Here is a 72,089-nt window from a genome sequence, read left to right as displayed (position 1 = left end):
ATTGCTTGCAACGCTTGTGTGTGATGTTGTATTACCGAGTGGGCCCCGAGATACCTCTCCGTCACATGGAGTGACAAATCCCAGTCTCGATCCATACTAACTCAACGAACACCTTGGGAGATACCTCTAGAGCATCTTTATAGTCACCCAGTTACGTTGCGACGTTTGATACACATAAAGTATTCCTCTGGTGTCAGTGAGTTATATGATCTCATGGTCATAGGAACAAATACTTGACACGCAGAAAACAGTAGCAACAAAATGACACGATCAACATGCTACGTCTATTAGTTTGGGTCTAGTCCATCATGTGATTCTCCTAATGACGTGATCCAGTTATCAAGCAACAACACCTTGTTCATAATCAGAAGACACTGACTATATTTGATCAACTGGCTAGCCAACTAGAGGCTTGCTAGGGACAGTGTTTTGTCTATGTATCTACACATGTATATAAGTCTTCATTCAATACAATTATAGCATGGATAATAAACGATTATCATGAACTATGAAATATAATAGTAACTAATTTATTATTGCCTCTAGGGCATATATCCAACACCCACTTCAGTTAAGGAGATCCATAGTTTCCTCGGACTTGCCGGATATTACCGGAGGTTCATTGAGAATTTCTCAAACATCGCCAAGCCCATGACAGAGTTATTGAAGAAGGAGTCCAAGTATGTTTGGACCGAGGAATGTGAATCCAGTTTTCAAGAGTTGAAGAAACGTCTGGTTACAGCCCCAGTGCTGATATTGCAGAACATTCGGAAGAATTTCCAGGTTTACTGTGACGCTTCTCGTCGAGGACTCGGAGGAGTGCTCATGCAAGAAGGTAAAGTTGTAGCCTATGCATCCAGACAGCTCAAACACCATGAGTTGAATTATGCCACGCATGACTTGGAGCTAGCAGCCGTAGTGCACGCACTCAAGACCTGGAGACATTTCCTGATCGGAAATACTTGTGATGTTTACACTAATCACAAGAGCCTGAAATATATCTTCACGCAGAAGGAGTTGAACCTCAGACAGAGGCGATGGCCAGAATTGATCAAGGACTATGACATGAGATTGCATTATCACCCAGGCAAGGAAAATGTTGTAGCCGATGCGTTCAGCCGCAAGAGTTATGTGAACACACTCATAGCAGGAGGATTACCCCACGAGTTAGCCGACGATCTCCGAGAGCTCAAATTGGAAATAGTTCTAAGAGGATTTGTAGCCACACTCGAAATTCAGTCCACTTTGACACAAAAGATCCGCGAAGCACAGAAATCAGACAAGGAGATAGCTGAGATTAAACAGAAAATGAAAGACGGGACGGCTAAAGGTTTACGTGAGGATGAACATGGAACTTTATGGTTTGAGGATCGCATTTATGTGCCCAATGATCCCGAACTCAGGAAGTTGATACTTCAGGAGGCCCATGATTCCCCGTACTCGATACACCCCGGCAACACCAAGATGTAACTGGATCTGAAGTAAAGTTTATGGTCGATAGGAATGAAGAAAGACATTGCCGAGTTTGTAGCAATATGCGATGTTTGTAAGCAAGTAAAAGCCGAGCATCAGAAGCCAGCAGGTTTGCTTCAACCTCTGCCGATACCCGAGTGGAAATGGGAAAAGCAGGGTATGGACTTCATCACAGGATTACCCAGGACCCGTTCTGGCTATGATTCTATTTGGGTTGTGGTCGATCGTTTGACCAAGGTAGCTCACTTCATTCCCGTGAAGACTACTTACACGAGTGCCAAGCTGGCCAAGATATATATGACCAGGATCGTATGTCTGCATGGAGTACCGAAGAGTATTGTGTCAGATAGAGGGACTCAGTTCACATCAAAATTTTGGCACCAACTGCATGAAACCTTGGGAACGAGATTGGCGTTCAGTACAGCTTTTCACCCACAGACAGATGGACAGACCGAGAGAGTCAATCAGATTCTGGAAGACATGTTGAGAGATTGCGCACTAGACTATGGGTCTAGTTGGATGACAATTTTCCCTATGCCGAGTTCTCATACAACAACAGCTATCAGACCAGTCTGAAGATGGCCCCTTCCGAAGCTCTATACGAAAGGAGGTGCAGAACACCGTTGATGTGGGACGGAGTTGGAGACTGACAACTTTTTGGTCCCGACCTTATCCGAGATTCTGAAGAGAAGGTCAAGTTGATCCTTGACCGACTCAAGATAGCTCAGTCCAGGCAGAAAAGTTATGCTGACAGCAAACGCAAGGAAGTAACATACGAAGTGGGAGACCGAGCATATCTTCGGGTGTCTCCACTTCATGGAATCAAGAGATTTGGTGTGAAAGGAAAGTTAGCACCCCGATTCATTGGCCCCTACAAAATTCTTGAACGCACAGGCGAAGTTGCATATAAACTAGAACTACCGGAAGGATTGTCCGGAGTTCATGATGTCTTCCATGTTTCCCAGTTGAAGAAATGCCACGCTGAGATGGCTGATGTTCCGTTGAGATATACAGTGCCCCTAGAGGCCATACACCTTGACAGTGATCTGACGTATGAGGAGAAACCCGTCAGGATTCTCGAGACTGCAAACAGAGTTACCTGCAGCAAGATCATCAAGTTCTGCAAGGTGTTGTGGAGCCACCACACCGAGGAAGAAGCCACCTGGGAACGAGAAGAAGACCTTCGTCGAGACCACCCGCACCTATTTTCTAGCCAACCCAAATCTCGTGGGCGAGATTCATCTTAAGGTGGGTAGGTTTGTAACATCCCAATTTTCCTAATTGGGAATATTTTACAATTGTAGCTAAGCATCTATGCATATTGAATGGCAATAAAGATTTGCATTTGAATTCATTCAAATTTTTCTTTTGCATTTCTAATTGTTTTCTTCGTGCAAGAAGTGCCGGGAAATAATTTCTTGCAAGCAAGAAAGAGCGGAGGAAAATGACCCTCCAAAATTGTGAGGCAATTTTGAAATATTTTGAGCCAAGAAAACCAAAGTTTCATTGACAAAATAATTGCAAACAGAAAATAAAGCTTTAGGGTTTTTCTGAAAAAAAACATTTTTTAAATGTTTTTATTTTGGCCTTGGAAAAGTGTTAAACGTGTAGAGATTTTTTTTCTGGAATTTTTGGTATATAATACCCTATATTAATTATATTATTTTGTTTCCTTTTTATTCATCTTAGTTTCTGTTTTATTAAAAATATAAAAAACGGGAATGTTTTTCCTGAAAAAAAACCGCGCCCGAGCGCTTTTAAACCGTCCCATCGCCCGCCTGGCCCGGGATCCCCTGCCCTTTCCTATTGGGGCAAATACACCCAGCGCCCCCTAGCCATCCCCTCACTGACACGTGGGCCCCGCCCGCGCCGCCCCCACCCGCGCGCACCCCCCTTTCTTCTTCCTCCTTCCCTCTTCTCTCCCTTCCTTTCCTTTCTCTAGCCCGAGCCCCTTCCAACTTCGCCGAAGCACCGATCCCCACCCGGATCTCTCTCCCCTTTCCTTTCCCCCGACCCTCCTCTCCCCTATAAATGCCCCCTCTCCTGCCGACCCCATTCCCCTCGCCGCCCCCTCCCTTCGACGCCCCACGCTGCCCCCTCTCTGCCTCGCCGGAGTACCGAGCCAGAGCCGAAGCCCGGCCACTCCCCTGCTCGCCCCGGCCCCCGAAGGCCCTCGCCGCCGCCGCAGATCGACGCCGGAGAGCCGTCGCCGTCGACCGGGTCCCTCGGCAGCCGCCCCCGAAGCCGGACCGCCTCGGCGTCGCCTCCACCACCCTCGGCCTCGCCGGAGATCCTCGCCGGAGCTCCTGCCCCCTGTGAGCCTTCTCTCCTAACCCCGTAGCCGTCGTATCTTAATTGAACGCGTTAGATTAGATCACGGTACCCCTTTGGTTTTTCATTAAAAGCCGAGCCGGTTTTACTTCACTTAAATATTAGCCGAAGAGGTATCAGTTAGATTTTGGCCGTGTGCTAGTTTTCCCCATAGCAAACGAACCCGCAACCAATCAGGGGCCGCCACGTGTACCCCCTGCCCGTTGGAATCAATTTCCTTTTTTTTTCTGTTTAATTCCAAAACAGAGAAAGTTCCAATATTGTTTTGATCATAACTTTTTATCTAGAGATCCAATGAGATTGAAACTTGTTCCAGTAGATCAAAATTTGTCTATAGTTTTTAAAAACATATAATTTGTCTATGTTTGAAATTTTCAAATTTGAATTCCATCAGATTTAGTTTAAACCTTGTTTTGCTTATTCCAGGAGTTTCAAAAATGATTTTTTATTGAATCTTTTTGCTACTGCTTCCTAGCGATTATATCTTATTGTGGTATAAGTTTCAAAAAATTGAAATATTTTTAGTTGGGATGTTAACTGAAACAATTTCTGCCGTAGTTAGGTGAAGTGAATTCTTTCACTTTATGCCATAGCTACTTTATGCTTGTGATGTTATTTTACTTGTTGATGATTGTAGTGCTTATGGTGTGTATTTGTTTGTATCGGTAGATCACCCGGAGTGCGAAGCTTGTTACTTAAAAGCGCTCGATCAAGACAACTATCATCAAGGAAAGTCATTTTGATCATACTATCTCCTATGTTTTTCCATGCATGGTAGTTTCACCTTTCTTTGCCCAATTGCATGCTGAGTAGGTACTTGGAAATTTTAGTATAGGTTGTAGTATGATGTGGTAGGCACACAACAACCCCGATACTTGGCCTGGGACGACAAATTTCATATTGCTATGCTTGAGTAGAAGGGATTCTGGTTGAGTGCATAACACGAGTGATGCGAGGATGATTAAATAACCAAGACCGATGAAGACAAGATTTCGAGACCCCGTGAAGAAATGCAACTCTGGTTGAAGGACGGTTTGACGGGCTCCCTGGAGAAACCAGTGGACGACCCCGGGATGCTGGAGACATGCCATGACATCTTGCGGAAAGCTTCACCCAGGCTCGAAGAGACGGACGGAGGCTTCAAGACCCAAGGCTTACCTGCACAGCCAAAAGTCATTATGGGCTCTGTCTTGGTTGGACAACGCGGCGACTCTGGACAGGAGGTGCCAGCAGATGTAGAAGAATGGTAGGATTGGATGGGCACCGACAGGGATTCAGAGGGACCCGTTGAAACATCATGTTTTGATCATGCGGTCTTCAAACACCCTGAAGTGCGAGGACATACTCGGAGGCGATCAAATCTTGCGTGGAACGTGTGCAAAACTCTGCAGAGTGCCCAAACCTAATCGATTAGCCGTGTCCACGGTCATGGACAACTTGAGCCGAAGGCATTGAAATTTCCCTAAACTCTCGACACAACTTAATAATGATGTGGGAATTAACAACAACTCGGGTACGAGAATTGGTTGGCGGAACCATCTTGTTAACAACAAACAATGTATTAATATTTTTCTTTCAGCCCTCTCTTGTTGTAGGAGAAAATTGGCTTTATGCAAAACTTATAGCCCCACCTACCAAATATGCATGTAGAGATAGTTGGTTATTATGTTTCCCCTCTCTTGATGACTTGCCGGCATATTCCATTTGCTTACCTACACGGCTGCAACGTATCATGTTGTAGAGTACTTTTCCAACCAGGAGTGCGTCTACGACCTACGCTCAACGACATGCCCTGGAGTCGGATGGACTCGTCTACCTGATGCTTCCGCTAGTCTTCGTTAGATATCTCATGAGATGGCCTTCAGCCACTTTATTGTAATTTATTATTTTAATAAAGTACTCGATATGAGATTTCGATTAATAAAGCTGTGTGATTGAACTCGTGATATATACATTGATGTACTGAGTGTGTACCAGCATGATCTTGGGATGGTACGGAAACACCAGAGGCTTGAATCGTATTGAGTCGGGTCGCTACAAAGCTCCAGCGATCCATTTATGGACTGGTGCAAGCATCTCGGAGTTGGAATAAGCGCTTTGATGAGGTGATCAAAGCATTTGGGTTTATACGAGTGGTTCGAGAATCTTGTATTTACAAGAAAGTGAGTGGCAGCTCTGTGTCGTTTCTAATATTATATGTGGATGACATATTGCTAATTGGAAACAACGTGGAGCTTTTGGAGAGCATAAAGGATTACTTGAATAAAAGTTTCTCTATGAAGGACCTAGGAGAAGCTGCTAACATTCTAGGCATTAAGATCTATAGGGATAGATTCAGACGCCTGATAGGACTTTCACAAAGCACATACCTTGATAAAGTTTTGAAGAAGTTCAAAATGGATCAGTCCTAGAAAGGGTTCTTGCCAGTATGACAAGGTATAAAATTGAGTAAGACTCAGTGCCCAGCAACTGCGGAAGATAGAGAACAAATGAGCTCCATCCCATACGCTTAAGCCATAGGTTCTATGATGTACGCAATGATGTGCACTAGACAAGACGTCAGCTTGGCCATAAGTATGGCAGGCAGGTTTCAGAAATCCAGGTGTGGATCACTGGACGGAAGTCAAGAATATTCTGAAGTACCAGACGTCGGCTTGGCCATAAATATGCAATGTTGTGCACTAAATCCAGGTGTGGATCACCAGACGTCAGTTTGGCCATAAATATGCAATGTTGTGCACTAAATCCAGGTTTGGATCACTGGACGGCGGTCAAGAATATTCTGAAGTACCTGAAACGGACTAAGGAAATGTTTCTCGTTTATAGAGGTGACAAAGAGCTCTCGTAAAGGGTTACGTCGACGCAAGTTTTGACACCGATCCGGATGACTCTAAGTCACAAACCGCATACATATTTATTCTTAATGGGGGAGCGGTAAGCTGGTGCAGTTCCAAGCAGAGCATCGTAGCAGATTCTACATGTGAAGCGGAGTACATGACTGCCTCGAAGGCAGCAACGGAGGGTGTGTGGATGAAGCAGTTCATGATAGATCTTGGAGTTGTGCCGAGCGCACTAGATCCATTAACTCTATTATGTGACAACACTGGTGCCATTGCCTTAGCAAAGGAACCAAGGTTTCACAAGAAGACTAGACACATCAAACGACGCTTCAACCTCATCCGTGACTACGTCGAAGGAGAGGACGTGAATATTTGCAAAGTGCACACGGATCCGAATGTAGCAGACCCGCTCACTAATCCTCTACCACGGGCAAAACATGATCAACACCAGAACTATATGGGTGTTCAATTTATTACAATGTAAATCGCATGGTGATGTGAGGACTAGATTATTGACTCTAGTGCAAGTGGGAGACTGTTGGAAATATGCCCTAGAGGCAATGATAAATAGTTATTATTATATTTCCTATTTAAAGATAATCGTTTATTATCCATGCTATAATTGTATTGAATGGAAACATAGATACATGTGTGGATACATAGACAAAACAATGTCCATAGCAAGCCTCTAGTTGTCTAGCCAGTTGATCAATGATAGTCAAGGTTTTCTGGCTATGTGCAAGTGTTGTGACTTGATAAGTGGATCACATCATTAGGAGAATCATGTGACGGACTAGACCCAAACTATGAACGTAACATATTGACCGTGTCGTTTTATTGCTATAGTTTTCTGCGTGTCAAGTATTTATTCCTATGACCATGAGATCATATAACTCACTGGCAACGGAGGAATACCTTGTGTCCATCAAACGTCACAACGTAACTGGCTGACTATAAAGGTGCTCTACAAGTATCTCCGAAGGTGTCCGTTGAGTTAGTATGGATCAAGACTGGGATTTGTCACTCCGTGTGATGGAGAGGTATCTCGGGGCCCACTCGGTAATACAACATCACACACAAGCCTTGCAAGCAATGTGACTAAGTGTAAGTCATGAGATCTTGTATTACGAAACGAGTAAAGAGACTTGCTGGTAATGAGATTGAAATAGGTATGCGGATACCGATGATGGAATCTCGGGAAAGTAACATACCGAAGGACAAAGGGAATGACATACAGGATTATATGAGTCATTGTCACTGAGGTTCAACCGATAAGATATTTGGAGAATATGTAGGATCCAATATGGGCATCCAGGTCCCGCTATTGGATATTGACCGAGGAGTGCCTCGGGGCATGTCTACATAGTTCTCGAACGCGCAGGGTCTCCACACTTAAGGTTCGATGATGTTTTAGTCTACTTGAGTTATATGTGTGGTTACCGAATGTTGTTCGGAGTCCCGGATGAGATCACGGACGTCACGAGGGTTTCCGGAATGGTCCGGAAATGAATATTGATATATAGGATGGTTTCATTTGGGTACCGGAAAGTTTCTAGCAATTCTGGTAGTGTACCGGGAGTGACGAATGGGTTCCGAGAGTTCACAGGGAGGGGCCCACCCACCCGGGAGTGAGCCCAAGGGCATAGGGTGGCGCCACAAGTCCCTAGTGGGCTGGTGGAGTCAGTCCAAGGGGCCCTTGGGGCCACTTATAGAATTACCAAAAAGAAAAGAAAAAGAAAAGGAAAAAGGGGAGGTGGGAAGGAGTGGACTCCTTCCCCCAAACCAAATTGGGGTGGGAGTCCACATCCACCTTGGCCAGCGCACCCCTTGAGGGCTTGGCCCTCAAGGAAAGCCTCCTCCCCCCTCCCTCCTATATATAGTGGTGATTTAGGGCTGATTTGAGTCAACTTTTTCCACGTGCAACTCATATCTAGACACCATAGTTTTACCTCTAGATCATATTTCTGCGGAGCTCGGGCGGAGTCCTGCAGGAGTAGATCGATGATACGTCTCCAACGTATCTATAATTTTTGATGGTTTCATGCTATTATCTTGTCAAACATTGGATGTTTTGCATGCCTTTTATATATTTTTCGGGACTAACTTATTAACTCAGTGCCAAGTGCCAGTTCCTGTTTTAGCATGTTTTTGACCCCTTTCAGAGGAGGATTTTGAACGGAGTCCAAACGGAATGAAACTGCCAAAAAGATTTTTTCCGAAACAGAAAAAGACAGGGAAGCCGGAGAATCAGGGCAGGGAGCCACCAGGGACCCCACAAGCCCTCATGGCACAGCCAGGGGGCCCACGCCCCCGTGGCTTGTGGGCTCCCTGAGGCTCCTTTGCCCTAGGTTTTGTGCCTATATATTCCCTAAAATCCCATAAAAAATAAGGAGATCATCGAAAGTACTTCTCAGCCGCCGCAAGCTTCTCTCTCCGCAAGATCCCATCTGGGGCACATTCTGGTTCCCTGCCGGAGGGGGGATTCGGATACGGAGGGCTTCTTCATCAACACCATGACCTCTCCGATGATGCGTGAGTAGTTCACCATAGACCTACGGGTCCATAGCTAGTAACTAGATGGCTTCTTCTCTCTCTTGGATCTTCAATACAAAGTTCTCGATGATCCTCATGGAGATCTATCCGATGTAATCTTTTTTTGCGGTGTGTTTGTCGAGATCCGATGAATTGTGGATTTATGATAAGTTTATCTTTGAATCTTATTTGAGTTTCTTCTGATCTCTCTTATGCATGATTTCATATCCTTGTAATTCTCTTCGAGTTGTGGGTTTTGTTTGGCCAACTAGATCTATGATTCTTGCAGTGGGAGAAGTCCTTGGTTTTGGTTCATACCGTGCGGTGACCTCACCCAGTGACAGAAGGGGTAGCGAGGCACGCATCATGTTGTTGCCATCCAGGGTAAAAAGATGGGGTTTTCATCATTGGTTTGAGTTTATCCCTCTACATCATGTCATCTTGCTTAAGGTGTTACTCTATTCCTCATGAACTCAATACACTAGATGCATGCTGGATAGTGGTCGATGTGTGGAGTAATAGTAGTATATGTAGAAAGTATCGGTCTACTTGTCTCGGACGTGATGCCTATATGTATGATCATCGCCTTAGATATCATCATGACTTTGCGCGGTTCTATCAATTGCTCGACAGTAATTTGTTCACCCACCGTGATATTTGCTATTTCGAGAGAAGCCTCTAGTGAACACTATGGCCCCCGTGTCTACTCCACACCATATTTTCAGCCTTACACTTTTTCTTCGTTGCACTTTCCGCCTTCAGATCTCACTTTGCAATCAATCTTCAAGGGATTGACAACCCCTTTATAGCGTTCGGTGCAAGCTCTTTTGTGTTTGCATAGGTACTCTGGACTTGACGAGATTCTCCTACTGGATTGATACCTTAGATCTCAAACTGAGGGCAATACTTACTGCTCCTGTGCTGCATCACCCTTTCCTCTTCAAGGGAAAAACCAACGCAAGCAAGAGAAGGATCAAGAAGAATTCCTGGCGTTGCCGGGGAAGGACTTTTGTTGTTGTAGCAGAAGAATTTCTTGTGCCGTTGCCGGGGAGGATCAAGTCGAGAACTCATCCAAGTAGGTGTCACAAACTCATCTCTTGCATTTACTATGTTTTCCAGTTGCCTCCCGTTTTCCTCTCCCCCACTTCACAATTTGTCTTTTTCGTTTGCCTTTTTGGTTTGCCTTTCCGTTCGCCCTTTTTCTCGCTTGCTCTTTGTTCGCTTGTGTGCTTGCTTGCTTGCTGAAGTCACCATGAATGAAAACACCAAACTTTGTGACTTCTCGAATACTAATAATAATGATTTTATTAGTACTCCGATTGCTCCCGCCACTAGTGCGGAGTCATAAGAAATCAATGCCGCTTTGCCGAATCTTGTTATGAAAGAGCAATTCTTCGGCCTTCCTAGTGAAGATGCCGCATCCCATCTCAATACCTTCATTGAGCTTTGCGATATGCAAAAGAAGAGAGACAAGGATAATGATGTGATTAAATTGAAGGTTTTTCCTTTCTCGTTGCGAGATCGCGCAAAAACTTGGTTTTCTTCTTTGCCCCAAAAATAGTATTGATTCTTGGGATAAGTGCAAAGATGCTTATATATCCAAGTATTTTCCACCGGCTAAGGTTATCTCTCTCCGTAATGATATCATGAATTTCAAGCAACTTGATCATGAACATGTTACACAATCTTGGGAGAGAATGAAATTGATGATTAGAAATTGTGCCGCTCATGGCTTGAGTCTTTGGATGATTATACAAATCTTCTACGCTGGCTTGAATTTTGCTTTTAGAAATATCTTGGACTCCGCCTCAGGTGGAACGTTCATGGAAATCATGTTAGGGAAATCCACAAAGCTCCTAGACAATATCGTGATGAACTACTCTTAGTGGCACACTGAAAGGTCACCTACTAGTAAGAAGGTACACGCTATAGAAGAAATTAACTCGTTGAGTGCTAAGATGGATGAGTTAATGAATTTGGTTGCTAGTAGAAGTGCTCCTTTAGATCCTATTGATTTTCCATTGTCTTCCTTAATTGAGAGTAGCAACGCTAGCTTGGATGTTAATTTTGTTGGTAGGAATAATTTTGGCAACAACAATGCTTTTAGAGGAAACTATGTGCCTAGGCCTTCTCCTAGTAACTCCTCTAATAACTTTGGCAACTCCTACAACAATACTCATGGAAATTACAATACATTACCCTCTGATCTAGAGAGTAATATCAAAGAGTTCATCAACTCACAAAAGATTTTCAATGCGTCTATGGAGGAAAATCTACTCAAATTGACGATTTGGCTAAGAGCGTTGATAGAATGTCTAGTGATGTTGATGCTTTGAAAGTTAGATGTGCTCCTCCCAAGATCAATATGAATGAAACTTTGCAAGCTATGCGTGTTTCCATGATTGAGAGCCAAGAAAGAGCCGCCCAAATTCGTGCTAGACATGAATGGCTTAAAAAGGCATGTTCTCGTGATAAGAATCATGAAGATCTTAAAGTGCTTGGTGTGACTCCCATTGAATCTTTGTTTTCTTGTGACAAACCTAATGATTATGGGGCTGGATATAAATCCACTTTGGTTGAAAAGTGCCCCAATGTTTTGGAGTCCATCTATCTTGATGCTAAAAGCATTGAAAGTGGAGTAGAAAATATTAAAACTTTGAGTAGTAATGAAATTACAACCATGGATTTCAAGGAGTTCAATTATGATAGTTGCTCCTTGATTGAATGCATTTCCTTGATGCAATCCATGTTAAACTATCCACACGCTTATAGCCAAAACAAGGCCTTTACCGATCATATCATCGAAGCTATGATAAAATCTCTTGAAGAGAAAATTGAATTCGAAGTCTCTATCCCTAGAAAGCTACATGATGAGTGGGAACCTACCATCAAAATCAAAATCAAAAACTATGAATGCAATGCTTTCTGTTATTCGGGTGCTAGTGTTTCCGCGATTCCGAAGTCTTTATGTGATGTTCTGGGTTTTAATGAGATTGAAGAGTGTTCTCTTAATTTGCATCTTGCAGATTCTAATGTCAAGAAACCCATGGGAAGGATCAATGATGTTCTTATTATTGCAAGTAGGAACTATGTACCCATGGATTTCATTGTGCTTGACATTGATTGCAATCCTACATGCCCTATTATTCTTGGTAGACCTTTCCTAAGGACTATCGGTGTTATCATCGATATGAAGGAAGGGAATATTAGATTTCAATTTCCTTTAAGGAAGGGCATGGAACACTTTCCTAGAAAGAAAATAAGATTGCCTTATAAATCCATGATGAGGGCCACTTATGGTTTGAGCACCAAAGACGACGAGATGTGATTCTATCGCTTTTATGCCTAGCTAAGGGCGTTAAACAATAGCGCTTGTTGGGAGGCAACCCAATGAATTTATCTTTTTCTTTCTGTTTTGTTGCGTCCACACCATAATAATTCTGTTGTGATTGTGTTTTTTGTGTTTCTTTTTGTGTTTGAGCCAAGCAAAACCTTTATGACTATTCTTGGTGATGGTTGTTTGATCCTGCTGGAAAAAGACAGAAACTTTTCGCTCACGAGAGGATTTTTCGTTTTTATTCAGAGAGAGATTTTGAGTTGATTCTTTTTGCTGCTGGTTGATATGCCTTTTTCCCAGGCAGTCGTAATGTTTCAGAATTTTTTAGGTAACAGAAGTATACGAAGTATACAGATTACTACAGACTGGTCTATTTTTGATAGATTCTGTTTTTGTTGAGTTGGTTGCTTGTTTTGATGAAACTATGGTTAGTATCGGGGGGTACAAGCCATGGAAAAGTGAGAATATAGTATCCCAACACCAATATAGATAGAATTCAAGTTTGCTACAGTACCAAAAGAGGTGGTAGTTTGTTTTCTTGTGCTAATGTTATCACGAGTTTCTGTTTAAGTTTTGTGTTGTGAAGTTTTCATGTTTTGGGTGATGTTCTCATGGACAAAGAGATAAGGAGTGGAAAGAGATCAAGCTTGGGGATTCCCAAGGAATCCCAAGCCAAATTCAAGGACACCAAAAAGCCTAAGCTTGGGGATGCCCCGGGAAGGCATCCCCTCTTTTGTCTCCAATCCATCGGTAATATTACTTGGAGCTATATTTTTATTCACCACACGATATGTGTTTTGCTTGGAGCGTCTTGTATCGTAGGAGTATTTTCTTTTTGTTGTGTCACAGTCATCCTTGCTGCACACCTTTTTGAGAGAGAGACACATGCACTCATCGTGATTTTGCTAGAATGCTCATAGTGCTTCACTTATATCTTTTGAGCTAGAAACTTTTGCTCTATGTGCTTCACTTATATCTTTCAGAGCACGGCGGTGCGTGACTTGGTACTTGGCTTATGCTATGAAAGTAGTCCCAAAGGTGATAGGTACCCAAAGAGGATATAAAAACCTCCATCTTCATGTACATTGAGTAGAAAGAGAAGTCTTGATTCCTCTCAATTAGTTTTGAAACGTGGATTTGGTAATATTAAGAGCTACGTTAGTAGGGTGTTGTGAATCTAGAAATACTTGTGTTGAAGTCCCGTAGCATGCACGTATGGTGAACCGCTATGTTAGCAATTCGGAGATAATTGATCTATTGATTGTCATCCTTTGTGTTGAGGTCGGGATCGCGCGATGGTTAACACCTACCAACCCTTACCCTTGGAGTATGCGTTTAGCAATTTGTTTTGATTACTAATAAAAACTTTCGCAACAAGTATGTGAGTTCTTCATGACTAATGTGAGTCCATGGTATAGATGCACTTTCACCGTCCACCATTGCTAGCCTCTTTAGTGCCGCGCAACTTTCGTTGGTGCACAAACCCACCATATGCCTTCCTCAAAACAGCCACCAGACCTACCTACTATGGCATTTTCATAGCCATTCCGAGATATATTGCCATGCAATTCCCACCGTTCCGTCTCATGACTTGTGCCATCACTCTCATATTGCCATTGCATGATCGTAAGATAGCTAGCAAGATGTTTCAACGTCATACGCCAAGCTAGATTGTTGCACATCTCGGTACACTGCCGGTGGCATTTCCTATAGAGTCATCATTGTTCTAAGCTTTTGAGCTGTGAGTAAATAAAAGTGTGATGATCATCATTATTAGAGCATTGTCCCATGTGAGGAAATAAAAAAAAGCCAAAGAGCCCATAAATAAAAAAAGAGAAAAGAGAAAAAAAAGGGGAGAAGAGCCTAAGAGCCCAATGAAAAAAAAGAGAAAACGAGAGAAGGGACAATGCTACTATCTTTTTCCACACTTGTGCTTCATAATAGCACCATGTTCTTCATGATTGAGAGCTTCTTGCTTTGTCACTACCATATGCTAGTGGGAATATTCATTATATAACTTTCCTTGTACATTCCAATGATGGGCTTCCTCAAAATTGCCCTAGGTCTTCGTGAGCAAGCAAGTTGGATGCACACCCACTAGTTTTCCTTTTGAGCTTTCACAGACTCATAGCTCTAGTGCATCCCTTGTATGGCAATCCCTACTCATTCACATTGATATCTATTAGTGGGCATCTCCATAGCCCTTTGATATGCCAAGTCAATGTGACCATCTCCTTCTTTTTGTCTCACAACCACCACCACACTCTATTACACCTATAGTGCTATATCCATTGCTCACGATCATGTATTGCGTGATAGTTATAAAAGGTTTGAGAAAGTAAGAGTGCGAAAACAATTACTTGGCCAATACCGGGGTTGTGCATTATTTACATTAGTTTTGTGAGGATGATGGAGCATAGCCGGACTATGATTTTGTAGGGATAACTTTCCTTGGCCTTGTTATTTTGAAAGTTCAAGATTACCTTTCTAGTTTGCCTGAAGTATTATTGTTTTCATGTCAATAGCAAACTATTTCTTTGAATCTTACGGATCTGAACATTCATGTCACGCGAAAGAATTTTCAAAGGACAACTATGCTAGGTAGCATTCCACATAAAAAATTCATTCTTTATCACTTCCCTACTCGAGGACGAGCAGGAGTTAAGCTTGGGGATGCTTGATACGTCTCCAACGTATCTATAATTTTTTATGGTTTCCTGCTATTATGTTCTCAACCTTTGGATGTTTTGCATGCCTTTTATATATTTTTTGCGACTAACTTATTAACTCAGTGGCAAGTGCGAGTTCCTGTTTTTTCCATGTTTTTGACCCCTTTCAGAGGAGGATTTTGAACGGAGTCCAAACGGAATGAAACTGCCAAAAAGATTTTTTCTGGAACAGAAAAAGATCGGGAAGCCGGAGAATCAGGGCAGGGGGCCACTAGGGTCTCCACAAGCCCTCATGGCGCGACCAGGGGGACCGCGCCCCCTGGCTTGTGGGCTCGCTGAGGCTCCTTTGCCCTAGGTTTTGCGCCTATATATTCCCTAAAATCCCATAAAAAATCAGGAGATCATCGAAAGTACTTTTCCGCCGCCGCAAGCTTCTGTGCGCTGTCGGAGGGGGATTTGGATACGGAGGGCTTCTTCATCAACACCATGACCTCTCCGATGATGCGTGAGTAGTTCACCATAGACCTACGGGTCCATAGCTAGTAACTAGATGGCTTCTTCTCTCTCTTGGATCTTCAATACAATGTTCTCCATGATCTTCATGGAGATCGATCTGATGTAATCTTCTTTTGCGGTGTGTTTGTGGAGATCCGATGAATTGTGGATTTATGATCAGATTATCTTTGAATCTTAATTGAGTTTCTTCTGATCTCTCTTATGCATGATTTCATATCCTTGTAATTCTCTTCGAGTTGTGGGTTTTGTTTGGCCAACTAGATCTACGATTCTTGCAATGGGAGAAGTGCTTGGTTTTGGGTTCATACCGTGCGGTGACCTCACCCAGTGATGGAAGGGGTAGCGAGGCACGCATCGTGTTGTTCCCATCAAGGGTAAAAGATGGGGTTTTCATAATCGGTTTGAGTTTATCACTCTACATCATGTCATCTTGCTTAAGGCGTTACTCTGTGCATCATGAACTCAATACACTAGATGCATGCTAGATAGCGGTCGATGTGCGGAGTAATAGTAGTACATGCAGAAAGTATCGATCTACTTGTCTCGGACGTGATGCCTATATGTATGATCATTGCCTTAGATATCATCATGACTTTGCGCGGTTCTATCAATTGCTCGACAGTAATTTGTTCACCCACCGTGATATTTGCTATTTTGAGAGAAGCCTCTAGTGACCACTATGGCCCCCCGGGTCTACTCCACACCATATTTTCAACCTTACACTGTTTCTTCGTTGCACTTTCCGCCTTCAGATCTCACTTTGCAATCAATCTTGAAGGGATTGACAACCCCTTTATAGCGTTGGGTGCAAGCTCTTTTGTGTTTGCGCAGGTACTCTGGACTTGACGAGATTCTCCTACTGGATTGATACCTTGGATCTCAAACTGAGGGAAATACTTACTGCTCTTGTGCTGCATCACCCTTTCCTCTTCAAGGGAAAATCCGACGCAAGCAAGAGAAGTAGCAAGAAGAATTCATGGCATTGTCGGGGATGGACTTTTGTTGCCGTAGCAATCGTCACCATCATCGGAGCGCTGTCACGTTGTCGGAGAACTCTTCTACTTCTCTGTCTTGCTTGCTGGATCAAGAAGGCCGAGATCATCGTCGAGCTGTACGTGTGCTGAACGCGGAGGTGCCGTCCGTTCGGCACTAGATTGAAACGGATCATGGGACGGATCGCGGGACGGTTCGTGGGATGGTTCGTGGGGCTGATCGAGGGACGTGAAGGCGTTCCACTACATCAACCACATTTCTTAATGCTTCCTGTTGTGCGATCTACAAGGCTATGTAGATTCAAATATCCTCTCGTAGATGCACATCACCATGATAGGTCTTCGTGTGCATAGGAAATTTTTTGTTTCCCATGCAACGTTCCCCAACAGCTTCTGGCCTTCGATGTCGACTGGCTTCTGGTCTTCACCGAGTGAAATCTAGTCGTCGAGTATAAGATAATCCTCCGAGAGGTTTCCTAACGAGTGGACAAGAGGTTGTCTTAATCCAGTCGTTAGGTATCTCGTGATCTTCAGGCTAATAATGAGGTGTCCTTGGGTTGGACTTATAGGTCAGGCCTATGACCCTACCCTAGGGCTCTAACCCCATCATCTGCTTTGATGCAACAGACAAGAATGGGAAAAAGGACACATACTATGGTTACATAGTGGACATATGAGAACTTGAATATGGACCTGATTTCACACTACAAGAAATAAGGTCGATTATGACTCCCTATATTGGTCATTGATTCGTCATTGTTGTCATTTATTGACCTATTTTTGACAAAATTTACAAGGTCAACAGTTGGCCGTCAAGAATGAACATACATGACCTTTCTAAAATAATTTGGTCATTACCCATTTGTGTGAGCCACGTAGGATCTGACGTGGCCAAGCTGACGTGGCATTGCTAGTGACCAAATGAAATCATCATAAATTTTAAAGCCCATTCGACCAATCTAGCCTATATGGGCCTGGCCCAATACCTCTTTTACAATTGAAAATGTATGATTTGTTTTGTTTGAAGCATTATTTTGCTAGAAGCACGCAAATTTCAAGATAGGCCCATTAAAAAACAAGTACAATAACAGAATAAAAGATTGCAGATAAACTGTATATTTCATTTCTGTAGTACATCACATGAAGTACAATACATCACCCAGCGGCTCCTCCACACATCAAAATAATTTTACAAATGCACATGAGAAAACTTCTACAGAAAAAGGACCCAACATGTGCACAATCGCACATAAAGAGAGTTAGACAAAGATTCAATAAGAAGCACAAGTTTCTTCTCATCCTCTTCCTCTGCACAATATGCCACATTCTTGTCGTTGACGCCTGCAAGAAGAAAATGATTATTTGTCATTGACGCCTGCAAGAAGGCGCGATTCATGACCAACACATAACCAACGTATATCTTGTCAGTTTGACCCACACGGAAAAAATAGAGTGATGCATTTCAATTTAGGAAAAAATATATATCTCTTCAACGTTCTCTTCAATATTCTCTATGGCATTTCAATTTTATATTCAGCAAGTTTGCATAGGCAGGCTTATTGATAGCATGATAATTACCAACCACGCAGACAAACGAAAATACGGACAAAAAGAACAGCAGCATCATGCAAGGACGGACTGTAGCAGCCTAACCAGACATACACATGGCACAATGGACATGAACGCAGAGCAACCACCATAGTCGTGGTTCTGTGAAAACGACAAGCTCAGACCAACCACCAGACACAGGGAGAAGATTAAGGGAAGGAGCTCACCGTGGCTGTTTTTGTAGCCGATGTCAAACAGCACCGCCGCCGCCGCCGTTGCATGGAACAAAAAAGAGGAGCCTGACACATCAGCAAGATTAGATGAGTCCTTAGATTAGAAATTTAATGGTTATGATCTATGAAAACAACGTTACTTATTTATTTGTAAATAAAATCAGCACGTACATACATACACTAAAAGGAAATAGATCTATGAGTAAAAAAAAGAGGTCCACGACACCTATGTACTCCAGCAAAAAGTTCAAGCAAAACTAAAAATAAAATCAATCATGTAAATAAAAAGGAGTACTCAACACCTATGACCCTCCCCCCTAAAAACAGAACCAAGTCTCTATTTATAAACAAAACACTAGGTACATGTAAAAAGCGGAGTCCTGCACACCCACGCTCCAAGGTGCATCAATAAAAATGAAATACATCATGTAAAAGAAATTCTCAGCATCCACGCCCACTAATTGAAGAGTAAATACGTTGCATACATGTACAGAAAACACCCCCTACGCCACGTCCAAGTCCTAGAAAATAAAAAAATCAATCATGCAAAAAAAAAGTAATGCGTGAGTTAAAAAATTCCTTAGCACCCATGTGCAATAACAGTAAAAATAAAAGACACCGCGTATATGTACAAAGAAGAGTCCTCCACACCCACTGCCAAGTTCCAACACATAAATTTGAAAACGATCACATAGAAAAATAATTATCAGCCCCACGTCCAAAATTGATCATGTAAAAGAAAAAAGATCAAAGTCCCACGTGCAACCAATGAACAAAAAACACATCCACGTTGAAGTTCCAAGGGAAGCAGTAAACACATCAGCTCTTCCGAGAGAAAAATCACATGATTGTTTCTCTGTACTGCCTTTATTTAATATATGGCATAGATAGCAAGGGATGAAAAGACAAAACATAGGTAGATAAAATCATTAAATTTAGAAAAATATTGAAATTCTAGCTGCACAAAATCGCGGATCACCTGCTAGTTTCTGTAGATAATAGCAAAACTATGATGCTCAATGGTAAAGCTATGTTCTTAACACAGCACATTAGTTATGTATCCTATTAGCTAGGCTTCAGATATAAGTAGAAAACTTACAAATACTTGCATGATGATAGCATCAATCACCTTTTCTCTGTACATGTTCCTTAGTCTCTCGGCCTCTGCGTCCATGGCTGATCAAGGCTTTTCTCCAGCTCCCACATCGCCCCCTTGCCGGTGTCCTCATTCGTCGAAGCGGTCTCCATGAGGTTCAGACTTCAGACAAGTCCATCAGTAGCAGAAGTATGTCACAAACTGCAGACATCAAGAAGTCAAAACCAGCTCAGTCCAACTGTATTTGCCTTTCCCTCTTACATACAAACTCCAAAAAAACACATAGTGATTGCTGCACAGAAAACATGACAACCAACGACAACATATCTCCTTTGTTATTATGATACAAATAAGAGGAATAGAAGAGAAAAACTCGATCTCTGTCACCACTTCTCTCACTTGCCATTGCTGCCGGCTACATCTGAACAAAATGGAGGGACCAAATAAATTGCAGGTTTAGTAGTTAGGAACTAACAGTTTTAAATCCACACTAATGAACAGACAGGAAAGGTAAAATTTGTAGCATAGTTAGCAACTTAAGATTATAGGTCACTAAAGTGCATGCCGCTACATCAACAAAATTCATATAACAAACATCGAGCTTGTCCAGGACTGTCTTATTAAGCACATAATGCTAACTTGGGTGAACTATCTATAGCACCCAAGTTCAAGGTCCTTTGCATGCTGAATGTTTGGCTTCTTTCACGGAATTAGAGTGGTAGAACATATGGGCATGGGCCATGTTATTCACAGATTGCCTGAATATCCAACATGCCACTACTAGTACTGTGTTCGATGATGCTGCACTAGGGGTCTTATTCCGTGATGTTCGATGTCTTCTCCAGCTCTCCTATCTCATGCTGAAATGCATTCTAAGCGTAACTTTAACAAGTCAACTCATGAGCTTGCTAGCTTGGGTGCTATAGACAGTTCACCCAACTGGACTTTAACAAGATGGTTCATTATTCAGATAAGTTGAACTAAGTGCAGGTCATACAAAACTGAATTTCTTGCAATCCAAACGGTACAAACAGCAGGGAGATGGTTGCGTAGATACAAATCCATGTGGTGGCAGCAAAAATGACCAATCTGGACCTCATCTTCTCTCTCTGTTTGTGGTACTAACTAACTAAATAAAAAAAACTGGGCTTGCTCATACAAATTCCTCTTGAATTCCATGACACAAACAGGATTTGCATCGAATATTCCTTAACTTAACATCATTAGAGAGCGGAGGAAGAGGGAGAGGGAGATGATACCTGCCGCAATGGGTTGTCGTGGCCGTGCTTCATCCCGGGCAAGGTCTCTTGGTCTCCCTAGGAGTAGAACCCTCATGCCCCTCCTCCTTGAGCACAGCAGGGCCGATGGCTAGGAGTCTCCTGCTCCTCCTCCTCCTCAAGCAGGGAAAGGCCGGCACACTCCTTCCGTCATCATCGTCGTCTCCACGCCACGGTGGCCTATAACAAAGGGGCAGATCTTAGGAGAGGGTGAGTTGAGAAGGAGAGGGTGGACCCGGGACGATTAAGAATGGGAAGTGCGTACCTAGTCAATGGTGGTTGCGGATCCGGCGAGCTCTGGCCTCGCAATCGCCGGTTGTGGCGATTCCGGCGAAGAAACCCTAGTGGCGGGCGAGCGTATGGGCCTTGAGGCGCTGGCGGGACTGGCCGCTGCTCGCGCCACCCTGCCAGTGGACGGCGCTTAAGGGGAGCGGCGGCTGTGTTGGAATGGGAGGGAACGGTAGGCAGTGGTGCATCTGTCGCCGGTGAGTTTTGAGGACCATGCTTGTTCTGCTTGGGGAGGACAAAGGGGGCCGACTGGGATAGTAGCAGGTGGCGGAAGGGAGGATGACCGGGGTTGGTAGAGGGGGCGGTGGCGGAGGGAACTTCTGGCGAGATGAGAGAGGCGGCGTCATGGATCTGGATCAAGGAGAGGGAGAGGGAGGGAGGCGGCGGGGCCTGCGTTCATGGAAACGAAGGGGAAAGAGGGAGAGGTTGGTTTTTTTAGGGGTGAGAGGCGTGGAAGGCGTTGGATATGTATAGCGTGAACGGCTCAGATCGCGTGCAGTGGTGTGATCCGTGGGAGAGGGATTCTGTGTCCTGATTGGTTGGAGAAAGGTGTTATCTAATCTAAAATAATTTCTAAGTGCTAAAAATAGAGGGGGTTTGCGAAAAATCTAGCAAAAATATTTTGCCAAATGACACCACTAAATGTTTCACTCAAGAATACCACATTTAATGGACGATAACCAACATATTTGAATTTGATCTTTAAAGCTATTTTTGCCATGTAAACAGTTTTGTGCCGAATCAGAGAGAAATCGGAAAGAATCACAAGGAAATCGGTCAAACAATGTTGCACAAGGGTGCATATTGGAATGGCAAACAATGTTGTTAAAAGGAGTTTTCATTGTCGTCAAGGGCCTATCATATATTTTTGTAAAATTAGACCATATTACTTTTCTAGAATACTAGGTCATATTTCATGTCCAATTGACAAAATGGTTGGGTGTTAAAATCTTTGATCCACCTCTCATGAAAAAAACAAATTTCCACCGATTCAGGTGAAACCTTGTCAAATTTGAACTGCCGTTGCGTGATAGTTTGGGTAGGAAAGAGAGCACAAAAATATGGAGGGCAATATAAATTCCAACATGTCAACATACTTATACGTTGTGGCCTTGTCGACACCTATACAAGACACGTAGGCAAAATTGTCGAGTTTTCTGCCCAGTCACCTCTATTTAAGCCAATGACCTTCTTAATTTTGTCATGGAGGACCTACAATGCGGGCATAAATAGAGCTACACATGTGAGTGACCATTTTGTGCATTGGGATTATGACCTTCCTGATTGAGATGGTCAAAATTTTCAAGGGTTTGGACCCTCTTAGACACCTCATGACCTTTTTGTAAATTTTAGTCATAGATCTATGACCAATAAAACCGCCGTCATTATTTTTTGTCATAAACGAGCTTATTTCTTGTAGTGTCAAGGTACCTTTGTTTATGCACGATTGGGTCAATCTGTCAGGAGGCGGGGTACAGATAGACCCACAGTACGGAATGATAATAGTGGATCTGAACAATCTTGGGTACATAGACGAACCATTCGTCCTAGCCAATGATGTGGCGCAGGTTTTCTATGTGATGGACATGTCTACCAAACTGATAAAAAGAAAATATAAGGCAACGAATACATCATATGATGAGCCAAAGCGCCACATAGTTCTTTCGGGAAAAAGAGACATCATGGTATTGGAGGGCAAGATAGATATGTTTGAAGATTATGAGAATTTTCATGAAATTCCTCCCTTCAAATTCAAGGCTGACCCAAGCACCCTGTTAAACGATGAAGATTATCCATGGTTACGGTGCAATAAGCAAAGAACACAAGCGAAGAAAAGGTGAAGAAATGAAACGCCTTTTGTAACCCTCTCAACTTTTCAAAAAAAATATAGTATGAAACCCTTTGTAACAGATGAGTTTTCGTATCATGTGCTAATATTTTTTTTTTAAATGGAATCCCTTTGTCACAAATGAGTTTTTGTATGAAACCCTGATACTTCGAAACAGATTGTCCATTTTGTACACGAAGTGCATCAAGTTTTTGCCGTAACCCTCTCAACTTTTTAGCACATGCTATGTGGGTGAAATGATGATACCATGCCAACTTCCAACCTTTTCAAAGTTCATTTGTAGTTCTTTTCAATTTCATGGTCATTTAGCTCAAAAAAGCCGTAAATGCATGAAAAATACCAAATGAAGTCAAATATAGTTGAAAATTGATGATGTGGCTTAGAATGGCGCATTTTGAACACACAATAAGTCAGGAGTTCATATAAGGTCCAAAAAATGAAATCCCTTTTGTAACAGATAAGTTTTCGTATGAAACACAGATACTTTGAAAGAGATTGTCCATTTTGTACACGAAGTACATCAAGTTTTTCTCGTAACCATCTCAACTTTTTAGCACATACTATGTGGGTGAAATTATGATACCATGCCAACTTTCAACCTTTTGAGAGTTCATTTGTAGTGCTTTTCAATTTCATGCTCATTTACCTCAAAAAAAGCAGTAAATGCTTGAAAAATACCAAATGAAGTCAGAAATTGTTGAAAATTTATGATGTGGTTTTGAATGATGCATTTTGAACACACAAAAAGTATGGATTTCAAATAAGTTCAAAAAGTGAAATCCCTTTGTAACAAATGAGTTTTCGTATGAAACCGTGATACTTCGAAAGAGATTGTCCGTTTTGTGCACGAAGTGCATCCAATTTTTGCCGTAACCCTCTCACCTTTTTACCACATGCTATGTGGGTGAAATGATGATACCATGCGAACTTTCAACCTTTTCAGAGTTCACTTGTAGTGCTTTTCGATTTCATGGTCATTTAGCTCAAAAAGTAGCAAATGCATGAAAAACACAAAATGAAGTCAGAAATTGTTGAAAATTGATGATGTCGCTTCAAATTTTATTCAATATATCATTACCATGCTTGCTTATCAGTTTGATTGAACTTTATTCTCGTAAAGTGCTTGAACCAGGAAGGTGGGACTGAGTTATGTGAATACTACGTATGTGAGCTAATTCTCCTCTCGAACTCTGACCGGGGGGCATATTTGAGAAACAATATCAAGTACATAAATAATATTCACAATTTTATTTTATATATTACCATCAATTGTGTTGATTTTTATTCATATATATGCATGTATTAACCCCCTTCTTTAAATTAGATCTCGAAGATGCGGGATGAAGTCCTAACACATGATCGCATATGAGCAATTCAAGAGGAATTGGTCGGATTCTTTCTTGACCACCTCATATCTAAATACGGAGAATACTATGTGGGTTATTTGTGATTATATCTTAGGTATATGATGTTAGGGATTGTAAAAGACGTTAGGGATTGTAAATGGTTTCCTTCATTTTCTTATTAGCTAGCGTCAAGTCCTTTCTATATGTATAGTAGCTAGCGTCGACCAAGCACGGAGAAAGAAAGGACACTTCTCTCTATTAGCTAGCTAACACAATATGAAACAACTAAATTAACCCTCCAAAACCCCCAACCCCCCCCATTAAAAAACCCCCTAGCTCCGGCCAGATGCTGACACGTGGATGCCATTTGGTCCCGGTTGGTGTGACAAACCGGGACTAAAGTTCCTCCAGCCTGGGCTCCCCGCTACGGCCACATGTAGACACTTCCGTCCCGGTTCGTAAGCCAACCAGGACTAAAGGTTTTAGTCTTTAGTCCCAATCCTTTAGTCCCGGTTTCAGAATCGGGGCTAATGGGCCTTTGGAACCGAGACAAATGGGCCTTTGGAACCGGGACAAATGGGCCTTTTTCTACTAGTGTAAGCATATCATCAAATTCTACACACTAAGTATATATCATCAAATTCTACAATAAGCATATCATCACATTAATATACTATAATCAATATATCACATTACTAAAGCATATGGCATTACTATACTACAAGCATATCATCACATTGATGTACTAAGCTTATCACATTACTATACTATAAGAATATTAGGACACTAAAGCATATCATCAAATTCTACACACTAAGCATATATCATCAAATTCTATATACAATAAGTTACATACTATGACATGGCGGCTAACATCGTTCATGTCAGGCGGGTCACGAATGGCATCCTAATTTAGGCATCATGGGGCAGAAGTTTTTCCAAAGTGTCTATTTCATCCTCGCTCGGCATGGTCATTATTTAGGAATAGAGTGCTTCATCAACTGGGTCGTCGTATTCTTCCTCCGAGTTGAGATAGATAACAACCAGCCTTGGAGTTTCTCTCTTGAAGGAGAAGATGGTCAATTCACCCCAAGTGAGATGCATGTGGGAGATGAACTAATCCCATCCAACTCCTTCAATCTACGTTATGTTCCGTCCCTTATTGACCTCCATAGTGTAGGGCCGACTGTAACACCCCAAAATTTTGCCAAAATTCTTATTTAATAAATTTGGCCTCAATGGTTTTAAATTTTTATTTCTGGGTTTTCTGTTAATTTCAAAACCTCTCTTAGTCATGGTTATGTGAATAACACTATTATGAACTCAAGCTTTTTGAGAACTTTTATGTGACTTGAGGGTTGACTCAAATATTCCCTCTCCACTGATTATTTCAGAGAAGACTTTTTCATTAAATATTATCTTCCAACTCAATTATTCAAAACTGGTTTTTTTTCTTAAGGGTCCAGTTTTGAAATGCAGCCATCTGTTAACCTCTACTAAAAATTTCACTATAAGCTTGACAATTACCTACTATGTTTCTGGATCAATTTTATATAATAATATAGCCAAATGTTTTGGTAGGATTAAGCAAATTAATTAAACTTACTTTCTGCTCCAATTATAGATTTTCACTACAACCCTTAAATTAAGTCTCCAAAATTTCTACCAAAATTTGTAGTAGCCAAGGGGTTCATACAAATGAGTTTTATGCAAAACCCCAGCTGGGTATTTTGGTAAAATATTGCTCATTGCCATCTTTTCTGTTCTGGTCCAAATAGGTGCTTTGCACTACAACCTCTTCATTAAATTCTCTAATAATTCTGTGAAAATTTGTAGAGGTCAAGAGGTTTATAGGAATGCGTTTTCTGCATTAATATATATTTTCCCTTCGAAATATTTGAGCACCACTTCTTGTTTTCTGTTCTCGACCAGTCTAGCCTTTTGAACTACAACCCCACTTTTTCCTCCCCCAATGCTCTTGAAATTTTTTGTGCTTGTAGTCCATCTAATAAAACCCTTAAGTACCAAACTTCAACCCCATTGGAGTTGTTTTGAACCCTGTTGCATTGCCATTTTGTTTTTGTCGAGAAATGGATTTTTACTAGAATTGCATTGTGAAGTGGTTGAGTTGCTAAATCAAACCTTTCCATCCTTGTGCCCATACAGTGAGGCTTATATCTGGAGATTACCATGGCTAGCAAGTGCCCCTAAATGCCATTGGAATTCTTTCAAACACCTCGTGTCCCTGACCAGAACTGGCATGGAGTTTTCTTTGCATGGTGGAGTTGAGCCCCAGACTAAACCAGCATGTCTAGCAGAACCATAGTATGGCCATTAGTCAACCTGGAGCATTTCATCACCAGACCAAGCCCCTAGCTAGTCGTGGCAATTCGTCGAGCAGCTGGCAGGCATGCTCTGGAGCGTGCGTTTTGCAGCCAGCGGACCGAGCCGCCGTGTCGCAGCCCCTGCCACCCCCTCGTTGCCCGAAGCAGCCTCAGCACGTGGGCACAATCGAACGAGCTCCTTGTGCACCCTTGTTGCTCCGGCTGCTCCTGCCATCCCTGCATCACCGCAGCCGCGCCAGCCGTCATCAAGCTGCAATAGCAATGCAGCGTCGCAGCACCACCCAAGCCATCCCCGAGCTCCACCTGCGCCATTGACCACCTCCCTGCAACGAGCCGCTGCTTCCCCGCCCTGTAGTTGCATCAGGTCGTTCCTGTGCTCTCACCACTGGCTATCCCCGGCGATCTCATCCACTCCCGACACGACACCGACACTCCGAGGCTATAAATAGGACCCCAGCAACCTCAGAGCATCGCAAGTCCTCCCTGAGAGCCGTAGCCATCCCCTCTAGCTCCAATTGAAGGCAAGGACCCCTTCGTCCCCAACTCTTATGATTTTGATTGTTGAATATGGATGGGACGGTTCTACCTCCTTGATATTCTTTATTATTTCATATAAGCCCTTTATATAGTGTCGTTGAGATGCCCGACTGTGGCATGTTTATTATTCCATATAAGCCCTTTATGTGGTGTTGCTGAGATGCCCGACTGTGGCATGTTTATTATTCCATATAAGCCCTTTATGTGTTGTCTCTCAGACGCCCGACTGTCGCATGTTTATTATTCCATATAAGCCCTTTATGTGGTGTCGCTGACACGCTCGACTGTGGCATGTTTTATATTGCATCTGATGTTAATACCATTATTGATTGCTTAATGAATTTCAGTATGATTATAACTCCACTACTAATGCTTGAGTAGTGATTTGAGTGATGCAGTATTATGGTATCATTATGTGTGCTGGATTAACATTGCAATTTATATGTTTTCTTCTTGATGTTTGTGAGTACATTCAAAGTACTCACTGACTTGTCCCTGTCTATTGTCTTGGCCAGATTGCAAGCTTAGAGCATAGGCTTCGAGGACAACAGCCGCGCGAGATAGGAATTAACCCGGTCAGCTGTTCGTGTGGGAAATGGAGTCCCAGAGGAGTTGGAGATCCGTGTAACGCTTCCGCCATCAACCACTAGAAACCCTTTTGATGTACACATTGGACCACTTTGGTCTTGTACCTCAATTTGTATGTTTGCTTGGACATTTGTACCAAGGAAAGGTGTGCCAGCTAACAGTATTCCTGGGGCTAACCATTTGAAGGGAAATTAAAATCCCCGAAAATCCGGTCCCTACACCGACCGGGAGCGTCGAAGATGACAGTGTCTCTAGTAATGAGGTCATTGAAATCCAATCTAATATTCCAAGGGACGATTTGTGTAAGAAAAACCAAAAACACACACACAATGCATTAGTGGTAATAGCAACAAAAACAAAAGGAAAGACTATATATTATAAGGTTCATATAATTTGTTACCATATAGGAATAAAACAGAACTTTAAGTAAATGCTCAACAATGTGTCATTTGCAAGGCTGGTTGCGCACCTTGACATGCACACTCGACATGGTGGTGGTTGCGCCATTCTACACAAAGCATACTGAAAACTAAGTGAAAGGATCGACAGGGTTGACTAGAGGGTGGGTCAATAGGAAACTAATGGTTTTTTAAACTTTACCTAATCAAATTAAGATTTAGCAACAAATAGGTTTTCTAGACATGCAACTAAGTGGGCAACCTATATGATGCTAGCAACAAAAATAACAAGTAACTAATACAAGTAAAGGTAAGAAGAAACCACAAGTCAAACCGTTAAAGCGGTGTGGAGGCACAATGCTCCCCAAGATACCACTAAGGCCACCATATTCTCGTCACGCATTCACACAATGCAAGGTGCCATGATTCCACTAGTGGTGCCCTTGATAGCGGCGATCTAGCCTTTACAAACAAGGTTGGGGCAATATCCACAACTGAATTGGAGGCTCGCAAGGCGCGAAGCTTTACCACAATGGAATATGGCTTTGAGGTGACCTGAACCGTCTAGCATCCTCAAACACCCAAGAGTTACAAGATACGCGAGGGATTGGTGGGGGGAATCAAATTTCTCTTGGTGGAAGTGTAGATCAAGGCCCTTTCAAGCAAACCCTAGATTATCAACAAGTTGGATAGGGTGAGAGATCGGGCGAAAATGGAGCTTGGAGAAACAATGGAGCTTAGGGTTAGGAAAGGTGGCATTCTTTGGAAAGAATAACCCCTTTATGTAGTGGGGGAAAGAATCTAATCGTTACCCACTTGTTCTGCCTGCACTAGAACGGTACTTCTGCTGCTAGGAGCGGTACTACAAATGATAAGAGGTAGTATACCACTCCAGACAGAGGGGTACTACCGCTCACTCAAAGGGCAGCAATCCGAGTGGAGGGCAGCAGCAGGTAGTACTGCCGGAGGGGTACTACCGCTACCAGGAGCGGTACTACCACTCATAAGAGGTAGTACCGCCTCCTATATCCGCTCAGGATCAGGTGTGGTCCCAGCGCAGATGAACTGAGGATTTCTGGCATCATAGTAACAAGCGGTACTACCGCCCAATAGGCGGTACTACCGCCGTGTACTACCGCTCTAGAAACCTCTAAGTCTGCGACAAAAAGTTTCAAGACGCACGGGAGGTGGTACTAGCCAGTGGTACAAGCTAGGCTACTTCCGCCCTGGAGCAGTACTACCGCCACCCTCGGTGGTACTATCAATGATAAGAGGTAGTAGGTACTACCACTTGGGTCCTTCTTTGCAGGGTTGGGCAAGGAAAGAATCTCCTTTGAGGCGGAAAGGAGGGTGCGAGGGAAAGTGTACATGATTATTCCACCCATAACTTTCCGAGACAGACCCCCTCTTAATAGTACGACTTTTCCTACAACTCAAGTTCACTCACAATGAAAGATAAGAGAGAAAGTCATCTTTATATCAATACACTGAGGGGGACGAATCGGCTTTGTGCCAAATGAGGAAATACCTGAATCGCTTAGTGCACACGATTGGTCCGCAAAAGTATTGTCATCAATCACCAAAACCACTAGGGAAGAAATATGCCCTTACAATCTCCCACTTTTTGGTGGATTGATGACAACACGTGATTTTCATAGAAGATAAATATGATATAGAATACAAACCCTACTCTCTACAAAATATAGACATGGTCCCCCTAGATGTGTGCACTATTTAAATATGCTTTTGGAATGCAAAGTGCACACGCTAGGATCAACACTACCCTAAATTTTATAGACGGACACTACTTGCACTTAGGGATAAAATGAAAGTAATATAATTGCAAGAAGTGATGTGAGCATTAACAATAGGGCACAAGATAGACATCTCACGAATATTAAGACATATGATAAAATAAGGTAACATATGTCTCACACCATATGACATAGTCTCACAAGAGTCTCACACACATAAAAAGAAAAGCAACATATGTCTCACAACACAAGATGTAGTCCCCAAGCAAAGAAAATTAGGGAAATGAAAGAACACTCGTGACTCTCACAAATCCAAATATTGTGCCCCTTTGGCAGCAAGACTCCAAAAATGACAGAGAAAACAGCGAGGATCCAGGAAGGGCGGTAACACTGAAATATCAATATTTGCTAGACTTAGCGCTATGCTCAATGGTACCATGAGGAGTAGGAGGGCCAGGAAACGCAGCATAGGAATCCCGTGGGCAGTGGCAAGCAATACAGGTGTCCTCATCAATGAGTCTATGCTCACAACCACTCTCAATCGTTAAACCAACCTACCTACCAAGAGCCTCCGACCTTGTAGTTTGCAGAGGATCAAAACACAAGCGGGAATAGTAATAGTGATTGCAACGGAAAACTAAATAAAAACGGTAAATGATGGAGGTGTAAACAATGATGGTGATATGGACCGGAGTCACATGATGTCCACTAGTGATGTCTCTCTCCCAAAAGACGATAAACAACTATGCTTGCATAAACAAATCATAGTTGGGAAATTAACACAATCATGAACGCACCGCAATGCTAATTATTCTACTTGATAGTTAGTGGTTCAATAGTAATGGGTAGTACGCCAAGACAAGTAGACCGTTTATTCATCAACATCTACTTACTAATCATCCACCTTGAGATATTTATCCAGAACATCTCGCCGATATTAAATTGCGAGCCCCACACAAAGTGTAAACACAAAGCAACGGACAACTGCATTAACGAACTATGCGTAAGGTAAAGAATCCTTGCAACCATGGTCACAAGCCCCGTTGTTTTCTCCCTGGTGGCAACAACACATCCCCTAGTCTCATGTTGCTGTTACTCAAGCTAGACATCAAGGGGCATGAACCCACAATCATGCATAACACTACCTCTTGGAGTTACAATCTACTACTCGGCCCAAGCAATAAATAGAAACGGAGAACATGCATGAATCACTAAGGAACATAATATAAAAGGATAATCAAGTATATAACTCATAACAATATGAACATAATCTCATAATCCATCGGATCCGAACAAACCGAGCATAGCAATAGCAAGAGAATTACATAGATGCCTTGATCATGTAGGGCAACTCACAAGGACTAACCATTAAAGCACAAGATTGGAGAGAAGACATCACATAGCTACTAGTCATAGACCCATGGTCCAAGGCGGACTAGTCACGGCACGTCCGGGAAGCGTCTATGGCGGTGGATAATCTCCCAGAGGTCAATCCTCCCAACGACAGGGTGCCGGGAAGAATTCTCCTGACGCTCCCGATCTGGAAGGCTGCGGCGGCGGAACGATGGAGAAATTCATGATTCCAGATGTTCTGGAAGGGTTTCCTCTCAGGACTCTAAATATAGGCCAAAGGAGGTCATCGGAGGAGGTGGGACCCACCCAGGCAGCCTCCTGGCACGGCCTAGGGCCTGGCCACGCCAGCAGGTCCCCTGGGAGGACCGTGGCCCCCCTCTGGCCCATCTTCGATGATCTGGAAGCTTCTGTTTCGCTGATTTTTTATATATTTTTTCTAGAATTATTCAGGCTTCGGAAAATTAGGTAAAAGCCCCTGCAAAATAGACATCAGCAAATAGAAACTGGCACTGGGTGCACTGAGTTAGTAGGTTAGTCCAAATATGTGTAAAATGATATAAAAGTGTAGCTAAACATATAACATTGTCACTCAAAAGATCATGGAAGAAACAGAAATTATAGATATGTTTGGGACGTATCAACATCCCCAAGATTAATTTCTGCTCGTCCTCGAGTAGATAAATGATAACACAATAATTTCTGTGGTGACATACTAACACACATATAAGAACTTCAAAGTAAAGCAAGTAAGATATGCAATTCAAGTCAAGACAATGACAAGAAAGAGTTTATATCTAGTATTGAAATTAGCAAAGTAAGAACATAAAGGTGCAAGAGCTCTCGCTGTCCGTGACTCGAATGTCTCCAAATGGTGTTTGCATGCAAGAATGGGAGATGGGTGGAGATCATACAATATTTTTTAATTGAGAACTCAATCTACTAAAATTTCACACTTGGTCTCCTTCGGAATCTTATTTTGTATCATCCCGAGACCACTAGTGAGGCACAAGTCAAATTGATCCTCTCCCTTTCGACTTTGAGCACTCATGCAATGGATGAGCGTAAACAAGATATGTTGACACTTAGGATGGCAAATAGATTAATTACAGGGAAGGAAGACAAAAAGGTGTGAAAGGCTCACATCAATGAGGACAACCATAGGCGAGAGAAAGCCAAATGATAGATATGATGTGAGGAGTAGGGATTGCCATGTAACGGATGCACATATGAGCTAAGGTAAGCTCTCCAAAGGAACTAGTGGGGGTACATCCAACTTGTTTGCTCATGAAGACCTAGACCTCATTTGAGGAGGCTCATCATTGGAATATGCAAACCAAGTTCTATAGTGTAAGGTTCCCCACATAGTTATGCATGAATGATAATCTCTACGTAGTACAAATATAGAAAAGGAGTACAAGTGTGGATCTTTCAAAAGGAATAGTAGTGTTGCCCCCTTCTCTCTTTTTTATTTTTATTTTTATTTTTCTTTAATTTTTCTTCTTTGTGGCCTCTTTGGCTCTTTCTTTTTATCTCTCATTTGTCTTGTTTGGGATCTTCTCTTTGTCCTCTTTGGGGTCTTCTCCTAACTTAAGGGAAACACTCTATGTTTTACATGAATAAAAAGAAGATCATCACACTTTATAAGAAGTACTCAACACAAGACAAGTGAAAACTATCATGACGTATGCAAATGTATGCCTCTGCCAGTGTAGCAGGATATGCAATGATACTAGCGCGTCATGTAGCAATAATTGCGGCAAGGCCCAACTATCATGCGGCTCTATGATTAAGCGCAAGCATGTATGACATGAAGATCAAGTCATGAGATGGTAGATGTTGCATTGCAATGTATCTCGGAAAGGCTATGGAAATGTCTTAATAGGTAGGTGGTGGTTGTTTTGAGGAAAGATATAATGAGGCTTATGTAATACAGAGCGTATCATGTCATGGGTTTGGATGCACCAGTGGAGTTTGCACCAACTCTCAATGTGAGAAAGGGCAATGCACGGTACCCAAGAGGCTAGCAAAATATGGATGGTGGAAGTGCCAACAATCGAATACTCACATTAGTCCGAAGAACTCATACACTTATTATCGGTAACTCTCTATCTAGTTAGGAGGTTCACAAAGAGACAAGTACCCCGAGGAGGAGTGTTTGGGGGGTTGGTTATCCTTGCGCATCCTCGACTCATGGTAACGTGATGGTACTCTATATATTCCATCCCCTCCAGAGGTTAGTGATCAATTTAGTAGCTAGAGTTCTCAACTAATTTTTAGTTTTGAAAAAACAAACGGATTTCCCAAAATACGACACCTATCACTAATAGGCTCAAGCTCTTGGCACCAATAGTCCAAACATTACTCATATCAATACCTCAAAACTATTACAGGTTACTACTATACTTAAATAGCAATCTTAATTACCTACTCATGCAAGACACACAACTCAGTGCAACGAACCAACTCTCTAAACATGATAAGCATGATAAATCACGAGAGTTCCAAAAGCAACCTAAATAAAATCTCTTAAAAATATAAGCATGAAAACTAAGAGATAAGCATGACAGTAGCTATGGAAAGATGAAGAACACACAAAAAAGATAAGCATGAAAACCTATGTTGTGTTCTAGAGTGGAATAGAGCGGGTTTTTCTCCCAAACAAGGTAGGCTAGGTTCCGACTTGTTATGAACATAAAGAAAAACTAAAAAAAACTAAAAAGTAAAGAGTGGGACGCTCCAAGCATAGCACATAACATATGAAGTGATAAAAATATAGCATGGAGATGGACGAACGGATGATTGTTGATAGAAAAGGGGATGCACGGGGCATCCCCAAGCTTAGACGCCTGAGTCTCCTTGAATATTTCTTGGGGTGCATGGGGCCATCCCCAAGCTTGAGTGCTTGACACTCCTGTATCTTCTTTCATCATCTCCCATCGCATACTTGAAAACTCCCTTCATACCAAACTCATCATAAGTTGATTAGAGTGGTTAGGACCCTTAATAAAATAATTCATTACCTTCTGTAAATAAATATTCATCAAAAGACACTGTTCCCCATGATTTCCAAAAGGTTTTTGCAAATAAAAAGTAATCTTAGGATTTGCAAAACAATGAAAACGCAAAACATGGCAGAATCTGTGAAAAACAGAACAACAGGTAGTTAATAATTTATTCGGGGCACTTCTGCAACTCAAATCAAAAAACTCAGAACAGATGTCGGAAAGGAAATTATATGGAGAATGTTGTCAAAACAATGCAGATCAGAAAGATGATCTAGGGATTGTTGGCGAATTTTTCCATCAAGCAGACATAATCTGTTTCTGGATAGCATGTCACCATTTTTGAACTTTCTTGCAATCGGAGGCTAAAACTTGGCACAAAGCTTAAAAATAAAGATACAATGATGTTGGTACAGTAGTAACAAGCATCAAGACCACTAAAACTGAAAGTAAAAGCTCAAAGTAAAGATAACAGGGGTTGTCTCCTTAGAGCTCTTTCTTTATAGCCATAAAGATAGGCCTAAGATTTTAATGATGCTCTCGTAGGAATAAGAGTTGTAGAACAAAAGAGAGCATCAAGAAGAAATACCAAACACATTTAAGTCTAACATGATTCCTATGCATAGGGATATTGCAATAGAATAATTCATTGAAGCACAAAGTAATAAGCATAGGAAGGAAAAACAAGTGCAACTTCAAAACCTTCAACATAAAGAGAGGGAACTTAATATTATTAAAATATCTTTAAGAATATGTTACCTTATCATAATAATTTTCAGTGGGATCATGAATAAACCCAACAGTATAAGTATCACATAAAGCATTGTTACCATGATCCACATGGATTCATGAAGAAGATAAAACTTGGAGTAAAAGAGAAACTGAATCTCTTCCCAATCAGGTAGGTGAGAATCATCTAGTAGCCTATACCATTCCAATGCTTTTCGTTTCAGTGACAAGGCAAATAATTTCCTCATGACTCCATGTCTTGTCAAACTGAAATCTTAAACAACTCACAAAGTTCTATAAGTTTCAACAAATGAATACCAGGATTGACTGTTCCATCATAACAATCATTCCTAATTATTTCAATTATCCCAAGTGATATTTTGAATGGGATACATTCAGTAGGTGGAGGAGACTTCTCTACCACGGGTGTGGTAAAGCGGCCTTCCCCAAGCAGCGAAATAAGAGTGCAGTTTTCCATAAACTTAACTAGCTCATGGAAAACTAACAAGACTAAAAGCAAAGGTAAAAGATAGTGTGCAACTCCCCTATCTTGAAGACGGGAGTCCCCGGCAACGGCGCCAAAAAACATTTCTTGATGGCGAGATGATGTATATACTTCTCGCTCCTCATTGGTTACCCCAAGTGGAAGGTTGAGATGTAGTCAGCAGAAAGTTTTCCCTCAGACAGAGCCTGTAAGGTTTATCGAACCAGGACTGCTCCTAGGATCAACAAGTAGGTGTCCGCTGCCCCTATCTAGCAGAAGATATACACCCACACACACAACAAATAACTTTGCTCCTAATGATTACAGAGAGGCTGTCAATCTCTCCGGCCTTGTAGTTTGCAAAGGATCAAAACACAAGCAGGAATAGTAATAGTGATTGCAACGAAAAAGTAAATAAAACGGTAAATGATGGAGGTGTAAAAATTGATGGTGATATGGAACGGAGTCACATGATGTTCACTAGTGATGTCTCTCTCCCAAAAGACGATAAACAACCATGCTTGGGTAAACAAAACACAGGTGGGCAATTGACAGAATTATGAACGCACCGCAATGCTAATTATGCTACTTGATAGTTAGAGGTTCGATAGTAATGGGCAGTACGCCAAGACAAGTAGACTGTTTATTCATCAGCATCTACTTACTAATCATCCACCTTGATATATCTATCCATAGCATCTCGCCAGTATTAAGTTGTGAGCCCCATCCAAAGTGTAAACTCAAAGCAACGGACAACTGCATTAACGAACTATGCGTAAGGTAAACAATCCTTGCAACCGTGGTCACAAGCATCGTTGTTTTCTCCCTTGTGGAAACAACACATCCCCTAGTCTCATGTTTCTGTCAGTCATGCTAGACATCGAGGGCCATGAACCCACAATCATGCAATATGCTCCTTGTTGGATTTATGATAGTCTCCAATGTATCTATAATTTTTTATGGTTTCATGCTATTATCTTGTCGAACTTTGGATGTTTTGCATGCCTTTTATATATTTTTTGGGACTAACTTATTAACTCGGTGCCAAGTGTCAGTTCCTGTTTTTTCCATGTTTTTAACCCCTTTCAGAGGAGATTTTGAAACGGAGTCCAAACGGAATAAAATCCCCGAAAAGATTTTTTCCGTAACAGAAAAAGATCGGGAGACTTGAGAGCCAAGGCAGGGGGTCTCCAGGGGTCCCACAAGCCCTCATGGCGCGGCTAGGGGGGAGGTCACGGCCCCCAGGCTTGTGGGCCCCCTGGACCTCCTTTGCCCTAGGTTTTGCGCATATATATCCCCAAAAATTCCACAAAAAATCAGGAGATCATCAAAAGTACTTTTTCGTCGCCGCAAGCTTCTGTCTCCGCAAGATCCCATCTGGGGCACGTTCTGGTGCCCTGTCGGAGGGGGGATTCGAATACAAATGGCTTCTTCATCAACACCATGACCTCTCCGATGATGCGTGAGTAGTTCACCATAGACCTACGGGTCCATAGCTAGTAACTAGATGGCTTCTTCTCTCTCTTGGATCTTCAATACAAAGTTCTCCATGATCTTCATGGAGATCTATCCGATGTAATCTTATTTTGCGGTGTGTTTGTCGAGATCAGATGAATTGTGGATTTGTGATCAGATTATCTATGAATCTTATTTGAGTTTCGTCTGATCTCTCTATGCATGATTTCATATCCTTGTAATTCTCTTCGAGTTGTGGGTTTTGTTTGGCCAACTTGAACTATGATTCTTGCAATGGGAGAAGTGCTTGGTTTTGGGTTCATACCATGCGGTGACCTCACCCATTGACAGAAGGGGTAGCGAGGCAAGCATTGTGTTGTTGCCATCAAGGGTAAAAAGATGGGGTTTTCATCATTGGTTTGAGATTATCGCTCTACATCATGTCATCTTGATTAAGGAGTTACTCTGTTCGTCATGAACTCAATACACTAGATGCATGCTGGATACCGATTGATGTGTGGAGTAATAGTAGTAGATGCAGAAAGTATCGGTCTACTTGTGTCGGACGTGATGCCTATATGTATAATCATTGCCTTAGATATCGGCATGACTTTGCGCGGTTCTATCAGTTGCTCGACAGTAATTTGTTTACCCACCATGATATTTGCTATTTTGAGAGAAGCCTCTAGTGAACACTATGGCCCCCGGGTCTACTCCACACCATGTTTTCAGCCTTACACTTTTTCTTCGTTGCACTTTACACCTTCAGATCTCACTTTGCAAACAATCTTGAAGGGATTGACAGCCCCGTTTAAGCGTTGGGTGCAAGCTCTTTTGTGTTTGCGCAGGTACTCTGGACTTGACGAGATTCTCCTACTGGATTGATACCTTGGTTTTCAAACTGAGGGAAATACTTACTGCTCCTGTGTTGCATCACCCTTTCCACTTCAAGGGAAAATCTAACGCAAGCTCAAGAGACGACAGAAGGATCTCTCGCACCACTCTCGGGGAAGGACTTTTGTTGACGTAGCAAGTTACAATCTACTAATCAGCCAAAGCAATAAATATCAACGGAGAACATACATGAATCACTAAGGAACATAATATAAAAGAATAATCAAATATATAAATCATAAAAATATGAACATAATCTCATAATCCATCGGATCCCAACAAACCGAGCATAGCAATAGGAAGAGAATTAAATAGATGCCTTGATCATGTAGGGCAGCTCACAAGGACTAACCATTGAAGCACAAGACTGGAGAGAAGACATCACATAGCTACTGGTGATGGACCCATGGTCCAAGGAGGACTACTCACGACACGTTCGGGAAGCGTCCATGGCGGTGGAGAAGCTCTCGGAGGTCAATCCTCCCTCCGGTAGGGTGCCGGGAAGAGCTCTCCTGATGCTCCCGATCTCGAAAGTGCAGCGACAGCGGAACAATGGAGAAATTCGCAATTCTGGAAGTTGTGGAAGGGTTTTCTCTCGGAGGACTAAATATAGGCCGAAGGAGGGCATTGGAGGAGGTGCGACCCACCCAAGCGGCCTCCTGGCGCGACCAGGGCGGTAGGCCGCGCCAGTAGGTCGCCTGGATGGCCCCTGGCCCCCTGTGCCCATCTTCAGTGATCTCGAAGCTTCCGTTATGCTGATTTATATATATTTTTCCTGGAATTTTTCAGGCTTAGGAAAATTGGGTAAAGCCCCTGCAAAATAGACATCAGCAAACAGATAGTGTCATTGGGTGCACTGAGTTAGTAGGTTAGTCCAAATATGTGTAAAATGATATAAAAGTGTAGCAAAACATATAACATTGTCACCCAAAACATGATGGAACAAGCAGAAATTATAGATATGTTTCGGACGTATCAACTGATAGTTGCCTTTTCAGCCGCATGAGCCGTGTACTAACCTTTGGCCTACAAACGGAAGAGATTCTTCATCTTCTCCTTGATTTTCTTAGCCAAAGATGGTTCTTCTCTAGGTGGCACAACACCTGAAGTAGTGTCCTCTTCAGCCATAAAACCCTGATCAGCCTCTTCATCATCAGTATCCTCATCCATGCCTTCTGGCACATCCTACTCAGGGCCAGTGTGAGTAGCCCACTTGTCCTTCAATCGAAGCTACACCACCTTGTGGGATACCAGCTCCCCAACCTCAAACAAGTCGCTAGGAAAGTGTTGGGAACATAGTAATTTCATAAAAATTCCTATGTCACACAGGGGTCTATCTATGGTGAAACCAGCAACGGGAAAAGGGGTAGAGCATCTTCATACCTTTGAAGCTCTCTAAGAGGAAGCGCTACTAGAACGCGGTTGATAGAGTCGTACTCGTTGTGATTAACATCGTGGTGGATTCTGATCTATGCACCGAACAACGGCGCCTCCGCGTTCAACACACGTGCAGCCCGGTGACGTCTCCAACGAGTTGATCCAGCAAGGAGGGAGGAGAGGTTGAGGGAGAGCTTCGGCAGCACAATGATGACGAGTTGATGCATATACTTCTCGCCCTCGTTGGTTACCCCAAGTGGAAGGTGGACATGTAGTCAGCAGCAGAATTCCCTTACACGGAGACTGTAAGGTTTATCGAACCAGGAGGACTCCTAGGCTCAGCAAGTCGGTGTCTTCCACCCTGGCGCTAGCAGAAGACGTGGACCTGCACACACAACAAATAACTTTGCTCCCAACGAGTACAGAGAGGTTGTCAATATCTCTGGCATTGTAGTTTGCAAAGGATCAAAACACAAGCGAGAAAGTAATAGTGATTTCAACGGAAGAGTAAATGAAAGCGGTAAATGATGGATGTGTAAACAATGATGGTGATATGGACCGGAGTCACATGATGTTCACTAGTGATGCCTCTCTCCCAAAAGATGATAATCAACTATGCTTGCGTAAACAAATCACAGTTGGGCAATAGACAAAATTATGATCGCACCACAATGCTAAATATGCTACTTGATAGATAGAAGTTCAATAGTAATGGGCAGTGCGCCAAGACAAGTAGACCGTTTATTCATCAACATCTACTTGCTAAACATCCACCTTGAGTTATCTATCCAGAACATCTCTCCGGTATTAAGTTGCGAGCCCCACCAAAAGTGTAATCTCAAAGCAACGGAAAACTGCATTAACGAACTATGTGTAAGGTAAACAATCCTTGCAACCGTGGCCACAAGGTGTTGGGTAACGTAGCATAAATTCAAAATTTTCCTACGCATATTCAGATCTTCCTATGGAGAGACCAGCAACGAGAGAGGGGTAAGAGCATATTCATACCTTTGAAGATCGCTAAGCGGAAGCGTTGCTAGAACGCGGTTGATGGAGTCGTACTCGCAGCGATTCCGATCTAGTGCCGAACCACGGCACCTCCGCGTTCAATACACGTGCAGCCCGGTGACGTCTCCCGCACCTTGATCCAGCAAGGAGGAGGGAGAGGTTGGGGAAGAACTCCAGCAGCACGACGGCGTGGTTTCGGTGGAGAAACGAGGTCTCCCGGCAGGGCTTCGCCAAGCACCGGCGGAGAGGAGGAGGAAGAAGAGCAGGGCTGCGCCGAGAGAGAGGGAAAAACCGTGTGTCTCAATGGCCAAAAGTGCCCGATATATATAGGGGGAGGGGAGAGGGGGTGCCACCCCTAGGGTTCCCACCCTAGGGGGTGCGGCAGCCCCCCCAGATGGGAGGTGCGGCGGCCAGAGGGGGGAGGAGGGGTGGCGCACCATCTGGTGGGCCTTAGGCCCACCTCGCCTAGGGTTTGCCCCCCCTTTTCTCTCCCTTGCGCTATGGGCTGAGGGGGGAGGCGCACCAGCCCACCTAGGGGCTGGTTCCCACCCCCACTTGGCCCACCTTATATCCCGGGGTCGTTGTCCCCCTTCGGTGGTCCCCCGGGGCCACCTCCGGTGGTCCCGGTGGTCCCGGTACGTTACCGGTGATGCCCGAAACACTTCCGGTATCCGAAACCATCCGTCCTATATATCAATCTTTACCTCCGGACCATTCCGGAGCTCCTCGTGACGTCCGGGATCTCATCCGGGACTCCGAACAACTTTCGGTAACCTCATATAACAATTCCCTATAACCCTAGCGTCATCGAACCTTAAGTGTGTAGACCCTACGGGTTCGGGAGACAGGCAGACATGACCGAGACACCTCTCTGGCCAATAACCATCAGCGGGGTCTCGATACCCATGGTGGCTCCCACTTGCTCCACGATGATCTCATCGGATGGACCACGATGTCAAGGATTCAATCAATCCCGCATACGATTCCCTTTGTCTGTCGGTATAGAACTTGCCCGAGATTCGATCGTCGGTATACCTATACCTTGTTCAATCTCGTTACCGGTAAGTCTCTTTACTCGTTTCGTAGCACGTCATCGTGTGACTAACTCCTTAGTCACATTGAGCTCATGATGATGTTCTACCGAGTGGGCCCAGAGATACCTCTCCGTCACACGGAGTGACAAATCCCGATCTCGATTCGTACCAACCCAACAGACACTTTCGGAGGTACCCGTAGTGCACCTTTATAGTCACCCAGTTACGTTGTGACGTTTGATACAACCAAAGCACTCCTATGGTATCCGGGAGTTGCACAATCTCACGGGCGAAGGAAAAGATACTTGACATTAGAAAAGCTTTAGCATACGAACAATACGATCTAGTGCTATGCTTAGGATTGGGTCTTGGCCATCACATCATTCTCCCAATGATGTGATCCCGTAATCAATGACATCTAATGCCCATGATCAGGAAACCATGATCATCTATTGACTAATGAGCTAGCCAACTAGAGGCTTGCTAGGCACACATTGTGATCTATTTATTCACACATGTATTACTGTTTCCTGTTAATACAATTATAGCATGAACAATAGACGATTATCATGAACAAGGAAATAAGATAATAACCATTTTATTATTGCCTCTAGGGCATATTTCCAACAGTCTCCCACTTGCACTAGAGTCAATAATCTAGTTACGTTGTGATGTATCGAACAACCATAGCATTATGGTGTGGATCATGTTTTTCTCGTGGAAGAGGTTTAGTCAACGGGTCTGCAATATTCAGATCCGTGTGTACTTTACAAATATCTATCACTCCACTCTGGACATGGTCCTGGATGGAGTTGTAGCGGCGTTTGATGTGCTTCGTCTTCCGGTGAAACCTGGGCTCCTTGGCTATGGCAATGGCTCCAGTGTTATCACAGAAGAGTGTCATAGGACCCGACGCGCTTGGAACCACTCCAAGGTCGGTGATGAGCTCCTTCATCCAAATTCCTTCATGAGCCGCTTCTGAAGCAGCTATGTACTCCGCTTCATATGTAGATGCTGCCACGACTTCTTGCTTGCTACTGCACCAGCTCACTGCCCCACCATTCAACACATATACGTATCCGGTCTGTGACTTAGAGTCATCCGGATCTGTGTCGAAGCTAGCGTCGACGTAACCCTTTACGACGAGCTCTTCATCACCTCCATAAACGAGAAACATTTCCTTAATCCTTTTCAGGTACTTAAGGATATTCTTGACCGCTGTCCATTGTTCCGTACCGGGATCACTTTGGTACCTCCCTACCAAACTTATGGCAAGGTTTACATCAGGTCTGGTACACAGCATGGCATACATTAGAGAGCCCACGGCTGAAGCGTAGGGGACAGAACTCATCTTCTCTCTATCTGCTGCCGTGGTCGGCGACTGAGTCTTACTCAATCTCATACCTTGCAAAACTGGCAAGAACCCTTTCTTCGAGTTTTCCATATTGAACTTCTTCAATATCTTGTCAAGGTATGTACTTTGCGAAAGACCTATGAGGCGTCTCGATGTATCTCTATAGATCTTGATGCCTAATATGTATGCAGCTTCTCCAAGGTCCTTCATTGAAAAACTCTTGTTCAAATAGGCCTTTATGCTCTCCAACATCTCTATTTTATTCCCCATCAATAATATGTCATCCACATACAGTATGAGGAAAGCTACAGAGCTCCCACTCACTTTCTTGTACAGACAGGCTTCTCCGTAAACATGTATGAACCCAAACGCTTTAATCACCTCATTAAAGCGAATGTTCCAACTCCGAGATGCTTGCACCAGCCCATAGATGGAGCGCTGGAGCTTGCACAATTTGTTAGCACCCTTAGGGTCGACAAAACCTTCTAGTTGCATCATATACAACTCTTCCTTAAGGTTCCCGTTAAGGAACGCTGTTTTGACGTCCATTTGCCAAATTTCATAATCATAAAAGGCGGCAATTGCTAACATGATTCGAACTGATTTCAGCTTCGCTACGGGAGAGAAAGTCTCTTCGTAGTCAACTCCTTGAATTTGTTGAAAACCCTTTGCGACAAGTCGAGCTTTGTAAACGGTTACATTACCATTTGCATCAGTTTCTTCTTGAAGATCCATTTATTTTCTATGGCTCGCCGGTCATCGGGCAAGTCCACCAAAGTCCATACTTTGTTCTCATACATGGATCCTATCTCGGATTTCATGGCCTCAAGCCATTTGTTGGAATCCGGGCCCGCCATCGCTTCTTCATAGTTCGAAGGTTCACCGTTGTCTAACAACATGATTTCCATCACAGGGTTGCCGTACCACTCTGGTGCGGAGCGTGCCCTTGTGGACCTTCACGGTTCAGTAGTAACTTGATCCGAAGCTTCATGATCATCATCATTAACTTCCTCTTCAGTCGGTGTAGGCGCCACAGGAACAACTTCCCGCGCTGCGCTACTTTCCTGTTCGAGAGGGGGTGTAATTACCTCATCAATTTCTACATTCCTCCCACTTACTTCTTTCGAGAGAAACTCTTTCTCTAGAAAGGATCCGTTCTTGGCAACAAAGGTTTTACCTTCGGATCTAAGATAGAAGGTATACCCAATAGTTTCCTTAGGGTATCCTATGAATACGCATTTCTCCGCTTTGGGTTCGAGCTTTTCTGGTTGAAGTTTCTTCACATAAGCATCGCAGCCCCAAACTTTAAGAAACGACAACTTAGGTTTTTTGCGAAACCATAGTTCATACGGTGTCGTCTCAACGGATTTAGACGGTGCCCTATTTAAAGTGAATGCTGCAGTTTCTAATGCGTATCCCCAAAATGATAGCGGTAAGTCGGTGAGAGACATCATAGATCGTACCATATCTAATAAAGTGCGATTACGACGTTCATACACTCTGTTGCGCTGCGGTGTGCCAGGCGGCGTCAGTTGTGAAACGATTCCACACTTCCTTAGGTGTGTGCCAAACTCGTGACTCAAATATTCTCCTCCACGATCAGATCGTAGACATTTAATTTTTCCGTCACGTTGATTCTCAACCTCACTCTGAAATTCCTTGAACCTTTCAAATGTCTCGGATTTGTGCTTCATCAAGTAGATATACCCATACCTACTCAAATCATCAGTGAGAGTGAGAACATAACGATAACCACCGCGAGCTTCAACGTTCATTGGACCACACACATCAGTATGTATTATTTCCAATAAGTCGGTTGCTCTCTCCATTATTCCTGAGAATGGAGTCTTAGTCATCTTGCCCATGAGGCACGGTTCGCATGTGTCAAATGATTCAAAGTCAAGAGACTCTAATAGTCCATCAGTATGGAGCTTCTTCATGCACTTAACGCCGATATGACCAAGGCGGCAGTGCCACAAGTATGTGGGACTATCATTATCAACTTTGCATCTTTTGGTACTCACACTATGAATATGTGTAACATCACGATCGAGATTCATCAAGAATAAACCATTCACCAGCGGAGCATGACCATAAAACATATCACTCATATAAATAGAACAACCATTATTCTCTGACTTAAATGAGTAGCCGTCTCGCATCAAGCAAGACCCTGATACAATGTTCATGCTTAAAGCTGGTACTAAATAACAATTATTAAGGTTTAAAAAAAATCCCGACGGTAGATGTAGAGGCAGCGTGCCGACGGCGATCACATCGACCTTTGAACCATTCCCGACGCGCATCGTCACCTCGTCCTTGGCCAGTCTCCGCTTATTCCGCAGTTCCTGCTTTGAGTTGCAAATGTGAGCAATAGCACCGGTATCAAATACCCAGGAGCTACTATGAGCGCTGGTAAGGTACACATCAATAACATGTATATCACATATACCTTTAACGTTGCCGGCCTTCTTGTCCGCTAAGTATTTGGGGCAGTTCCGCTTCCAGTGACCCTTTCCCTTGCAATAGAAGCACTCAGTCTCAGGCTTGGGTCCGTTCTTTTTTTCTTCCCGGTATCTGGCTTACCGGGTGCGGCAACAGCTTTGCCGTCTTTCTTGAAGTTCTTCTTACCCCTGCCTTTCTTGAAACTAGTGGTCTTGTTGACCATCAACACTTGATGCTCTTTCTTGATTTCTACTTCTGCAGACTTGAGCATCGAGTACAACTCGGGAATGGTCTTCTCCATCCCTTGCATGTTGTAGTTAAGCACAAAGCCTTTGTAGCTTGGTGGGAGAGACTGGAGGATTCTGTCAATTATAGCATCATCCGGAAGTTCGACTCCAAGTGAAGTTAGACGACCGTGTAACCCAGACATTTTGAGTATGTGCTCACTGATAGAACTGTTCTCCTCCATCTTACAGCTAAAGAACTTGTCGGAGACTTCATATCTCTCGACACGGGCATGATCTTGAAAAACTAGCTTCAGCTCCTGGAACATCTCATATGCCCCGTGTTGCTCAAAACGCCTTTGGAGCCCCGTTTCTAAACTGTATAACATGCCATACCCGACCAGAGAGTAGTCATCACTCCGCGTTTGCCAGACGTTCAGAATGTCCTGGGCTGCTACGGGAGTGGGAGGGTCACCTAGCGGCGCATTAAGGACATAAGATTTTTTAGCTGCTTCAAGGATGAGCTTCAAGTTGCGAACCCAGTCCGCATAGTTGCTACCATCATCTTTCAGCTTGTTTTTCTCTAGGAATGCGTTGAAGTTGAGGTTGACGTTGGACATCTACAATATTTATAAAGACAACTTTTAGACTAAGTTCATGACAATTAAGTTCATTCAATCAAATTAAGTATGAACTCCCACTTAAATAGACATCCCTCTAGTCATCTAAGTGATACATGATCCATGTTGACTAACCCGTGTCCGATCATCACGTGAGACGGACTAGTCACCATGGTGAGCAACTTCATGCTGATCGTATTCAACCATACGACCCATGTTCGACCTTTCAGTCTCTTGTATTCGAGGTCATGTCTATACATGCTAAGCTCGTCGAGTCAACCTAGGTGTTTCGCGTGTGTAAATCTGGCTTACACCCGTTGTATGCGAACGTTAGAATCTATCACACCCGATCATCACGTGGTGCTTCGAGACAACGAACCTTCGCAACGGTGCACACTTAGGGGAATACGTTCTCGAAATTTTTAGAGGAATCATCTTATTATGCTACCGTCGTTTTAAGCAATAAGATGTAAAACATGATAAACATCACAATGCAATGATATAGTGACATGATATGGCCATTATCATCTTTGCTCTTTCGATCTCCATCTTTAGGCATCGCATGATCATCATCGTCACCGGCGTGACACCATGATCTCCATCATCATGATCTCCATCATCGTGTCTCCGTGAAGTCGTCACGCCAACTACTACTATCACTACTACTACAGCTAACCGTCAGCAATGAAGTAAAAGTAGTATGCACATGGCGTTGCATCTCATACAATAAATTAAGACAACTCCTATGGCTCGTGCCGGTTGTCATACTCATCGACATGCAAGTCATGAAACCTATTACAATAACATGATCATCTCATACATCATACATGCAACATCACAACTTTCACATGTCAAACCCTGCAAAAACAAGTTAGACGTCCTCTAATTGTTGTTGCAAGTTTTACGTGGCTGATTTGGGTTTCTAGCAAGAACGCCTTCTTACCTACGTGACAGCCACAACGATGATATGCCAAAGCTATTTACCCTTCATAAGGACCCTTTTCATCAAATCCAATCCGACTAGAGTAGGAGAGACAGACACCCGCTAGCCACCTTTATGCACGATGTGCATGTCTGTCGGTGGAACCAGTCTCACGTAAGTGTACGTGTAAAGTCGGTCCGGGCCGCTTCATTCCACAATACCGCCGAAAAAGAATAAGACTAGTAGCAGCAAGCAAATTGACAAATCATCGCCCACAACTTTTGTGTTCTACTCGTGCATAGAATCTACGCATAGAAAACCTGGCTCGGATGCCACTGTTGGGTAACGTAGCATAAATTCAAAATTTTCCTACGCATATTCAGATCTTCCTATGGAGAGACCAGCAACGAGAGAGGGGTAAGATCATATTCATACCTTTGAAGATCGCTAAGCAGAAGCGTTGCTAGAACGCGGTTGATGGAGTCGTACTCGCAGCGATTCTGATCTAGTGCCGAACCACGGCACCTCCGCGTTCAACACACGTGCAGCCCAGTGACGTCTCCCGCACCTTGATCCAGCAAGGAGGAGGGAGAGGTTGGGGAAGAACTCCAGAAGCATGACGGCGTGGTGTCGGTGGAGAGACGAGGTCTCCCGGCAGGGCTTCGCCAAGCACCGGCGGAGAGGAGGAGGAAGAAGAGCAGGGCTGCGCCGAGAGAGAGGGAAAAACCATGTGTCTCAATGGCCAAAAGTGCCCGATATATATAGGGGGAGGGGAGAGGGGGTGCCGCTCCTAGGGTTCCCACCCTAGGGGGTGCGGCAGCCCCCCCAGATGGGAGGTGCGGCGGCCAGAGGGGGGAGGAGGGGTGGCGCACCATCTGGTGGGCCTTAGGCCCACCTGGCCTAGGGTTTGCCCCCCTTTTCTCTCCCTTGCGCTATGGGCTGAGTGGGGAGGTGCACCAGCCCACCTAGGGGCTGGTTCCCACCCCCACTTGGCCCACCTTATCTCCCGGGGTCGTTGCCCCCCTTCGGTGGTCCCGGTGGTCCCGGTACGTTACCGGTGATGCCCGAAACACTTCCGGTATCCGAAACCATCCGTCCTATATATCAATCTTTACCTCCGGACCATTCCGGAGCTCCTCGTGATGTCCGAGATCTCATCCGGGACTCCGAAAAACTTTCGGTAACCTCGTATAACAATTCCCTATAACCCTAGCGTCATCGAACCTTAAGTGTGTAGACCCTACGGGTTCGGGATACAGGCAGACATGACCGAGACACCTCTCTAGCCAATAACCATCAGCGGGGTCTGGATACCCATGGTGGCTCCCACTTTCTCCACAATGATCTCATCGGATGAACCACGATGTCAAGGAATCAATCAATCCCGCATACGATTCCCTTTGTCTGTCGGTATAGAACTTGCCCGAGATTCGATCGTCGGTATACCTATACCTTGTTCAATCTCGTTACCGATAAGTCTCTTTACTCGTTCCGTAGCACGTCATCGTGTGACTAACTCCTTAGTCACATTGAGCTCATGATGATGTTCTACCGAGTGGGCCCAGAGATACCTCTCCGTCACACGGAGTCACAAATCCCGATCTCGATTCGTACCAACCCAACCGACACTTTCGGAGGTACCCGTAGTGCACCTTTATAGTCACCTAGTTACGTTGTGACGTTTGATACACCCAAAGACCTCCTACGGTATCTGGGAGTTTCACAATCTCACGGTCGAAGGAAAAGATACTTGACATTAGAAAAGCTTTAGCATACGAACAATACGATCTAGTGCTATGCTTAGGATTGGGTCTTGTCCATCACATCATTCTCCCAATGATGTGATCCCGTTATCAATGACATCTAATGCCCATGATCAGGAAACCATGATCATCTATTGACTAACGAGCTAGCCAACTAGAGGCCTGCTAGGGACACATTGTGGTCTATTTATTCACACATGTATTACTGTTTCCTGTTAATACAATTATAGCATGAACAATAGACGATTATCATGAACAAGGAAATATGATAATAACCATTTTATTATTGCCTCTAGGGCATATTTCCAACACAAACACCGTTGTTTTCTCCCTGGTAGCAACAAGCACATCCCCTAGTCTCATGTTTCTGTCACTCAAGCTAGACATTGAGTGGCATGAACCCATAATCATGCATAACGCTCCCTCTTGGAGTTACAATCTACTACTCGGCCAAAGCAACAAATAGCAACACAGAACATGTATGAATCACTAAGGAACATAATATAAAAGTATAATCAAATATATAACTCATAACAATCTGAACATAATCTCATAATCCATCAGATACCAAAAACCAAGCAGAGCAATAGCAAGAGAATTACATAGATGCCATGATCATGTAGGGCAGCTCACATGGACTAACCATTCAAGCACAAGATTGGAGAGAAGACATCACATAGCTAATGGTCATGGACTCATGGTCCAAGGAGGACTACTGACGGCACGTCCGGGAAGCATCCATGGTGGTGGAGAAGCTCCCAGAGGTCAATCCTCCCTCCGGCAGGGTGCCAGGAAGAGGTCTCCACATCCTCCCGATCTCGGTAGGTTGCGGTTGTGGAACGATGAAGAAATTTGCGATTCCAGAAGTTCTGGAAGGGTTTCCTCTCAGGACTCTAAATATAGGCCAAAGTACGGCACCAGAGGAGGTGGGACCCACCCAGGCGGCCTCCTGGAATGGCCTAGGGCCTGGCCACGCCAGCAGGTCTCCTGGGAGGCCCATGGCCCCCCTCTGGCCCATCTTCGGTGAACCGGAAGCTTTTGTTTCGCTGATGTTTTATATATTTTTTCTGGAATTTTTTGGGCTTCGGAAAATTGGGTAAAAGCCCCTGCAAAATAGACATCAGCACAAAGAAACTGGCACTGGGTGCACTGAGTTAGTAGGTTAGTCCAAATATGTGTAAAATGATCTAAAAGTGTAGCAGAACATATAACAATGTCACCCAAAAATTCATGGAACAAGCATAAATTATAGATACGTTTGGGACGTATCTACATCCCCAAGCTTAATTTCTGCTTGTCCTCGAGTAGATAAATGATAACACAATAATTTTTGTGGTGACATTCTAGCACACATATAAGAACTTCAAAGTAAAGCAAGTAAGATATGCAATTCAAGTCAAGACAATAACAAGCAGGAGTCTATATCTAGTATTGAGTTTAGCAAAGTAAGAACATAATGGTGCAAGAGCTCTCGCTGTCCATGACTTGAATGTCTCCAAATGGTGTTTGCGTGCAAGAAGTGGGAGATGGGTTGAGATCATAAAATATTTTTTAATTGAAAACTCAATCTACTAAAATTCACACTTGGTCTCCTTTGGAATCTAATTTTGACTCAGCCCCAGACCACTAGTCAGGCACAAGTCAAAATGATCCTCTCCCTTTCGACTTTGAGCACTCATGCAATGGATGATCGTAAGCAAGATATGTTGGCACTTAGGATGGCAAATAGAATAATAATGGGGAAGGAATAAAAAAAGGTGTGAAAGTTTCACATCAATGAGGACAACCATAGGCGAGAGAAAGCCAAATGATACATATGATGAGAGGAGTAGGGATTGCCATGTAATGGATGCACATATGAGCTAAGGTAAACTCTCCAATCGAACTAGTGGGGGTGCATCCAACTTGTTTGCTCATTAAGACTTAGAGCTCATTTAAGGAGGATCATCATTGGAATATGCAAACCAAGTTCTATAGTGCAAGGGTCCCGACATAGTTATGCATGAACGATAATCTCTATGTAGTACCAATATAGCAATGGAGTACGAGTGTGGATCTTTCAAAAGGAATAGTAGTGTTGCCCCCTTCTCTATTTTTATTTATTTTTTATTTTTCTCTTTTTATTTTTATTTTTTGTGGCCTCTTTGGCTCTTTATTTTTATCTAGCATTTGTCCTCTTTGGGATCTTTTGTTTGGCATCACAATTTATAAGAAGTACTCAACATAAAGACAAGTGAAAACTATCATGATGTATGAAAATGTATGCCTCTGCCAATGTAGCAGGATATGCAATGATACTAGCGCGTCATGTAGCAGTAATTGGGGCAAATCCCAACTATCACGCGGCTCCTCGATCAAGCAAAAGCATGTCCGACATGAAGATCAAGTGATGAGATGGTGGATGTTGCATGACAATGTATCTCAGAAAGGCTATGGAAATGCCTTAGTAGGAAGGTATGGTGGCTGTTTTGAGGAAAGATATAATGACGCTTATGTATGACCTAGCGTATCATGTAATGGGCTTGGATGCACTGGCGGAGTTTGCACCAACTCTCAATATGAGAAATGGCAATGCACGGTACTGAAGAGGCTAGCAAAACATGGATGGTGGAAGTGCCAACAATCGAATACTCACATTAGTCCAAAGAACTCATACACTTATTATTGGTAACTCTTTATCTAGTTACAAAATTCACAAAGAGACAAGTACACCAAGGAGGAGTGTTTGGGTGTTTGCTTATCCTTGCGCATCCTCGACTCATGGTAACGTGAGGGTACTCTATATATTACAACCCCTCCAGAGGTTAGCGATTGATACGTCTCCGTCGTATCTCTTTTTCCGAACTCTTTTGCCCTTGTTTTGGACTCTAATTTGCATGATTTGAACGGAACTAACCCGGACTGACGCTGTTTTCAGCAGAATTTCCATGGTGTTGTTTTTGCGCAGAAATAAAAGTTCTTAGAATACCTGGAAATCTACGTGGAATTTTTCTGGAATATATAAAAAATACTGGCGCAAGAATCAACTGGAAGGACGGAGCCAGGAGGTCACAAGCCCACCAGGCCCAGCCACCCCCCTGGCCGGGGTTGGGAGGCTTGTGGGCTCTTTAGCACTCCGGCGCCCCCAATTCCAGCTCTATATAACCTGTTTCGTCCGGAAAAAATTCAAAGAGAAGAGTTCCTCACGTTTTACGATATGGAGGCGCCGCCACCTCCTGTTCTTCCTCTAGAGGGCAGATCTGGAGTCCGTTTTGGGATCCGGAGAGGGGAGATCGTCGCAATCGTCATCATCAACCTTCCTTCATCGCCAATTCCATGATCCTCTTTACCGTTCGTGAGTAATCTATTTGTAGGCTTGCTGGACGGTGATGAGTTGGATGAGATCTATCATGTAATCAGGTTAGTTTTGACGGGGATTTATCCCTAGTATCCACAATGTTCTGAGATTGATGTTTCTACTACTTTGCCATGCTTAGTGCTTGTCACTAGGGCCCGAGTGCCATGATTTCAGATCTGAACCTATTATGTTGTCGCCAATATATGTGTGTTTTAGATCCTATCTTGCAAGTTGTAGTCACCTACTATGTGTTATGACCCGGCAACCCCGGAGTGACAATAGCCGGAACCACTCCCGGAGATGACCATAGTATGAGGAGTTCATGTATTCACCAAGTGTTAATGCGTTCGTCCGGTTCTTTATTCAAAGGAGAACCTTAATATCCTGTAGTTTCCATTAGGACCCCGCTGCCACGGGAGGGATGGACAATAGATGCCATGCAAGTTCTTTTCCCTAAGCACGTATGACTACATACGGAATACATTCGTACATTAGATTGACGAACGGGAGCTAGTTACTTATCTCTCCGTGTTATAGCTGTGACATGATGAATCACATTCGGCATAATCATCCATCACCGATCCAATGCCTACGAGTTTTTCCTACTAGTCCTTGCTATGTTACTTAGCCGTTACTTCTATCACTGCTACTGATGTTACTCTTTTGCTACTGTTGTTACTGGTTACTGTTGCTACTGCTGCTATCATACTACCTTGCTACTGATACTTTGCTGCAGACACTAAATCTTTCAGGTGTGGTTGAATTGACAACTCAACTGCTAATACTTGAGAATATTCTTTCGCTTCCCCTTGAGTCGAATCAATAAATTTGGGTTGAATACTCTACCCTCGAAAACTGTTGCGATCACCTATACTTGTGGGTTATCAAGACCTTTTTCTGGCACCGTTGCTGGGGAAGCACAGCTATATTCTCTGAGTCACTTGGGATTGACGTCTGCTGGTCACTATGAGGAATCCGAAAGATCTAAGAACTGAAATCTTGCCCTCAACTATGAGGACAGGTAAGCAACTGCCATCTAGCTCTGCACTTAATTCACCTTCAGTTATGAGTAAGTTTGCGACATCACCTCCTGCTAGAAATCTTGATATGTCGCATGTGCTTGATGATGCTACTTCTACTGCCTATGATGCTTATGATGATGCTATGCTTGATACTGCTTTGCCTGATGATGCTATGATGATACTGCTTTGCCACTAGGTGCATTCCTTGATGCACAAATTGCTAGAGTTGCTGCTAGATGTGATGATACTTCTGAAACTGCTGATACTATTGAAGTAGAACCTGCTATTTTGCCTGCTAGAACTAGCTCTCCTATGCCTGAATTGCCTGATATGCCTGAACGTTATGTTATGGAGGGATAAATAGCTCAGGACTTTCTTGCGTGTAAGGATATCTATGATGTTGAGAAACTACTGCTCAAGTGGAAAGAAAAATCTCTGAACTCTAGGATGAAATACGACCCGAAGTTTGCTACTTCGCCTATCTTTGTGACCTATAAGGATTATGAATTCTGTGTCGACCCTGAGTTAATTACTCTAGTCGAATCAGGTCCTTTTCACGGTTATGAGTCTGAAACGGTTGTAGCCCATCTTACCAAACTGCACGATATAGCCTCAAGTTGTTTCACTATTTCCTCAAGTTGTTTCCTTTCTCGCTAAAGGATGATGCTAAGACTTGGTTCACTTCTCTTGCTCTTGGATGTGTGCGTAGCCCCCAGGATATGGTCTAGTACTTCTCTGAAAAATATTTCCCTGCCCATAAGAAGCAAGCTGCCTTGCAGGAAATATACAATTTTGCTCAAGCTGAAGAAGAAAGTCTCCCACAAGCTTGGGGGAGGCTCATCCAGCTACCGAATGCTTTGCCTAATCACCCTCTTGAGCAGAATGAAATACTTGATACCTTCTATAATGGACTTACCGATGCTTCTAGAGACCACCTAGATAGTTGTGCCGGTTGTGTTTTTAGGGAACGAATCGTAGAACAAGCTTAGATCCTACTGAATAACATCTTGTGCAATGAGAACGTTTGGACTATTCCTGAACCACCTCCTAAGCCAACTCCGAAGAAAAGAGGTATTCTATTCCTCAGTCCCGAAGATATGCAAGAAGCTAAGAAATCTATGAGAGAGAAAGGAATTAAATCTGAAGATGTCAAAAATCTACCACTCTTGAGAAGAATGAAATACTTGATATCTTCTATAATGGACTTACCGATGCTTCTAGAGACCACCTAGATAGTTGTGTCAGTTGTGTTTTTAGGGAACGAATTGTAGAACAAGCTGAGATCCTACTGAATAACATCTTGTGCAATGAGAACGTTCGGACTATTCTCGAACCACCTCCTAAGCCAACTCCGAAGAAAAAAGGTATTCTATTCCTCAGTCCCGAAGATATGCAAGAAGCTAAGAAACCTATGCGAGAGAAAGGCATTAAATCTAAAGATGTCAAAAATCTACCACCTATCGAAGAGATCGATGGTCTAGATAACCCGATACAGGTAGTAGAATTAAATTCTCTACGTAGGTTTGATGAGAGTGATATTCCTTTTGATAAACCTTCTGGCGTTTGCATGGATGAATTTGATAACTTTGTTGCCAAACAACAGAGTTTCAATGATTATGTTAGCAGACAATTGGAACATAATGCTCGTATGCTTAGTCATTTAAGTGCTTGTGTGGACAGAAACGTCAATGATCTTAAGCTTCTGAGTAAACATGCCTCTATGGTTACTACTCAAGTAGAACAAGTACTTAAAGCTCAGAATGACTTGCTCAATGAGTTGAATGACAATTCTGTCAAAGTCGTCACCAGAGGTGGTAGAATGACCCAGGAACATTTGTATCCTGAGGGTCATCCAAAGATTTAACAAGATTCTCAAGGAGTTAGCACTGATGCACCTAGTCATCCTAGGAAGAAGAAGAAAGATGATAGGAACCTGCACGCTAGCAACCCTGTTGCTACTACACCTGAGAGTCCAAACGATGCCTCTATTTCTGATGCTGAGACACAATCTCGTGAGGAACATGAGCCTAATGATAATATCAATAGTGATGTTCATGTTGATGCTCAACCTATCCGTGATAAGGATGTGGAGATTGAACATGTTGATCTTGATAACCCACAACCTAAGAATAGAAGATACGATAAGAATGACTTCGCTGATAGGAAGCATTGTAAAAAAAGGGAACCATGGGTTCGGAAACCTATGCCCTTTCCTCCCAAACCATCCAAGAAAAAGGATGATGAGGATTTTGAGTGCTTTGTTGAAATGATTAGACCTGTCTTTCTGCAAATGCGTTTGACGGATATGCTCAAAATGTCTCCGTATGCTAAGTACATGAACGATATTGTGACTAATAAGAGGAGGATACCTGAGGTTGAGATTTCCACCATGCTTGCTAACTGTACCTTCAAGGGTGAAACTCCCAAGAAACTAGGTGATCCCGGTGTGCCCACTATACCTTGCTCCATTAAAGGAAACTACGTTAGAGCTACTTTATGCGACCTTGGAGCCGGTGTTAGTGTTATGCCTCTCTCTCTCTTTATCGTAGACTTGAATTGGCTAAGCTGACACCCACTGAAATCTCTCTGCAAATGGCTGACAAATCAACTGCTTTCCCTATCAGTATTTGCGAGGATGTGCCTGTCGTGGTTGCCAATGTCACTATCTTGACACACTTTGTTATCTTGGATATTCCCGAGGATGATGCCATGGCGGTCATCCTCGGAAGACCCTTTTTAAAGACTGCAGGGGCTGTTATAGATTGCAACAAAGGCAATGTCACTTTCCATGTCAACGACAATGAGCATACGGTGAACTTTCCGAAGAAACAATATCGAGTACATTGCATCAATGCTATCGAAAAAACTTCATCAATTCTTATTGGGAGCTTTGAATGCCCTATTCCTCCTATTAAGATGAAGTATGATTTGCTTCTTGAGGAGATACACATCCCCATTGAAGTGACCTAGTGACTATTCGAGAATTCTCCGTTCTCTTTTGCGATTCGAAAAGGTTTGTCGAGGAGACTTGATCAACCTAATTGGCGGATTTCTTTCGATGACCATGAGAAGGATGAATCGAGGAGTCACAAACCTCTGTTCCGAGCTTTCACCTTCGGATGCTTAGAAGAAAAATCATAGATTTAGTTTAGTTTTCCCTGTTTTCTGTTTTAGTGTCCCGTAGAAAAGTACCCCGAAAATAAAAGTTCTACGAACGTTCTGAAAATCAAGTAAGATTTTTTCTGGAATTTTTGAAAAATACTAAGACGAATAGCTAGTCTGGGAGATGCGCCGGTGGGTCACAAGCCCACTAGGCCCGGCCACCCCCCTGGCCGGGGCTGGCAAGCTTGTGGGGCCCACATGCACCCCTCCACTCATTCTAGCTCTCATCCACTTCTCCTTCCTCCAGAAAAATTCATTTCGCAGCTCAAACCCGTGTTCTTACTCCTCTTGCTGGGGTTTTCGATCTCCTTGCTCAAAGCACCGTTCTCCGAATTGTTTTGGGAAATTACTCCTTGGTAAGTGACTCCTCCATTGGTCCAATTAGTTTTTGCTCTAGTGCCTTATACTCCGCGTATTTTTGCTGCATTGGTGACCAAGTTCTTGAGCTTTGCAGGCCCATTTTAGCTGGTCCCAAGTAGTTTTGATGCGTAATATGGCCTCTAGGCACTTGTGGGAGTAGTTGCTACGAGTTTAGTTGAGCTTTGTTCACTTTTCCTTTGGGTCACCGAAAATTTCAGAAAAGGAACATGTTCAGGAGAAACTATCATGGTGGTTTCCCAAGCAAGAGAGGTCCCCGTCTTGCGATTCGGGAGCCTGATCCTTACCAATCGAGGAACGCACCTGTACAACCATGTGAATGGCCTTCTGATGAATTTATGATTGAGGCAGGTTTCAAAGACGAGTTTGATACACTTCTTCACAACATCGGACTCGAAGAATTCATCTCCGATAAATGTGAACAGTATGTTACGCTCACTACCTCTTTTGTTCGTAGATTCAAACTTTTAGTTAGAAGTAATACATCTGTACTGTTTGATCTCTATGAAAAATCGTATAACATGGATTTAGAGGATTTCAATAGAATTTGCAAGATACCTATTTGGGGTTGTCTCAGTGATCCTCCTAAATCTTCAGTTAGAGATTTATTCTCTAGTATAACTGTAGGAGAAACTAGAGATATTTCGCAGGCTACCATGGGGAGCATTCATTTTCCTGCCTTGCATTACTTTGCCCTCTTCGTAGGTAGATGCATTAATGGCAAGATTGATCATTGTCACCTCTGCGTATCACATCTTAGTATTCTTAAGAGCGCAGTAACGGGTGATAAAAGTTTCAACATGGGAGCTATAATAGCAAGGAGGCTGAATAATAATGCTAATGAAGAGGATTTCTTTGGTGGGATCTATGCCACTCGCATAGCGAATTTCCTTGGAGTACCCATCCGCGAAGGAGATCCCCCGCTCCATACAACTTTTCTTGACCGCGTCGCTCTGACACGCTACCAGTTCGTTGAGAGGGATGATGAATCCCTCCTATACCGTTTAATATTTAACCGACAGCGTGTTTTCCATATTACCCTTCCTGCTCCTGCCTTCTTTGACTTTCAGGTAAAACGGAGATATTACATAACCAGAGGAGAGGCAGAGGAGTATGAGAGGGAGGCAAAGGCTGCTCATCTCCGAGAGGCCGCTAATCAGGCAGTGGCTACAGCGCTCTTGTACTACCCCCATTATGATTTTGGATATTGCCCGAACCATCCATGGGAGTAGACCAACTTAGGCCAAAACCCTAAGCTTGGGGGAGTACGTGTCTCTCACCAACTTTACATTCTTGCTTATGCTTTCACTTTGTTCGTCGGTGTTCACACTTTGCCACTGTATCATCCATGCTAGTTTATTTCTTTTTCTCGTTTTCTTTTCGTGTGTCTGTCTAGTTTGAGAAAACCCAAAAAGATTTTATTTTTCTTCTTTTGCTTGTTGGGAGCTTTCCTGTGTAAATAGTTTTCTTTTTCTTTGGGTCAACGTAGAAGATCATGGTTACAATGTTTAGTGGCTCTCGCATGCATATTTGTTTATCTGTTAAAGAGCCATATTACTTTGTTTTCTCCTTTGTGTTTGCCTGTAGATTCCAGCTTTAGTCCAATGCACGAGAACTCTTATTAATGTTCACATCGTTCGGTCGTGCAAGTGAAAGGCAATAATGACGATATATGATGAACTGACTGAGCCTGGAAAAGCTGGTATGAACTCGATCTATTTTGTTTTTGTAAATATGACTAGCTCATCATTCCTGATTCAGCTTTGTTGTGAGAGAAACATGTTTGCAATGACAACTTAGAGATCATAGTTGCTTATGTCATGCTTACTTAGCTAGGAGCTTATAATGGTTTGTCTTGAATGCCCACATGAATGTTGAGATGACTGTGATGTAGTATGATAGGATGGTATCCTCCTTTGAATGATTCAAGTGGCTTGACTTGGCACATATTCACGCATGTAGTTGGAACAAAATCAACATAGCCTCTACGATATTCATGTTCATGGTGATTTATGTCCTACTCATGCTTGCACTCAATGTTGGTTAATCTCAATGCCTTTTGATGACTGTTGTCGCTCTCTAGTTGGTCGCTTCCCAGTCTTTTGCTAGACTTCACTTGTACTAAGCGGGAATACTGCTGGTGGATCCACTTCCCGAAACGCAAAGTTGTTCCATATGAGTCCACCATACCTACCTATATGCGGTATCTACCTGCCGTTCCAACTAAATTTGCATGTGCCACTCTGTAAATCTTCTAGAAATAATCTGTTTTGCGTGCCCGAACCGCTCATGTGCTGACAGGGGGCTATCAGTATCTTCCATGCTAGGCGTGTTATCCTCGATATGTGTTTATTCACTATCATTCATGAGAAAAGGGGTCGGTAATTGGAATGCCCAGTTCCATGCTCAAATTGAAAAGATAATTACAAACAAAACTCCCCCTGGATTGATGTTGGTACGGACGGGACCCGAGGATTTGGCTAGCCGTGGAGTGTGATTGATTGGTGGTGGGGGAGTCAAAACTTTACTTTTCTGTTTGGGAACCGCCTATAGCATGTGTAGCGTGGAAGATGGTGAGAACTCTTAGTCATTGCGTTGACAATGAAAGCATGCCACCCAAAATTATTACCTCTGTTTTCAAAGCTTGAGCTCTGGCACCTCTGCAAATCAATGCTTCCCTCTGCGAAGGGACTGTCTATTTATTTTCCTGTTAAGTCATCCTCCTCTTGAAAAAGCACCAATTAGAGAGAACCTCTGTCATTTTTATGCTTTGCTTTTAACTGTGTTGAGTATGAATGTGACTGGATTTTCATTGCTATGAATTACAATGTTTAGTCAGCCCTTGGTCTTTGAAGGTCCTCTGCATTTATGTTTTGCGGTCTCAGAAAGAACTAGCGAGATGCCATCTGTTCGTACTGCTTCAGGATTGTTTTGATTGAAGTGTTGACATTTGAGACTTATTATTATTTACTCGCTAATTGATTATGCCATTGATATGAGTTTACCATGAGACCTAGATTTCATTTGCTTATGTGATTTACTTGTGATCTTGCTGAAATTCTGGATATGAGTTAGACATAGTTGAAACAAAAAGATACAACAGAGTTCGTCAAAGTTTTTCTTTTGTCTCTTTTAGTTTGTCAACTGAATTGCTTGAGGACAAGCAAGGCTTTAAGCTTGGGGGAGTTGATACGTCTTTGTCGTATCTAATTTTCCGAACTCTTTTGCCCTTGTTTTGGACTCTAATTTGCATGATTTGAATGGAACTAACCCGGAGTAACGCTGTTTTCAGCAGAATTGCCATGGTGTTGTTTTTGCGCAGAAATAAAAGTTCTCGGAATAACCTGAAAATCAACGTGGAATTTTTATGGAATATATAAAAAATACTAACGCAAGAATCATCTGGAGGAACGGAGCCAGGAGGTCAAAGCCCACCAGGCCCGGCCACCCCCCTGGCCGGGGCTGGGAGGCTTGTGGGCTCCTCGGGACTCTGCCGCCCCCAATTCCACCTCTATATAACCTCTTTTATCCGGAAAAAAAATCAAAGAGAAGAGTTCATCGCGTTTTACGATACGGAGGCGCCGCCACCTCCTGTTCTTCCTTTAGAGGGCAGATCTGGAGTCCGTGTTGGGCTCCGGAGAGGGGAGATCGTTGCCATCGTAATCATCAACCTTCCTTATCGCCAATTCCATGATGCTGTTCACCATTCGTGAGTAATCTATTCGTAGGCTTGCTGGACGGTGATGAGTTGGATGAGATCTATCATGTAATCGAGTTAGTTTTGACGGGGATTGATCCCTAGTATCCACTATGTTCTGAGAGTGATGTTGCTACTACTTTGCCATGCTTAATGCTTTTCACTAGGGCCCGAGTGCCATGATTTCAGATCTGAAACTATTATGTTGTCGCCAATATATGTGTGTTTTAGATCCTATCTTGCATGTTTAGTCACCTACTATATGTTATGACCCGGCAACCCCGGAGTGACAATTGCCGGAACCACTCCCGGAGATGACCATAGTATGAGGAGTTCATGTATTCACCAAGTGTTAATGCGTTGGTCCGGTTCTTTATTAAAAGGAGAACCTTAATATCCCGTAGTTTCCATTAGGACCCCGCTGCCACGGGAGGGATGGACAATAGATGTCATGCAAGTTCTTTTCCCTAAGCACGTATGACTAAATACGGAATACATGCCTACATTAGATTGACGTACGGGAGCTAGTTACTTATCTCTCTGTGTTATAGCTGTGACATGATGAATCACATCCGGCATAATAATCCATCACCGATCCAATTCCTACGAGTTTTTCCTGCTGCTCCTTGCTACGTTACTTTGCCGCTACTGCTGTCACTTTTGCTGCTGTTACTCTGTTGCTACTGCTGTTACTTTGTTGTTACTAGTTACTGTTGCTACTGCTGCTATCATACTACCTTGCTAGTGATACTTTGCCGCAGACACTAATTCTTTCAGGTGTGGAATTAACAACTCAACTGCTAATACTGGAGAATATTCTTTCGCTTCCCCTTGAGTCGAATCAATAAATTTGGGTTGAATACTCTACCCTCGAAAACTGTTGCGATCCCCTGTACTTGTGGGTTATCAGCGATCAATTTAGTAGCTAGAGTATTTGGGTGTTCTCAACTAAATTTTAGTTTTTGAAAAACACACGGATTTCCCAAAATATGACACATATCACTTATAGGCTCAAGCTCTTGGCACCAATAGTCCAAACATTACTCAAATCAATACCTCAAAACTATTGGAAGTTACTACTATACTTAAATAGCAACCTCAATTACCTACTCTTGCAAGACACACAACTCAGTGCAACGAGCCACCTTTCTAAACAAGATAACCATGATAACTCAAGAGAGTTCCAGAAGCAACTTGAATAATAGCTCTTAAAAAGATAAGCATGAAAACCTATGTTGTGTTCTAGAGTGGAATGGAGCGTGTCTCTCTCCCAAACAAGGTAGGCTAGGTTCTGACTTGTTATGAACAGCAAGCAAAACTAAAACAAACTAAAAAGTATAGAGCGGGACGCTCCATGCATAGCACATATCATATGAAGTGATAAAAATATAACATGGAGATGGTCGAACTTATGATTGTTGATAGAGAAGGGGATGCATCGGGACATCCCGAAGGTTAGACGCTTGAGTCTCCTTGAATATTTCTTGGGGTGCATGGGGGCATCCCCAAGCTTGAGCGCTTCACACTCCTGTATCTTCTTTCATCATCTCCCATCGCATACTTGAAAACTCCGTTCATACGAAACTCATCATAAGCTGATTAGAGTGGTTAGTTCCCTTAATAAAATAATTCATTACCTGCTGGAAATAAATATTTTCCTGAAAAGCTACTGCTTCTTATGAATGCAAAAGGTTTTTGCAAATAAAAAGTAAGCTTAGGATTTGCAAAACAATGAAAACACAAAACATGGCAGAATCTGTGAAAAACAGAACAGCGGGTAGTAAATAATTTATTCGGGGCATTTCTATAACTCAAATCAAAAAACTCAGAATAGATGCCAGAAAGACAATTATATAGAGCATGTTGTAAAACAACTTCAGATCAAACAGATGACCTGGTGATTTTTGGGAATATTTCTGTCAAGCAGACATAATCTGTTTCTCGACAACATGTCATAATTTTTGAACTTTCTTGCAATCGGAGGCTATAACTGGGCACAAAGCTTAAAAATAAAGATACAATGATGTTGCTACAGTAGTAACAAGCATCAAGACCACTAAAATAGAAAGTAAAAACAAATTCAGTTGCCTCCCAACAAGCGCTTTCATTTATGCCTTTGAGCTAGGCATAATATAAGAAGATCAAGTGTTATCAACTCCAAAAGAATACCTTGCCCGAGTAACGGACTCATAAGGTAACTTAATCTTCTTTCTAACGAAGTATTCCATTCCCTTTTTAAGAGGAAATTGGAATTTAATAATTCCCTCTTTCATGTCAAAGATAACACCAACGGTTCGGATTAAAGGATGTGCCAAAATAATTGGACATGAATGATCACATTCAATGTCCATAATAAGAAAATCAACGGGCACATAATTATCATTGAGAATAATAAGCACATTATAAATTCTCCCTAAAGGTTTCTTTATGGAAGAATCAACAAGACGAACACCAGAAGAACATGGATCAGAAGATTTCCAATGAAGCATATCATACATTCTTTTGGGCATATGGAAGCACTAGCTCCAAAATCACACAATGCAAAGCAAGAGATATTATTCAATTTTATTTTTACCATAGGATCCCAACCATCTTCTAGTTTCCTAGGAATGGAAGTCTCTAGCTTGAGCTTCTACTCCCTAGATTTGATAAGAGCATAGGTAATATGCTCGGTGAATTCAATATTAAGTGTACTAGTGTGTGGGTCTTTAGCCATTCTTTGTAAAAAGGTGATAACTTCGGAGAGACTACAATTGTCAAAATCAAGGTTACTACCATTAATTAAAGTGGTAGTAATGTCATCTAAGCTCATTGTTTTGGTAGTCACTAAATTCAGAGGACCTTCTTGTCCTATAGTTGAGGTATTAGCATCACCATTAATAGGTCCATTGGGACTAGGAGTGCGATGGTTGCTAAAAGTTTTGAGATCCTCAACAACTTCTATAGTAGTAATGGTAGTGTGTGTAGGAAGGCTCTTAATTCTCTCTTCCTCTTCTTTTTATCTAGCCCATCTATCTTTAATTTTGGCTAGCATTCTTATGTTCTCATTAATTCGGACTTGGATAGCATTCATGGGTGTGGTGTTCCTTTCCTCAAGTGGGGAAGTTCTAATTTTAAGCATCTCTACATCATGCGCTATGTTGTCCACCTTCAAAGAGAGACTATCTAATGTTTCTAGTTTCTCTTCTACACTCTTGTTGAAGGCTTTTTGAGAGGTGATATGTAACATCCCAAAATTATCAATTTTGAAATATTAATATAATTATTAGGTTTATTGTCTGTTTGTTAGAGTGATGGGAACTTGAGTGAAATTTGAATTTTTTTTAAACTTTTGAATGAGAGGGAATAAAATGGCTTTCCCCATTTTCGTGTGAATTCAAATTCATCCATTTAAAATCAGTAGAGAAGATAACATGACTTCTTCAACTATAAAGAATTTGAATCAAGGTCGCATTTGAATTTCTTTCGGTATTGGTTTCGAAATTATTTTAGCACCAGAGATTTCACTCACTAATTTTTCCTGACAAAATACTTGCCAAGCAAGAAAAGAGAGGAGGTGACATGACACCCCCAAAAAAGTTAGTAGAAAAAGGGTGCCAAAAAATTTAAAGACAAAAGTTGGATTTTTATTGGATTTAAAAAAATTATGAAATTTTTATTTTGTAAAAAATAAAATGCCCACGTGGTGGGAATTTTTTTAAGGATTTTAATGTATAATACTTCTATATTTGGAGTTATATTATTTTCCTTTTTATGTTTTACTTTCCTATTATAATAAAAAGGAAACAAATCGCTTTTATTTGGAAAGGCATCGTGGGCCATTAGGAAATCCCAATCAGGCCCGATACACTTCTTCTTCTACCTCATGACACCTTCCTTTGCTCTGCGTCGCAGCTTCCACGAAGCTTCCTCGCTGGAAATCCACCCCGATCTCCTCGAGCTTTCCCTCCCAGCACCTCCCGTTACCCTATATAAGATCCCCACCCCCTCCTATATCCATTTTCCCCAAGAACCGTGCCTCTCCTCGCCTCTAGCCGCCGCCCACACCTCGCCGGAGACCACACAGGCCGAAGCCAGGAGCTCCTGCCGCGCCACCCCGTCGCCCCCTACACCACCGGAGCCACCTTCCCATCGTCTTCTCCAACTCCGGCGACTAACTCCGGCGATCTTTAAAAAAATCCCGTAACAGTTTGTTTTTTTCCGAAAAAGAGCAAACTTATAAAATTCATATCTATAAATCTATAAATCCGAATTAGGTGATTCTTTTTGCCTTGGATCAAAAAATTTATGTAGTTTCTGTAGATATATAATTTGTCCATGTTTGAAAATGTAAATTTTGAATTTAAATAGATTTGGTTTAAATCTTATTTTGCTTATATATGGTGTTTCAAAATAGATTTTTAATTGATTATTTTTGCTACTTGTCACTAATGATCTTATATATCAGTAGGTAAAATTTCAGAATTTTTGGAATATCGTAACTCATTATTTTCTGTAAAACAGTTTATGATTTAGTTCTTTCTAGAATTGTCACAATTTCTTTGGCTATAATTGTTTTTAATTATTTTCTTTTATACTAGTGAAAGGTTATATTTTTGTTTTCTGTTAGTTAACAGTAGGTTTTCAACAACAATTTTTTTTATTTTACTTGATAGCATAGAATCAATTCTAGTTCGGTAATAACTTCCAAATTGATTTCGTTGCTAGTTTGATGTTCTATTTGAAAATACTTTCAAAATAATATAGTTTTATGAAATACTTTCCGTTATCTTAGTTAATTTTATATTTTCTTTTCTGTTATTTTACTATTTAGTGTTCTATTTTCTGTTAAGTTTAATTAGAACAAAAACTATTTAGTGATTGTTGTAGAAGAAGACTCCATAGTTTTCTTTGAAGTTATCCTATGGATTTCTACTTGATCTTTCTTATCGATTTTATTGCATCAATTTTATTGTTGTTTGTTATATTGATTGCTAGGATGATTGTTAGTATGATTGCTTATATGAATACTATGTTTGATTATATAGATTTCATCGAAGAGTGACGAATAGTTCTATCAAGTTATTTCTTGAGAACGATATCTATCTCCATCAACCTTACCGGGCAAGTCACGTTGATCATGTTTTTACCTATGTTTTATATGCATTGTAGCTCTACCTTATTCACCCAATTGCATGCAAAGTAGGTACTTGGAAATTTGGATCTTGATGTAGTATCATGTCGTAGGCACCCATCACCCTTGTTAATTGGCCCCGGACGATGAATTTTATTTTGCTATGCTTTTAGTAAATGGGGTTATGGTTGAGTGTTATTCACGAGTGTTGTGATCATATAATAATCAAGACCTGATATTCCAAGACTTTCGAGACCTCGTGATGCAACATACCTGTGGGTGAAGGACGGTTCAGATGGGCTCCCTAGTCTAAACCAGCAGAGGACCCGGGATGCATGGAGAAGCGCCATGACATCTTGTGGAATGCTTCACCCAGGCTCAAAAAGATGGATGGATATTTCAAGACCCAAAGTTTAGCTGCAGAGCCACAAGTCATTATGGGCTCTGGCTTGGTTGGACAACATGGTGACTCTGGACACGCGGTGCTACGAGATGCAGAAGAAAGGTAGGATTCGATGGGCATCGACAGAGGCTCAGAGGAACCCAGTTAAAGACCATGTTTTGATCATCCGGTTCTCAAACACCCTGAAGTGCGAGGACTTCAACGGAGGCGATCAAATCTTATGGGGAACGTGTGCAAAACACTGCAGAGTACTCAAACCGAATCGATTAGCCGTGTCCATGGTCATGGACAACTTGAGCCGAAGGAACTGAAGTTATGAGGAATTCTCAACACCATTTATTATTGATGTGGGTAGTATTTATAACTTGAGTATGAGAACTGGTTGGTGGAACCTTCTCATTAACAACCAACAATGTAGTAATATTTTTGCTTGTACCACTCCCTTGTTGTAGGAAAAATTTGCTTTACGCAAAAGATAAACTACAGCCCACCTGCCATATATGCATATAGTGTAGATGATATTTACACCTCTCTCTTTTGTGACTTGCCGGCATATTTAATATTCTAACCTGCACGGATGCAACGTCTTATGTTGCAGATACTTTCTTCGACGAGTAAGAGTACGATTCAGGGTTACGGTCTGCACTCAACCTGTCGTTGGTGTTTATTTGGACTCCACTCCCTTTAACTGCTTCCACTCAGATTTTGAGGTATATATCAGTTTTACGTTATTTACATGTGATTGCACTTTGATATATACATTGATGTACTGTGTGTGCCAGCTTACTGATCCAGGGATGGCAGAGATACACAGAGGTTTGACTCGTTTTGAGTCTGGTCGCTACATGATAAAATCTTTAAGCATGCTCTCTAATTCAGAAGTGGAGTTTTTGGTGCTAGGATAATTGTTATTGTTCCCATAGTTGTTGGATGGGAATGGTCTAGGTTTGCTACCAAAATTACTCCTATAAGCATTGTTATTGAAGTTATTCCTAGAAATAAAATGAACATCCACTTGCTCTCTTTCTTGAGCAACCAGAGAATTTAAAGGAACATCATGAGGATCAATATGATCTTTCTTAGTGAGTAGAGTCATGATCATGTTAACCTTATGATTAAGGGAGGAGATCTCCTCAACAGAGTTTACCTTCCTGCCTGTTGGATCTCTCTCGATGTGCCATTGAGAATAATTTTTCATCATCTCATCCAATAGCTTTGTGGCAGCAGCAAGTGTAGTTGACATAAAGGTTCCTCCCGCGGTCGTGTCTAACTAATTCCGCGAGGTAAAGTTCAATCCTGCATAGAAAGTTTGGATAACCATCCAAGTAGTCAAACCATGTGAAGGGCAATTCTTAACAAGAAATTTCATACGTTCCCAACCTTGAGCAACATGTTCATTATCCAATTGCCTAAAATTCATAATGTTACTTCTCAACTGAATAATCTTAAGAGACGGGTAATACTTCCCAATAAAAGCATCTTTGCACTTATCCCAAGAATCAATGTTACACCTAGGCAAAGATTGAAGCCACACTTTAGCTCCTCCTCTCAAGGAGAAAGGAAAAAAGCTTAAGTTTAACAATATCACCATCTACTTCTTTATACTTTTTCATATCACAGAGCTCAACAAAACTATTCTAGTGCAAGGCAGCATCATCTCGAGCACCGGAGAACTCATCTTTCGTAACTAGGTTCAGTAAAGCAGGTTTAATCTCATAGGACATGGCTCCAATGGCGGGAGCAGCAATAGGAGTGCAGATAAAGTCATTGTTGTTGTGACTACTGAAGTCACACAACTTGGTGTTCTCAGTAGAACCCATAGCAGCAGCAACAAGCAAGAACAAAAGCAACTAATTTTTTTTGTGGTTTTTGGTATAGGACTCTAAAGCAATGACTAAAAAGAAAACTAACAAGACTAAAAAGCAAAGCTAAAAGATAGCGTGCAACTCCCCTATCTTGAAGACTGGAGTCCCTGGCAACGGGCCAGAAATTTTCTTGATGACGAGTTGATGGATATACTTCTCGCCCCTCGTTGGTTACCCGAAGTGGAAGGTGGAGATGTAGTGAGCAGCAGATTTCCCTTACACGGAGACTGTAAGGTTTATCGAACCAGGAGGACTCCTAGGCTCAACAAGTAGGTGTATTCCCCCCTGGCGCTACCAGAAGACGTGGACCTTCACAAACAACAAATAACTTTGCTCCCAACGAGTACAGAGAGATTGTTAATCTCTCCGGCCTTGTAGTTTGCCAAGGATCAAAACACAAGCGGGAAAGTAATAGTTATTGCAACGGGAAAGTAAATGAAAGCGGTAAATGATGGAGGTGTAAACAATGATGGTGATATGGACCAAAGTCACATGATGTTCACTAGTGATGTCTCTCTCCCAAAACCCGATAAACAACTCTGCTTGGGTAAACAAATCAGAGTTGGGCAATTGACACAATTATGATCGCAGCGCAATGCTAGTGATGCTACTTGATAGTTATAGGTCCAATAGTAATGGGCAGTACACCAAGACAGGTAGAACGTTTATTCATCAACATCTACTTACTAATCATCCACCTTGAGATATCTATCCAGAACATCTCCCCGGTATTAAGCTGCTAGCCACACCCAAAGTGTAAACTCAAAGTAACGGACAACTACATTAGCGAACTACGCGTAAGGTAAACAATCCTTGCAACCGTGGCCACAAGCACTGTTGTTTTCTCCCTCGTGGCAACAAGCACATCCCCTAGTTTCATGTTTCTGTCACTCAAACTAGATATCGATGGGCAGGAACCCACAATCATCCATAACGCTCCCTCTTGGAGTTACAATCTACTACTCGGCCAAAGCAATAAATAGCAACGGAGAACATGCATGAATCACTAAGGAACATAATATAAAAGGATAATCAAATATATAACTCATAACAATCTGAACATAATCTCATAATCCATCGGATCCCAATAAACCGAGCATAGCAATAGCAAGAGAATTACATAGATGCCTTGATCATGTAGGGCAGCTCACAAGGACGAACCATTGAAGCACAAGATTGGAGAGACGACATCACATAGCTACTGGTCATGGACTCATGGTCCAAGGAGGACTACTCACGGCATGTCCAGGAAGCGTCCATGGCGGTGGAGAAGCTCTCGGACGTCAATCCTTCCTCCGGCAGGGTACTGGGAAGAGGTCTCCTAACGCTCCCGATCTTGGAAGCGCTGCGGCGGCGGAACGATGGAGAAATTCGTGATTCCAGAAGTTCTGGAAGGGTTTCCTCTCGGGACTCTAAATATAGGTCAATGTAGGGCACCGGAGGAGGTGGGACTCACCCAGTTGGCCTCCTCGTGCGGCCTAGGGCCTAGTCGCCCAAGCAGATCGCCTGGGAGGCCCCTGGCCCCCCTCTGGCCCATCTTCGGTGATCCGGAAGCTTCTGTTTCACTGATTTTTTATATATTTCTTCTGGAATTTTTTGGGCGTCGGAAAATTGGGTTAAAGCCCGTGCAAAATACACATCAGCAGACATAAACTCGCACTGGGTGCACTGAGTTAGTAGGTTAGTCCAAATATGTGTAAAATGATATAAGTGTAGCAATACATATAACAATGTCACCCAAAAGATCATGTAACAAGCATAAATTATAAATATGTTTGGGACGTCTCACATGACGGCGTGGTGACGGTAGAGCTGCTTGGTACTCCGACATGGTTTTGCCAAGCACTACGGAGGACGAGGAGGAGCAGGAGTAGGGCTGCGATCTGGAGCTGGAAAATTTGTGTTCTTTACAACCCTAAAACCCCACATATATAGGTGAAGGAGGAGGAGGTTCGGCCACCCTAGGGAGACCCTAGGAGGTGCGGTGGCCAAGATGGGGAGGAGGGGCACTGCCCTAGGGTGACCTTGGAGCCCAAGGTAGCCCATCCACGCCTAGGGTTCGGCCCCCTCCACCCCTTGCTACGCCTTGGGCCCTTAGTGGTGGTGCACCAGCCCACCTAGGGGCATCTGGTTTCCATCCAGTTTTGGCCCATGAAGCCTCTTGGGGCTGGTGGCCCCTCCCGGTGGACCACCATAACCCTTCTTGTGGTCCCAGTACATTACCGGTGACGCCCGAAACACTTCCGGTGATCAAATCCTCACTTCCTATATATTAATCTCTACCTCCGGACCATTCCGGAAATCCCTGGGACGTCTGCGATATCATCCGAGATTTCGAACAATCTTCGGTAACCACGTAAACTATTCCCACATAACCCTAGCATCATCGAACCTTATGTCTATAGACACTATGGGTTCGGGAACCATGCAGACATGACCGAGACACCTCTCCGCTCAATAACCAACTGTGGGGTCTGGATATCCATGTTGGTTCCCGCATGTTCCACGATGATCTCATCGGATGAACCACGATGTCGGGGACTCGATCAATCCGGTATGAAATTCCCTTTGTCTACCGGTATGATACTTGTCCGAGATTGAAATCGTCGGTATACCTATGGCTTGTTCAATCTCGTTACCGGCAAGTCTCTTTATTCGTTCTGTAACACATTATCCCGGGATAACTCCTTCGTCACATTGAGCTCAGTATGAAGACGGATTACCGAGTGGGCCCAGAGATACCTCTCCATCACATGGAGTAGAAAATCCCAGTCTCGATTCGTACCAACCCAACAAACACTTTCAGAGGTACCTGTGTTGCACCTTTATAATCACCCAGTTACATTGTGACGTTTTATACACCCAAAGCACTCCTACGGTATCCGGGAGTTGCACAATCTCATGGTCTAAGGAAATGATACTTGACATTAGAAAAGCTTTAGGAGATGAACAATACGATCTAGTGCTATGCTTAGGATTGGTTCTTGTCCATCTCATTAGTCCCCAATGATGTGATCCCGTTATCAATGACATCCAATGTCCATGATCAGGAAACCATGATCATCTATTGATCAACGAGCTAGCCAACTAGAGGATCACTAGGGACACATTGTGATCTATATATTCGCACATGTATTACTGTTTCTGTAAGTGCATCTAGTGCCCCTTAGTGATTTTGGTGGTTTGAAGACTTATAGGTTAAGTATCTAATGTGTTCTTGAGTGTACACAGGATCTATAAATCGCTGAGGAGTTTGAAATATTCGATGAATATCGACCCCTAAAAATGTATATCTTCGGTTGAAGAAATTGGTCTGAAGCTGAAGAATTGAATAGCCAAGAATTTGCGATGAAATTGATATTCCTCATAAAGATATTGAAATTTAGGAATTCGGTGTGTCCTGAAGAAAATCAATCTGAAGATTTTGATGCATGAAGATTTATCCTTTCTGTTTTATTTTCTTCACACTTGAGTAATAGGTACACCGTACTGTTAAAGGGGGTCGAGGTAACACATTGGAATGAATTTCCTCATGATGCTCAACCCAAGCTTGATCCTACCAAAAGCCTCAAGTGAGGAATATGAGAGACCTGAGGACTCTCACAGTTGAGGGTCCCGACCGTTATCGATAGCCACGCCACATCATTGGTCTTATCCACACCAACGGTCATATTATTTAAGGGCATTAATGTCAAATCATGTCGGGATGCTCCCAGGCTATAAATAGCCGCCCTCCACAACCATTCGCTGGTTGGCTGCTCCGTTGGACACTGACACTTGTCATAAGAGGAACCCAAATTCCTCAGAGTCTTCGAGAGTAATTCATCAGTGAGGAAATACCCCAAACACCAAACCACAAACGAAAAACCAAGTGATTGAGCATCACTTAAGAAGTTGTTCTTGTGTGGGACTGAAGCATTTTACCTTTGAGGACTGTGCATCCTCCAGATGGTTAGGCGTCATGGTCTAGAGCAATCCAACAGTCAATTGTGCATCGCCAGGTGACCAAGTTTGTGAGGGTTTGGAAGTCTGCCCTGAAGACTTACCACGAGTGTTGGGTGAGGACTGTGTGTTCTTAGCCCAAGGAGAATATGGTAGGGATTGTGTGTCCCGGGACTGTGTGTCCTTTGGTTTCAATACCAAGCCGCTCTGAACTAGATGTACAACTGTCACAGCAGTTGGAACTGGGTCATCAACCACTGTCTTCACTGTGAAACGGGTTCTATTTCCTCAACTCTTTATATTCCTCAGATTGTGTGTTGATGATTTTCACTATCACTGTTTGAAGAATTTGCTGAAGACTTTCTCTGAAATTCCTCACCCCAAATTCTTCGCGCGAGTTAATCCCCATCTGTTTTGTGCATGCCTGCATGTTGTGCAAACTGTTTTCATATACTTCATCCTGAAGAACCGCTGTAGTGATACTTTGCACTCCCGATCCTTTGCTGTTTCCGCTGTAAGTTAGTCATCAGTGAGGAATTTCCTCCAAAGGAATTTCC

This window comes from Hordeum vulgare, chromosome 4H, assembly GCF_904849725.1.
Source record: "Hordeum vulgare subsp. vulgare chromosome 4H, MorexV3_pseudomolecules_assembly, whole genome shotgun sequence".
NCBI classification, from domain to species: domain Eukaryota; kingdom Viridiplantae; phylum Streptophyta; class Magnoliopsida; order Poales; family Poaceae; genus Hordeum; species Hordeum vulgare.
Note: the sequence above shows the minus strand (reverse complement) of the source record.